This window comes from Paramormyrops kingsleyae, chromosome 4, assembly GCF_048594095.1.
Source record: "Paramormyrops kingsleyae isolate MSU_618 chromosome 4, PKINGS_0.4, whole genome shotgun sequence".
NCBI classification, from domain to species: Eukaryota; Metazoa; Chordata; class Actinopteri; order Osteoglossiformes; family Mormyridae; genus Paramormyrops; species Paramormyrops kingsleyae.
This window is the reverse complement of record NC_132800.1, coordinates 36,750,515-36,822,603: the sequence shown is the minus strand read 5'-3', so window position 1 is coordinate 36,822,603 and position 72,089 is coordinate 36,750,515. Positions and strand designations below refer to the sequence as shown.

Sequence of the window (72,089 nt, the reverse complement as noted above, 5' to 3'; positions counted from 1 at the left end):
ATGTCCTCAGTTGCTGAACATGCTTTTGATGCAGTGAATTTTCAATGAAGGTATTTTATCTTCTGGAGAGCATTTGACACTTTTTGGTGTTTCTTTCGCCTTTTTTTTTTTTTTTTTTAACCAGATTCGCTGCCTCTGCTCCCTGTCTCCTAGACAGTCCTCATTTTATTGTTTGATTTCCCTTGCAGTACTTGATGTATGACCATGGATGTTACTGTGCACCTTGAAGTGTCGATGCTTCCCGAATCGTCAACCGCACTCTCCTGTCGATTTTAATGCAGCGATAGCTGCACTATCTCCTGTGCGGTAGAATCAAACGTGTGCTTTATGCCTGAAAACAAAATAAGCCTTTCTCGGTGAAAATGCATTTCCCAGACGGACGTTTCAATCTTTGAAATATTCATATCGTTTAGAAATCGGTGGATTTTTAAAGGTACCTAAAAATATCTGGTATAACATATAATTGTACAGACTAAAAGAATGCGATGGGTTTAGAGCCCAGAATCCATGGAATATTTAATGCATTAATGAGTGTGGATGAAGGAGAAAAACAAATTCATGGTTATTGATGTCACATGTAATTTTATTGTCTCTGGATCAGTGTGACACTGGTCTAACAATAAGCTGAAAGGACTGACTGAATGAAACAGGAATGAGGCACCAGCCCTTTGTGAATAAGCCAGAGTAATTATATCACGGGAAGCGATAGGTATGAGTAGACGAGGCAGGCAAACACCATACCAATGACCCGACAGTGGACCATTAAATCACTTTTTTTTTCAGAGGGCTCAGGCCATTTGCGCTTAATGACCCCGATAAGAATGATGGAGCTGTCCTGGAGAATAACACTGCATGTGCCCGGCATCACTTCCAGGTAAAGGAAGTAGGAATTTTAAGCTTATCCCAAAGAGGACACATCTGATTGGTCAGCAGGGTGACACCGTGGTGTCGCCATGGCGTCGCCGCGCCGACACTGACAAAAAGTTGATACTCTAGACAGTTGCACAGCCAAAAGGCCTAAAAGTGCAGCACAGCTCAGTCTGTCTTATTGCAAAACGCAAAGGAAGGTTAATGGTTTCCACCATTATTATCATACTTAATGGGTATTGAAACTATGTACAAATATAGATGAAACGACTGCCACAGGAGACCAGCAAATAAAACACTAATCATGTAAATAACTCCCATTAGACACAACAGCCAAAGTGTAACTATTTATAACAATGTAGGGTAATTGTTTATGGATTTGTTTTGATTTTCCCGTCCAGTACCTGCATTGATAAATTCATTTAATATGCAATTATATATTAATATAATCTTAAAAAAATATATTGCACTGCATGGGTAATGCACATATCGCATATTTATTCAATGAACGTGAAAGAGATGTGTCACAAATCATACAGTTTTTTCCTGCTGCAAATTGTTTTCCCGCTTATACTGTTGGTGTAAGAAGCTGGATATGGTTCGTATGTTCAGGGAGTCCAAAGGTCAAATTGTTGTCAATTTTGACTGTGTGGAGAAGCGTGCCTATCCTGGCATCCATCTCCCATAAACACTTGCTCACTGCTGGGTCACATCGAGCCTGAACCCAATCCCACAAACAGCTGGGCCACAGGAAGGTGTGAAGACCGACCAGCACGGAGCACACACTCGATCGATCAGTAACAGCGATCTGGAGACACGTGCATACACACATTCAGGACTGCGGTAGGAATAAACCACAGCCCTCAGGGTGTGTTTCTACTTATTTGGAGCGTATAAAAGATATTAGATTGCATATGAACTGCAGACATTTAATATGAGTGTTATCCCAGATCCATGCCTGCGTAATCTACATGTAAACTACGTCATACAGTCTTCTTACCTCAACAGCTAAAAGAGATAAAACCACATACATTGGTACCTCGGTTCTCGAACTTAATCCGTTCCGGACTCCGGATCGAATCCTAAAAAGAAATAATAATATAAGAAATCATATAAGAAATAATGGAAAACCAATTAATTGGTTCCCAGGCCCCCAAAATGACACAATTAAATGTTTTTTTAGTGGACATTTAAGTGGAGCTCTGTGTCACAGCGAATAAACCCTAACCCTAAGCCTAACCGGAGCTCCACTTTACGTCCTTAAAGATCACGTGTTTCCTGTGGAGGTGATGTATTTCCGGTGGAGCTCCACTCTACAGGCGTCTGCAGCTAGACCCTCTTGGGCAGTTCCGATACGTAATCTGCTATTTCTCCCGAATATCACGTAAAGCAGTGAGAACTGGTTTTCAGTTAATTTACCTGGTAAAATAAAGTTTAAATAAATAACATAAATGCTCTAATAGTACACGTAAGTTAGTGGTTTATTTATTGTTAGTTACTGTAATATTGTGCTGCTTTATTTGGTTAATCGTCCAGTCTGTGAAGAAGGCATTCAAGTAAGAATTGCATTGTAGTATGACTCATTTCCTGGCGCGTACAATTTATATTAAGTCAGTGTTCACGGTTCGACTTCTGATATTCAGATCGAGTTCTAGGTCAAACTGGTTCGAGTTCTAGTGAGTTCGAGAACCGAGGTACCACTGTATTTGATTGGGGGGGGGGGGGGGGGGAAACAGCAAACACACGATATGATGCAGCATTTCAATGCGTTATCCGCTGATAATTTGCGTACCACGTCGCTGTTGGACCAATTTGCCGTAGAAAATCCTGGTGAAATCCAGCAGCCAGGCAGCATCGTGTGGTGCAGAGTCAGCCATCACTGTCAGGTGGCTGTGCAGACAGCGTTTGTCGATGGGGACGAGGCAGTGGTAAGGTATCAGCAGAGGTGACCACAGCGGAGGCACGGTGGGGCACGTTTTCTGGACAAGCGGCTGGCGTAAAAGAGGGAGAATGTAACCAGCTCTTTACCTCAGCCGGAATTAGCCTCACAGCCGGCCGACTCTGTGGCGGAGCGGCCGGGGTGGTTCCTGGCGCGTCAGCGCAGGAGGACGCGAGTCCCCGGGAACATCATGGGCCCCAATTGGCCAAATTCCTGTGACATATCTAGAACAGCACAAACGCGGATGCTGCCACATGCCGGATTATTCTCCAGCTGTATGGAGGAGACAGATTATTCTTCAGGGGCTGAGGAAACGGTGCGTTTGTTCCGCCATGCTGTGTTTTTAATTAGAAAAACAAGCCAGGATGCCTTTGCTAGAGAGATATCCACTCCCTACAATACAAATGGATATAGGTGGTTCTAGAGTCAATTCAGGGCAGCTTCAGCACCCCTATTTTATTTTATTTTTTATCTCGGCTGCCTTGAAATCTGTCCAGTATCTATCTATTTCATATCCTCTGGCATTTTTAATTGTGGGGCATCCTGGGTTCGGGTGACTCAGTGGGTGAGTCCCCCTTTGGGTCAAATTTAAGAACTTCCCCTGCAACAGGACCGATTTAAGTTCATACACAAAACCATCAGGAGGGCAGAACAAAACATGATTGGTAGGGAGAGATAACCAATCAGATGGGCCGAAGGAACTAGAGGAAGCTGGACCAACCAATCAGATGTTTTGATCTCACCTCCTCCAGTGGTTTGGACCCACCTCCTTTACATTCTGATTGGTTATATCTCTGAATCAATCATTTTTCTTTCTACCATATAAACATTTTTTTTTGTAAGTAAAACTCCCATGAGCCCCCATTTATGCAAAATTAAAAAGAACAACAAATAGGTTTTTAATCTCCATTTCCATGGACAGATATGGAAATAGTGATAGAGATACGAGTGAGGAACATTAGCATAACGTATAACAACAACTTATCTGATCAAAAGCGCTTCATTATATAAATGAGTGACTTTAAACCAACACAAAGCACAGCCCTGATGTTGTGATAAAAATCAGCAATGTATGTCCTAAAGTTTCATTATCTTGCATCCACACTGACCTCAATGAGGACATTAAAGCGTTTAACAGAAATCAAATTAAAAAAAGCCAATGACTCAAAGTCGATCCAGTTCAGGCAAAACAAAAAGATACGGTTATTTCTGGACACCCCATGTGCCGCGTGTCTCAGCTGACGGACGCCATAGAGAAACAATTCAGTGTGACGCCTTTCAAGTGGCTCTCTCAGGCAGAAAACCTCGTTCGGAGGACCCGTGGTCGGCCAGGCTGGTGTCACACCCTGGCGGGTCCGTTCAGCGAGCTGCCGGGGGGCAGCCGGCATCTCTGTGGGGCATCTGTCATGGCGGGGGGGGGGGAGAGGTTGGGTTGGAGGGTGGTTCATGGAGGAGAGGGAGCCAAGAATATACGGCCTATAGGGAGGCCATCAGCATTCAGTATTGCGGAGCCTGGAAAGACAGGACATTTGCATTCCTTACCAGGAATAAAGGGACTGCATCATGTGATGCCAGATGGACCGACTCGAGTTTTCGATATTATACATTTGTTTATTCTGCGAAGGAACTGGCATCTCAGCCAGGGTGAACCCCAGCCCTGTGCCCTGTGCTGCCTGGGACAGACACCAGCGTTCCTGGCCAGGGTGAGCCATCAGAAGCTAGATGGATGTTCATTGAATTTTATATTTGAACTTCCTCGCATCCGTTTTTAGCAACAGCTAAACCATTCCGGGTTGTCAGGATGCATGACTCTGCGATGTTGGGAGGAATTGTTGTTACCTTGAAGGAGACACACACACACACACACACACACGGAGGCTGAAACACTGGGGAGCCAGCTGGCATTGGAAGAAGGTGCAAGGGAAGTGACACAGGCAATGAGAGTGCAAACTCACACCAGGAGTGTCGGAGAAGTATGGATACCCTGGCAGATTCAGGGGGGCCCAGCACCATACAGGAGCCCTTCAATAGGTAAAATTAGACATGAAATTGGACGATTGGAGGGGGGGGGGATAAGGTAATGTTTCGTCAGGGACCTCAGAATTTCTGAGTATGCTGCCTGACAGAGAGTCTGTGAAAGAAACACGGAGAGAGAGAGAGCGTGGAGCGTAGAGGGACGCAGCAAGCGCAGGCCGCCTTTGATGTGGATTCCTCGCCTCTTTGTCATTATTCATTTCTATATGAGCGGCTCGCCCGCTTCCGCTGCCTTCCGTTCGCCGGACCCCTCGGGATTAGCAGCCCCTCCCGTCTCTACGCTCGCACTCTTAACCCGATCTCCCTCTTAACCCTTCTGCTGTCTGCCTTTCCAGCAGGAAGTCTTGGTACCGTCATGCGTGGTTAGCGCCGGAGTGGCAGGTGGCACCATCTCCGGGTTTAACGTTCGGAAGAAGCAGGTAAAGATAGAAATATTCATGGGAGGAAGACTTTGCATTACAGAAACGTAAATCCCTCTGGCTAACGCCAACATTTCTATATTGTTGAGTTATATAATATCCTCAGATAGTTATTTTTCATTCGAGGCTGTCCTTGATGGATCCAGGTCCCATCTGTCAGTCACGTTTTGTTCCCTGTGCATCCTGGGACGGATTCCAGTTGTGCCTCGTGGTGACCTGGTTCTGGATAAGTTATGGGTGGGATTGATAGATGGATGGATGAATCATTGACTATATAAAAATACATTAACCTAGACTGGTAGGAGATTATACAAGGCCGCCAGGCGCCAGATGTTTGTTAATGTGCTGAACTTAAACAGTGAGCTCTACGCTTTACATCTTGGTCTTCCATGACCTAGATATCAAAAGTGTTGAATGTCAAGTACTAATATAACCATTCCCAGGTCCCTTGTACTACTAAGAATTCACATTCCAGGACACAAAGGGGTCTTATCATACAACCTGCAAATTAACAACCCAGTGCAGACATGGATGTGATGTGGCGGCAGGGAACGTCCGGCTCAAGGTCAAGACGCAGAACGGTCTCTGATAACCCCCTCATTCCAAGCACATCTAATACAAGGGCATGTTTTTCACTTTAGAAAAGTCCCGAGCATCTTAGAAGAATGACTGAATATCTTGTGCAGTGTTAGCAGTAAAGACCAAAGAGCAGAATAGTTCAATTGGTTAGTGCTTGTGTCATGCTGCTGGTGGACTTGGGTTCAAGCCGCAGTTTCACCTGCACAAACCTTCTGCCCTGTCCAGAGGTCTGTCAAAGCAGAAAGATACACAACCTTAGGTCGTTGGCTCAACCCTCACTCAAAGAAACGTGAACCTTCCTCCTTTGCAGGGCAGTGGGTAGCTCAGAGAATAAGGACACTGGGTCTACAATCAGGTCACCGATTCAAATCCCAGGATCACCTGTGTAATTTCACCATTGAGCCCTTGAGCAAGAAAACCCTTAACCCCCAATATCTCAAAGGACTGTCTGACCCTCCTTCCTACAAAAAAAACAATGTGTCTCACTTTGGAAAAAAGTGTTTGCTAAATGAGTGAAATGTAAATGGCTAATAATCGATGCAGATCAGAGCATACAGGACCAGAATTATGCATGACACAAGCTAGTACCCGTCTCTAGAGACTCACTTTTTAACCTTAAAAAACGACAGTGGCATCAGGTAAGGCTTGTTGTGTGTGGTTGGATCCCAGATGTTTCTTTTCACTTAATCATCTCTGCTGTCTGACAGACCCAGCAGGACCTGAGTCTTTCAGCAGCAAACTCCCAGGTAACACACTGGTCCACTCAGTCATAGCCGTCAAGAAAATTGAAGTTTATTGTGCATTGTCACACTTGGTCTTTTACTAAGTTGTGTCCAGGGGTCTGGGATGAAACAGGGGAAGGGGTCCAGGGTCCATCAGGAGCTGAAGACTCGATGATGGTGATGATGATGGACAACAAGCTAAGCCATTGCATGTATATGACTATATGAACCCGATGTAAACCTGCTGTTGAGAATGCATACTGCTATTACTATCATTAAATGAAGTTTTGGAGATGTATTTCAGGAGCTGGAGTCTGTTTAATTGTGTCGCACGAATGCAATGTCATAGCTAATGAGATACTGGTAATGAACCATATTATCCCATTGGTATTGTGGTGAAACGTGCCAAGCACATATTTGGTGAGGAAATGGGAAATCGCTTAGCTCTGGGCCCACGGCGCTAATAGGCTTTGATTTCCTCTACGGAGTGCTCAGGGGGTGCGGGAGGATTTGAATATTCTATGTGTTGAAGCTTGTTTGTTGAGCGCTCCAGCGATTCTGTGAGAGGGACGAAAACAATGATGGTTCAACCCTAAGGGCTGGTCTCATCTATCAGTGATGGGCTGGTCTCATCTATCAGTGATGGGCTGGTCTCCCGAGTTAGTTATGGGCTGGTCTCGTCTGTCAGTGGTGAACTGGTCTCGTCTGTCAGTGATGGGCTGGTCTCCTGTGTCAGTGATGGGCTGGTTTCCTGTGTCAGTGATGGGCTGGTCTCCCGAGTTAGTTATGGGCTGGTCTCGCGTATCAGTGGTGAACTGGTCTCCTGTGTCAGTGATGGGCTGGTCTCATCTGACAGTGATGGGCTGGTCTCCTGAGTTAGTGATGGGCTGGTCTCCTGTGTCAGTGATGGGCTGGTCTCCTGTGTCAGTGATGGGCTGGTCTCCTGTATCAGTGATGGGCTGGTCTCTTCTGTCAGTGATGGGCTGGTCTCCTGTGTCAGTGATGGGCGGGTCTTGTGTGTCAGTGATGGGCTGGTCTCCTGTGTCAGTGATGGGCTGGTCTCGTCTGTCAGTGATGGGCTGGTCTCGTGTGTCAGTGATGGGCTGGTTTCCTGTGTCAGTGATGGGCTGGTCTCCTGTGTCAGTGATGGGTGGGTCTTGTCTGTCAGTGATAAGCTGGTCTCGTCTGGTCTACTGTGTTAGTGATGGGCTGGTCTCATCTGTCAGTGGCGAACTGGTCTCGTGTCAGTGATGGGCTGGTCTCGTCTGTCAGTGATGGGCTGGTCTCCTATGTCAGTGATGGTCTGGTCTCGTCTGTCAGTGGTGAACTGGTCTCGTGTCAGTGATGGGCTGGTCTCCTGTGTCAGTGATGGGCTGGTCTCCTGTGTCAGTGATGGGCTGATCTCTTCTGTCATGATGGGCTGGTCTCGCATATCAGTGATGGGCTGGTCTTGTGTGCTACAGTATGTTTGCGGTAGCGGAAATGTGTGATTTGTGTACGACACTCACTCCACTGGTTTAAACTGCAATACAGTCTAGTACAAATACAATTTAATGAGACATCATCAATTATTCTGCTTAAATGTGTGTGATTGGAGTTGTAAAGCAGCATGGAGGGACAGAGGTGGCACTGAGCTGGACTGTGGATCAGGGATTAGGATCTGGAATGGAAGGCGGTTCAAGGGCAGTGTCTGCATGCCCAGGGGAGAAAAAGGTCTTTAGTTCCTGGACCGTGAAGAGCTGCTCCAGCGTGGGCAGGTCTGCTGAACAGTGAGAGCGGGGGGGGCGCTGGGGGGGGAGGTGGATCAGAGGTTTCTGTGGAAAACAGCTGGAGAGAGGCAACGGCTCAGAGGAGATCACCTGGTAAATGTGGCAGGGCCTGGGGGGGGGGTGTTCGTCTGTCATGCTGGGAAGCTGTGAGCTCACACTCCACCCCTAAGCCCCCACCTGCCACCACTCTCCCAGGTGCTGAGTTTCCCCGTCTAAGCTCACAGTGCGAAGCAGGACTGGAGGAGAGGGACAGCCTCTACCTTGGGGGGGGGGGGGGAGGGGGGACTGCGAATTAGGACATGACAGAAAAAGCTGCATTTGTTTCCCATGGCTTGTGGAACAGACCCCCACCCCCCCCCCCCCCCCCCCCCCACGGACCCCTGGCTCCCCACAGCCATACTGCTAGAATGTTCCAGGGTCCCCATTTGAGGTGCTCCCATTTACAGACCTCCAGGGATTAAGCTGGAAGCCCCAGATCTGTAAAGACAGCAATATATACCGAAGGTGAATTTCTTTGAACTTTACTTTGAATTGATATTTCTCTGCGTGTTACTTTGATTTAAAGGACCATAACTTGCAATATAACATTAGCAGTCTATGTAGTCTGCTAACGTGATTTGTTGTTTCCCATGCCGATGTCTGTAAAAACCTCTACAAAAGTTCCCCGTCTAGCTGAAGGTTTCCGAATAAAGGCTTTGCTCTCTGCCTGTCATGGCAGACGGCATGTTTTTCACCACTAACAAAACACTGGCACCAGTCAGATGGTCTCCCGGCTAGCAGTGAGCAAGCTGTGGGTGTCGGATAAGGCTGCAGGGAGCCGGCCAGGCCGTTCTGGATCACGTCCCGCTCCACGGTGACAGCTATTATTCGGCGGTGCGGAGCCACGGATGGCATGAGGGCATAGGGGGCGCCACTGTGTCACCTCAGCCAATCAGAGGCCTCCTCCCCTCTGAAAGCAGCAACATGCCGCGTTTCCATGCTAAGGATGCAGATGTGCTGGCAGCATGGCGCCGGGCACGACCGACAAGAAATGCGGATCTTAAAAACGCAGCTCTCAGATTCACTCTGAGCTATCACACATGAAACAGGCAACAGCGTCCGGTATATGCATATTGTGTACGTCGCATGTCTTCTTCAGAAGACTGAACGCTATGTACGGCAAGGAGGAGAAGGCAAAAGGAGTCACCGACTGTTTCCAAGCTTTTATACTCCTCCCGAGCTCAATTCGGTTTTTATCGAGCATAATATATGCCGCGACGAGCGGCGAGGGAGGGTGAGGGGGAGGGCGGTGTCCCGTACAAGGGAGAGAGGGCAGGAAATGACACGCTTATCGTAAAAGCAACCTTGGCTGCCTTGGCGCCAGAGGAAATTTGACTTTGCCCGAGCAAGGGCGCAATTAAGTGAATTTACACCACCGGCGGTGACTTCCCTGCTACCAATCCCCCTCCGACAGGAAGAGGGGGCAGCCAGCGCCATCCCCCCCGTCACAGTGATTGGTCACCAAATACCTCACATGGGTCTTGCAGATCTGACAGCGCTTTCTAGAACATTCCCATTAAGATCAAGCTGTAATAAATCTCGCTATTCTTTTTTTTTCTTTTGGTGTTAGCTGTTAGTTAGAGTTTCAGAAGATCTACTGAGACATAGTCCGTATATAGACAAACTTAACCCTGAAGAAAAAGAGTGAGGATCTGTCACAAAAAATGTCAAGGAACCAGTCGGAACAAAGTTACGGAAGTTCAGCGCTGGGACACCAGCCTTTGGTGTTGATCAAAAAATGATCACTGGTTACTTTTTCCACCATGACTGTTGCCTGTCTGCCAAATCACAGAAGGGCATGAAGTGATGGAAGATCACAGAAAATCACCACTGGCTGATCCCCCGACAAATAAGGTCTGAGTGCATCCTTTGGGAACTGAGGAGCTGGGCTGGAACCTACGCGGAACCGGCTCTCTGGGGAAGAGAGCAGATCAGGCTATTCTGTACATTTCATCTATTGCTTTCCTCTTGACATGGCACCATAGTCCTTGGGGAATGTTATTTTGTGCCACTGTACACCAGTATGGATGAACGAGAATGACAAAGTCCACTTGACTAGACTTAACTTGATGTTTTCGTTGACCTGACTTGGGTAGAGATAATCATTATGCATGTATCTGTTTTTGAAAGGATCCGTGTGACCACTTGACCATAAGTATGTTTTATAGCATCCTTCCCCACACGAGTGGTGCACAAGAGCAACGATGCAGTGAAGCACAAGCCGGGCCTGACGACGGTTTGCTGCTGAGATCAGACGTGGCACTTTCAGGGCAGTGTGACCGTAAGCCATGAGCTCAGAAATCTGACGGCAGTAATGTTGCAGCTCATGCTAACGGCCACCGGCATTGGAAGGTTCCTGTCATACAAACAGTCTGCATGTCACACTCTTTATTAACAAATGCGGCAGGCTCACCCCTCCTGCTGGGCGCAGACGCAGACGCAGGGCCGTTTTCAGGCTGCGCAGGTGGCCTTGTGCTTCATTGTTTAAGGGCTTCGGGATTGGATCCATGAGAACGTGGCCCACGGTCTGTGGAGGATGACGTCACCCATCTGTCACAAGCAGGGTGCCACAGCTTTTATATAGGGACCAGTGGCAGCAGGGAAATCAAAAATGGGAGGTGGGGAGGGGGGCATGGTTATTAATCTGCCTGACCTCCATATCGTCAAATCTCACTGTCTGCTTTCCAGAGGATTCCGGGCTCGTCAGATACCTTGACTACCTGATTTTATATGCCAGGCCTAGACTAACCCTCTGGCATAGCAGACATTGTCCTGGGGAGGCTATGAGTTTGTGTGCAAAATCCCCCCCCCCCCCCCATCTCTGCAAAATTCATTGAGGGTAACCCCAGAGTCCATAGCTGATTTTTATTTCCAGTCCAAGCCTGTTATCTAGCTGCTATTGTTTTGTTGTACATTTGTTAATTACCATCCACCCATTACCGTCTACCCTTCTTCCATCCGCTTATCCTGGGGGGCCTGGAGCCTATCACAGGCAGCACAGGGCACAGGGCTGTGCTCCGTCCTGGATAGCAGGTGTTAATAAAGATAATCACATCAATAGTACTGGGCCAGTACTACAAAGCTACATACTAAAATTACTGTAAAGGTATCGGACTCTAAGACTATAGCATGGTCCGATACAATGGTTCTCAACCTTTTTTGGACCGCGACCCAATTTTTACCATGACAGCTCAGTAGCAACCCTATGTCGAGTATAAGTTTACATTAATGCTATGATCAAGCATGCAGTGCACTCTGCATTTAAGGTCAATCGCACCAATCTGATTGGAGGTGCCAGTGAATATTAAATGAAGCGTCTGTGGTTTGGCTTCTTGGATTGGTTGAGTGTTCACTAGTTATGCACTAAACATTTGCAGACCCAAGACCTGTTTAAATAGGTTAATTCTAATATCGGGGCTGGGAAATCTGATCGTGCATCAGCATAGGAGCTTGGTTTTAAAATGCTTACATTTCAGAACTTGCAGTGACCCAAATTTGGGATTGTGACCCATGAATTATTATTTTGTAGGATTACACATGTGCAAAACATCTACAATTTTCTTTTGAGTGACTCATATTTTAACAAATCCTCCCCTCACACCTTGTATGCATTTATCTTTTTTATTCTTTTATTACCAAAATGGATCTGAATAGAAGGATGTCTCTTGTGTGTCTTTAATCACACCTTTTCTGCAACTGTCTCCGAGACCCAGTTGAATGTTAAAATTGAATATATATATGAAATGATTTTTTTTCTCGGCTGCCTGTGCTGCTTTAAAGGCTACATTCAGCAGAAGATGGAGAGAGCCCCGTACAAAAGAGCAGACAAAAGCGTTCGCTGTTGGCACGCAGGTGGGGGGTAAAGTCACACATCAAACACAAAAATCAGCCCAGGCTACATCGGGGGCGCCATGCGAACTCTGCTTGGCAGACGCCGAAGCGGTGAGTAAATCCCAGACGACAGGCAAAATAAAAAATAGAGGGCGAGGCAGAAAGGGCAGGTCCAAAACATCCTTATCGGTGTAAAACGGGCTCTGTGGCCAGTGGTTCTGGCTACAGTCTGAGGGAGCCGAGGAAAAAGCCGGGGAAACGGAAGCTCAGAAAGAACAGAATGGTGCAGTTACGGGCACGTCTGCCTCAGATTTCTGTCCCGAGGAAAGAGCCGGGGAAACGGAAGCCCATAAAGAACAGAATGGTGCAGTTACAGGCACGTCTGCCTCAGATTTCTGTCCCGAGGAAAGAGCCGGGGAAACGGAAGCTCATAAAGAACAGAATGGTGCAGTTACAGGCACGTCTGCCTCAGATTTCTGTCCCGAGGAAAGAGCCGGGGAAACGGAAGCCCATAAAGAACAGAATGGTGCAGTTACAGGCACGTCTGCCTCAGATTTCTGTCCCGAGGAAAAAGCCGGGGAAATGGAAGCCCATAAAGAACAGAATGGTGCAGTTACAGGCATGTCTGCCTCAGATTTCTGTCCCGAGGAAAGAGCCGGGGAAACGGAAGCCCATAAAGAACAGAATGGTGCAGTTACAGGGTGGTTTCCTCAAATTTCTGTTCTGAGGAAAGACCATGAGCCCAGCCCTGGTCGCTGTATCCGGTATAGTGTGATGAAGGAGGCAAGGGTGCATTTGCAGAAAAACCAAAAGCAAAGCCCAGAACTCGTGGTCATTAAATGGACAAAATCAAACCAAACCAAGATGGACCCAAGAAAAGATCCGTAATGAGAAGGTCAGGTAGGTAGGTGAACGGTCAAATACTACAGGCAATACTTTCAGAACTAATCACCAGGGAAATGCTCGCTATGGTGTAAACACCTCACAAAGTAGTGATGGAAACAACCAATATTTAACTGGTTACACAGAAAATAGCATCCAGGTGAATTCACTTAGCAGAGGAAGGTGACCAGGGCAGAGCAGCAGGTTATACGGATGATCCGGATTGGCTCCTGGAGTCAGACACCTGATATATAGGAAATATGGCACCCAGGGGTCTGTGGCCTGTGTGTCTCTAAATTGAGGACTGGCTAGTCAGTACACATTTATGCTCACTCCCAATTCCCAGCACACCTCTACCAGACATTCTGTGTTCTTGATTGTTTGGTGAGGTCTTGCTTGTTTTGTTCAGGTGTGCTGAGAGCTGGGAGGGAGTGATAATGGTCCCCGAGGACTGGGTTGGTCAGCACTGTTCTGGATGAATGTAATTGTGGATCATATAGATGCAGATCTTGTGTCTCATGGAAAGGACCTTGGATTTAGTGACTGGGATTGGATCATTGTAGCCCAGCATGCTGTAAGCCCTGGGTGAAAATTGCTACCACACCAGGTCTTTGAAAGGTACACCACAAAACTATGGGATGTTGCTTAATTCACAGCCATGGCTCTATGAGAAAATGACCAAAAAAGCATTGATACCTGAGTAGAGAGTGGGTCTTGTGATTGAATCTCATCACCTCTGGAGTGTCACAAGAGAATCAACAGCAGCAACAATGGTCAATACATCTGAAATTACACAGATGACGTTATTGTAAAATATCACAGAAAAATTTAATAAATATGCAAAAAAATACAATTAGGACGAGATGAGGGTGTCCAGAAACAATGAAGCGTTATGGGACTTAGCAAGACAGACAGCAGAGAAGATGAGGAAAAGTCAAAGTCCGTCTGATTATCTATGTACTCCACAAGGCGGACGGATGACTCATCCTATGCATATTTATAGTGATGTCGTGGATTGGGTTCTGAAGTTGAAGAATCTTGTGTTCCGTTACGGTGGATAAAAGGGCACGTTCCCTGTGAGCAATGAGAGAAAATACTGACAGGCTGTCACGGGGATTGCACAATACGAGGACCTCGTGTCGCAGCCTGATCGTCGGGCCCCACGTGACATCCAGCATCGTTTTATGATCACAACAGTCACATTCACCATTACGCTCACACACATGTAAAAAAAAGGTGTATTTTTTCATTAAGAACAGTATCAGCACTTTCACAAATAAAACAACTTTTGCACAAACATTTCTAAAACTTTTTTTATTATACACTCTGTTACACAGGAGTTTGATTTTTACTCCAGTTCAATCCATAAAAAATTTTATTCGGAATGACATAGTGGGCCAGTATAATACAGATTTTTTAAAAGTGTAATGTTTACCTCTTCAGAAAACTTTCCATTTAGATGTAGAATTCACTTCACAAGGCATGCAGCATGTCAAAAGAACTTGAAGAGTTTCCACGTGTGTCAGAGTGATGAAGCCCGGAACCTCTTCATTCAGACAGGATGTTCTGCCAGTAAAATATAATCTTTTCTGTTTCTCTGCACAGATGAACAGGAATGCAGGATTTACACAATGGCGAATATTTCGGACAGCAACAGTGGAGGTGTCAAGCTTTCTCTCTGCTTTCTTTTATTGTTTCCTATTACCAGCATCTTCCTCTCTTTCCCTTTAGGCTGTGCTCAAAGCAAAAAGTCTGTTAATTAGCTTCTGGCCATTGTCAGTATAATGGGGGACTGAAGAGAAGTGACTGGAGTCTAAAATTCTTGATGCCCCTAATTTGAAACTCGGTGCTCAAGGCTTCTGCACAGGCACAGATACGGAGGCTCACCCACACTTTAGCATCGACGTGCGGAACAGGGCTCCCGGGCCATTATAACGAGATGGGGGGGGGGGGGGGGGACTCTGACATGTCAAGGGGGGGCGGCAGACAGCGACGCAGCCCCTGCTTCCTGTTCTGAAGGCTGGCGAGAGAAACTGGCAGTGAATTTATAACCCACAGATGCATGTAGATGGAAATAGTGCATTTATCACACACACATGCATGCAGATGGAAATGCATTCAGCGGGAGTGAGGGAACCCTTTCTATATATAAAGGCATTAGAATTTCAGGTCTGACACTAAGAATCACGTGCACTGCATTTTCCAATTTTACATCCAGTGAAACAAAAGACGTCTCCTTACCTCTACCTGGAAAGGGCCTGTTTTGGCAAGTGCGATGTTTAACCCTGAAAAGCTACTTAAGGTGATCCTGGATATAGCAGCACTGTAGCAGGGCTCTCGTAAAGGCAGGACCCAAATCTATAGATAAAGGCAGGACCCAAATCTATAGATAAAGGCAGGACCCAAATCTATAGATAAAGGCAGGACCCAAATCTATAGATAAAGGCAGGACCCAAATTCTATATTAAAACCTAGTAGTAATTACAAAAATTAAAGTAGTAATAATGTGTGTAATATGTGATTGTATGTGTCCATAATGTGTGTTTCGTGTGTCTACTGGGACCAGCACTCATTACCAGCAGATTCTGCTCTTTAATCACCCTCCTCACATTCAGCACATACCACGTAGGAATTTCATTCCTTAATAACAATTTCTTAGTTCATGTGTTTTTTTTGGGATCATTATAATTGTTTTTTAGAAACACAGTAAAGACAATCGGTAGCATCTGGTGACTCAGTCAATGTGAACCATCACCCCAAAAGGACTCCGTTGGAATCGGCTCACCGTCCCACAGATTCTGAGGTAGTAAATATCCCGAATATTCCTGGGACAGAACAACAAGCCGCATCAAGGGATCATCGGGGTTAAAAAAAATAGTCCAAAAAAGTGACACTGATTGATGAGAAAATAATTCACATTGGCATTAAAATATTGAATAATAATAATAACAATTATAATAAGAAAAAGAACTGGCTACCATGCATGGGAAATTTATCTCCACTCCCAAGGACCAATGTCAAATTTTTATGTGCCAATACTTGAAAAACTGACATATGATTTTAGAGATTAAATTTATACATTGTTTCAAAAAAAATCATGAAGTGGACAAATGAGCTTATAGTTACATGCTAAAACATGGGAAATAGAGTCTCTGTACTGTTTCTGAGAAGCAAATGAGCTCTGACTCCCCTCCGGCTTGTTTGAGTTCTGAAGGATGCCGTTCGGCTTACGAATTCGTAAGCCTCTTAAGAGGATATCATGGACAAATGAGGATTGGGGGAATACAGATGTGATTGCCAAGCGATTCATCATCCGTACAACATTGGGCATTGTCAGCAACATAATAGAAATGCCGTTATGGACATTGCAGTAATTATATTTATAAAACGCTCCGAAATAAGATGCACGCTGGTGGCCTTATTCAAGGAGCCAGGCTTGTCTTCTGCACATATTGTGTCCACATGCGGCTGGACACAACAAAGAATTTAAGAATTAGCGACCAACAGCATGTTGGTAATAAACAAATTAGGTGGCGTTTGTGTCGGGGAGGTCATGTCTGGAGAGCTCTTCTCATTCGGGACTCCCTCACCACAGAGCACTTAATAGTTATCTGTTCTTAATGGGATGTGGCAGTTAATCAACATGAACTTCTGCAATTAAAAAATTACAATCACTGACACCGGTGACTGGCTGCAGCACGGCCCGTTTTCTTTCATCAATATTTGAAGTGGATTTTGTTCATTTCTTAAACCTTTTACCCTCAGCTTGATTAGCCAAACTTAATTTGTCAATGTTTAGATGAACACGGAGCTCTTCGAACCCGAACAAGCATAATAATGTGCAAATGTTTCCAGAGACTGATTAATGGGTTCGTCAGAGTTTCTGCACAATCAGCCGGCGTATTTTTACTTTATTTTTTTCCCCTCCGAGGGCCGTAGTACTTAATCACGGCCCAGTGTCAAATTCGAGATAGCAATATGCTAAAAGCGCCCCTCTACACAATCAGCAGGGCAGGTATTAAATAAAAAGCAGCCCCGCATTTTCATCTGATGAAAAAGACAAGGTGGCTATCACTAAGAGGGATGAAATGTTTAAAAAGAGGGGGAAAAAAATCAGACATCAGCATAAACAGACCTGATGTGTTTATGGCAGATGGCGCAGGTGCGGGCAGCAGGGGGGGGGGGGGGTGCCGATAACTCTCAGGTTATACATGTCGTCCTGAGGTCCCTCAAAGCCTTGGAAGAAAGCTGGGTGTCACCATCATCGTGTTAGGCACACATGAAGGGATGGGCAAGGCTCCTGCCATCCTACATGCTGGCAAACACCTCAGACACATTCTTGCCAGTTTGTTCCAAGAAAACATACTGTTTTAAAATCCTTGATTGTCTGTCTATCTGTCTGTCTGTCTGTCTGTCTTCATTGACTCTCTTTTATTTTCCAAAAGGGTACCTTTGGCGAGATACATATGTAAAAGCTGCCTTGGAAATATGACAAGCAAGTGGGCGGGGCTTGCGGGTGTATACAAGAGGGCGGGGCTTGCTGGTGTATACAAGAGGGCGGGGCTTGCGGGTGTATACAAGAGGGCGGGGCTTGCGGGTGTATACAAGAGGGCGCAGCTTGTGGGTGTATACAAAAGGGTGGGGCTTGTGGGTGTATACAAGAGGGCGGGGCTTGCGGGTCTATACAAGAGGACGGGGCTTGCTGGTGTATACAAGAGGGCGGGGCTTGCGGGTGTTAACAAGAGGGCTGATGTTGTTGCCAAGGTCCTGAGTCGCTTCAGCAAGTGAATAATCATTTTTCAAGAAGGGCGTAGCTATGAGTCCTGTTTACTGTCAATGTTTAATGTACCTCAGTCACGCTACATCACGGCAAACTAAACTACACATGACAGTCATGGATACGTCTCCCTGCATTCCGAACAGCCGGAGGTTGGCTAACAGCAAAACCCAAGAGAACGACGCTAACACTGGCGATTTCTGCTCAGTTACGCTTCTCGCAGCTGGTAAAATGAATGAAATCACAAAACAATAAAATATACAGTGATCCAAATGAGTCGCAGAAAGCAAAGAATGTGATTTTAATGGTATATCTAGCAAAGCCTGGACTGTGAGGAATTCATTTGTGGTTTACGACGTTTTAAAGTGCGCTGTTGGTTCCCATGGTGTGTGTATCTCCACCAGGCCGGTATGTCAAGCTGACAAAATTGTCATTACAACCATATGAAAAACTGGAAACTGAGGGGTTTCAAAAAACAAATATGTGCGCATACTGAAATCATCAATACTGTGACAGACATTGATAATTAGTCCAAGAAATATTGTTTTCAGAGAATAGAAGATTGAACATATTAATCAGATACGTACATAAAAAATATATTTGGCAAAACAGTACAGTATGTGATATATTTAAAGGATGAGGGTGATTCCAAACGAAAATTAGGTCTTTTGCCAAGGAATTTAGCTAAAATATTTTTACCCTTTTTAAAGAAGACATTTTTGAGGCACTTCAAATTATGTCGCAAGTTCTCAAAATTCTGGTGCAATCATTTCTTTCACTCATGTCAAAAACATAACAATTAAAATAAATTATGCAGGTATAAATGCATAATTTGCTTTTCCCCCAGCTTTTTAGTCTACCTTTTATCCTTTTTTTTTCCTACCCCAGCCCTCGATATTTCTGAGATCTCATTTTGGCAAAGAAAATTATATGAAATTGGATAAAAATAAAGAACGAACATGAAACCTCTATCCCATCCACGGTGACCTCAGCCTTGTGCCCTGTGCTGCCTGGAATTGGCTCCAGCACCCCCCCCACCACCGACCCTGAGCAGGGTAAGCGGTTAGATGACAGGTGGATGATGGGTATGTGGAGGGACGGACATAAAACCCATTAAAATTAAATGAAGAATAACAGCAAGCCGGCTTGGCATTCTTGTCAGGGTCCCTGTTCCTCCTCTGTGTCCCGGTGACTCTCAGGTTTGCTGATTATCGCTACCAAGCTGGTGAATGAAGGCCCCAGGTCGTCAAGGTAACCGTGGTCCTCCTCTACCTCCGCCGTCAAGGATTCGATGGGACTCAGGGACCCCGCCAATGAGCCGTCGCCCTCATAGCCGTAGGTGGCCAACGAGTCGTATGGAGGGGGGGCGCTCTCACTGGGACGTTCGACCAGCCTCTGGTGGATGTAATCCCGCACATCCGGGACGTCCTGTTTGGGGGGCGCCCAGGCACGCCCGCTGGAGTGTAGCTGGGCCTCTGCCGCGTCGGGCTTCCTCAGGGCACCTATGTCGAAGGCACGTGTGTCCTCCTCCCCGCCCCCTTCGTCGTCATAGCGAATGACGTTCTCGCGGATGTCCCCGTCTCCCGGCACTGCCGACACCGCGCTCTTCCGTCGCCGCCTGAGAGCGACATACAGCAGCACAGTCACTGCGAGGGAGGAACACCAGACAAGCCCGGGTTTGTACTCGCGTGTGCCAGCAGGGGGCATGAGCATCCAACACAGCTAAAAACATGACACCTCCAATGTCGCCTCCATGTGGAAAGATGACGTCACAACAGGACACTTCCTTAACGAGTGGAGATGGGAACATAGTAACAGAACGTCCTTCATGGAAGAATCTCCGAATGCTAAGAATACTGTGTCAAAATGCTAATATTAAGACCAAACAGGAAGCAAAAACGATACATTCTCTGCATTCTCCCAATGTTATTTTTATATCCCTTTTTCATCCAGGCTATTCATTTTTGTGACTCTACCACCACCTAGTGGCAGAGGTTTGTCACTGCAGAGGAGCATTTTCTTTTCTCACCCAGGAGGACGGCTGCTCCCAGAAGGACGGCGAGGAGTGCGCCTGTGCTTACACCCGCAGGGAAGAACACGGCCTCAGCGCTGCAGGATATGAGGCTCCCGTCGCGGCCGCAGGAGCAGACGCGCACAGTCAGGGTACCAGTGCTGCTCAGGCGGGGGTAGCCCCTATCGGCCACCACCACGGGCACCAGGTAGCGGTCCAAAGCTCGGCGTCTGAAGCCGCTCCGCTGCGTCAGGATGCCTGCAGTGTTGTCTGCCGACCAGCAGGTGGTGAACATGTTCAAAAAAAGGACCATGAAACCCATTAGATGCTGCAGATAATGGAAAGATGGCAGAAGGTGGTGTAATGGTTAGGAAGCTGGACAAATGTGATTCACCACCTCATCAGCCAACCCTAACCCTAATCCTAACCCTAACCCCAACCCTAATCCTAACCTGCAGGCTTCACTGCAGTCAACTGCAGATAATGAAATAACTCCGTCTCAGAAACACGATCTCACTTAAGCACAGGTACATAACTTACAGCAAATATTTAGGGGTGTGGTTTTCCAAGTGTTTGCCGAAAATTGTTGCTTTTCTTTTAGTTAGGATCGTAGCATTAATTTAGTCTTTAATTTAGTACACAGCAGTGGTACAGTGCAGTGTTTAAAATCTGTACTCCATACCAAACCTAGTGGAGCGCAGCATCCCTACTATACTTCTGCTGTTATTTTGGATAAAGATTGCAATCCAGCTTTAAGCCCTAAACATACTAAATGTATACTTAAGTCCTTACTTGCAAAGTCCCAGACAGTAAAATTTTCATTTTTAATGTCCCCTGGCAGTGATCTGAAGGTGAACCTTTGTCCTGTGGGTGACAGGTCCTTGTCCTGAGCAGAGATGGTGCCAATGACCTAAAAAGGAACAGCAGGGACAGGCAGAGTCAGAGATGTGCGTGTGCTACTTCTCTTGCCGGTTTGAGGCCCATGACACTGATTAATCACCAAAGCGAACCTCCAGAGTGCCGTTCCTCCCGGCAAAACCCAACCGCCTGGTAGTCACAGGGAGGCGCGATGACAACCGCGACCTGAATGCAGAGCGTCTGCCGACAGCCGTTGAATATGCAGCGGGATATGAGATGACAATGGCGCCTGGGAGACTTTGCACTTTGAGAATTACCCCTCAAATAATAATATGGTCTGAGAATGCTTCAATTACCCTGGAGAATATACAGTATATGCAAACATGCCATATATCTCCTCTGCGGCATCCGTAGCGTGAATGAGTGTTTCAATCGTTTCAGACTAAATGAAAGTCAAAAAGACAACATGCGGGCCAAATACATTTGGTTAGAATAACAGCTTTTAGTGAAAATGGAGGATTTTGATGTCTGAATACTATAGATCAGTTTACAAATACATGGAGAGCAGGCATATTCTGATGTTATCACTCTCTGTGACGATGCCTCAGGGCAAAGAGTGTATTATCACTCTGTGTGCTGCATCGGATGGGGTTAGGAGTTCAAATTCCTCCAAGATCAATCAGGGAACAAACTTCACCCCCCAACCCCCCTACCCCAGAATAACTAAAAACGTCCCCTGAAAGCAGGTGGCAACCACTTTTCCCTCTTCTAAGCACGTCCTCTGAGTTCATGGTAATAGCGTTTTCATTCTTTTCACATAATTTCATATCCTTTTGGCTTTATTAGGACTTAACCTTTTAAGCATGATTTATTACTTGCATTTGTGCAGAAACAGACCTGCCCGGATTTGGAGTTTTCACAAACAAAAGTCTTGTAGGGTGTGATGAGTTCGGGAGCAAACTCATTAACATCCAGCACGTGGATGGTGACCGTGGCTTGCATGGAAAGGTCCGGATTCCCTGCAGGATGAATACAAACATCGTCAGACATCATTGTGCACATCGAGCCGTTTGAGGGAAGACAAAGGCTGAAATGAAACGTCCCTTAAAGAACTGAAAGTAAATCAACAAATTAATGAATAGCCAGAATATTTTAAACTCTGGCAGCGGTTCCTATATTCTTCTAAAGGACCATTTTTTATCTGACTGGTTTGACTGGAAAAGATTAAAATCTATCTCCCGAGGTGTCGTGTCCTTCCTCCACGCCTGCCTGACCCTCCTCTCTCCTCCCTCATGTGGTCCTGATGCTTGTTGCCCTTTGTTAGTCTTTATATTTAAGAACCTGTTTGTCTCGTCGTCGCTAGTTCGGTAACTGATGTCAAGCCCTTGTGTTGCCTGCGCCCTCCCTTGCTTCACTCCTCCCATGTCTGATCCCATGCCATCTTGGTAATTTCCAGTCATTGTTTTTTTTATTTCAATAAACGTCCCTTTTTGTTTCGCCTAAATGCCTGCCTGTGAGTGTTTCATCTCTCGTTACATGACAAGAGGCACCAGGTGCATCCAGGTAGAAGGGATAATACCTCCTCTTCTTTGAGATTAAATTATGAAACAAATAACTTTGAAAGAAGTCTTTAATATATTATTTAAATTTTAATTACATTATAAAACACATTTTCTCACATTTGGAAAAAAAAATACTATTGTAATATTGTAAAATGAGAGGCCAACAATCACCGTGAAAGGAGTGAAGGTGTCAGATTCAGCCATATGAAGAACTTTGCATAACACTGACTATTGGGGAGTGGTAACGAAGTTACATAAAACTTTTTTTTCTGGGAGTAGGGAGTAGTGATGGCCAAAACGACGCTTCATGAACCAATTGCTATATTTTCTGACCCCACTAGATGGTGCTCCTGGTCTACTTTGGGGCATGCTTTGAACACCATAGTCGGGAGTAGTGAGCCACAGCCAACATGCGGCTGGGCACAGCACAGCACAAATACAACAGATTATGGTATGTGGAGGGGCACTGAAAGCACCATGTAATGGTGCTTTCAGTTTATGAAAAGTTTCACCAGTTTATGAAAAGCAAATGTAAGTGAATTAAACATTGCTGTGTTTTTATATGATCATTTGGAAAATATTTTTAGAATCTAAGAGTTTGACTTGTGCAATGTGTGGATGTACAAAAAGTTAGATTCGTTCACAAATCGGACATCACCATTGTTCACCTGGATGGCTGTTTTTGAGTGCAAGTAGTGTTTCCCGCTAAGACCATATCGCTTTGTAGGTCGTGTAGTATGGTAAGCCAAATTGTCTTTTATAAGGCCTAGTCCTAATACCTTGATTTCTACTAGTAAAAATAACATTCTAACTAATAAAAAATCCATTTTTACTGGTTAGACTATGAATTACAGATATTTAGAGTTCAATTTACGAATCATGATTTTTATAAGCAAGAATAGTATTGTTACTAGTAAAAATTCATTTGAAAGATGTCTATAACTCTTTTAAAAATTTGAGGTCCACTTATCCATAATTCAGTTCTTGCTAGTAGAAATGTCAGTGCAGATATCTGTATTTACATTTTTACTAGTAGAAATTTTCATTCAAGATATGTGTTATTGCAGATGGCTAAAACATAACTGCAGATATATGTAATTCCATTTTTACTAGTAAAAACAGAGTAATTAATATGTCGATCTGGATTGTTGGCTAGTCAAAATCAAGATGTACATATCTACAGTATAACTTCTTACTAGTAAAAATGGAATTTGGGATATGAGAAATTCAATGAAAATTAGTGACAATATATGACTAGTAAAAATTTATTATACGTATCTGTAACACAATTATTTTTAGTAGAAACACAATCCCTAGTAGTTAAAATAATAATTATTACTAGTAAAACAATTGCAGATGTCAAGGATTCAAATTCTTACCAGTAAAACAGAATTTTTTATGTTAGAATTTTTTTTTTTTACTAGTAAAAATCAAGTTATTATGACTTTTCTCTCCAAATGAAAATCGTGGAAATACAAATGTGACTCTGTGTTGTATTGGACTTGGGAACTAATATACCAGTCGCGTTGAAATACAGATTCGTGGTGTGACATGCATTGTGGCAGGACCGACTGTATTCTCAAAGCACAAATAAATACAAGCCACTGTCTTGCATACAATCACAGCTACTTTTCAATATACAATTAATCCCCTAAAATTGTTAGAGATGTCAAGTGATTGTCAGACACATAGAAAGGTTACAGCTTCTCATTTGTTGAAAAGAAGAAACCCTGATCCCCGCAGGTTCTCCATCCTACCGGGTCTCTGATGAGCCACACCTGGTCTCAGCCATATAGTAACTCATCCGGTAGGATAGAAAACCTGCTGGATACCGGCGCTCCAGGATCAGGGTTGCCTACCCCCAGGTATATATCCTGTCAGATGTTAGAACATTGGCAAAGATATACTTCTCCACTAGATGGTGCTACAACACGACAAGAAAGCTGTGTGTAGGACAGTGTTTCTCCATTCGGTCCTAAAAAAACCCCCAGTCCCAGTTTTTCCCAGAAGACGAGGTTGAGAAACATTGGTGTAAAACTAGTTAATTGGTTAGAAAGGATTAGTTGTAGAAGCTACAGCTACAGATAAGGAATTGTGAGGTTAGATAGCACATGTGCTTTCATACTTACTAACTTTAGTTGCCACTATGGAGATATTGTACTCTGTGGTCTGCTCTCTGTCCAAGGCTTTCGTGGTGGAAATAGTTCCCTTCACTGGGTCTATTTCAAAAGAGCAGTTTGTGTCCTCCATACAGTCCATGGAATATCTGAAAACAGATCCAGAATGCGTTATAGGCATGCAAGTATCAACCAGGACACTGCCGAGTTTTTCACTGGTGTCAGAGATGGGAGAGAAATCAAGCCATCTCTTCCACAGTTTAAAATGGCCTCTACTATTTGATTCAGTAACAACTCAACGTGGATCTCAATATTTTTTTTATTTCTTGTGACTCCATGCACTGTTTGCCACCTCTCAAACCACACATTTGTGTAGAACAGCAAAGGTTGGGGCCCCCCTGCTGGCCACAAGCAGTCACTATACTAGGGTGGGCAGGGGGACCCAAAGTAACTTTTCGATTGGTGCCCCAGAAACAGAAAAACGGCCTCTGAAGCCACTCTCATCAATAATAAATTGACATTACGCACAAGCTATCCTTTACATTACTCGTGTGAAAGGTCAACTTAAAAAACGGACTAATTAAGCAAAATAAATAGACAAGTTGAATAAATTGACCTATTAATAAAAATTCCTGTCGTATGACTGATGGTTGAAGCGTTAATTAAGAGAATACAGGAACCACGAGTCTGACATTTAACTGCGGTTAAGGAGTGTTTCTGAGTTGTGTGGTGAAATGAGTGTCATACTCTTATAGGTAGAGTGTTTGGCTATCGACTTATGCATTTAGAATTGTGATCAGTGGTCATTGTTGACACGCCACAGCACAAAACAACAAAATGTATCCTCTGCATGTAACCCATATGTGATGTCGGGACACAGCAGGGGGCAGCTAATTCAGTGCCCGCGGAGCAGTGCTTGGGGGCAGTACCTTGCTGGTCAGGGATTCGAACCTACAATCTTTCACAACTGCAAGCGCACTTCCCTAACCATTAAGCCACCACTGCCCACACATTCATACCTGTGTGGGAATAGAGGTGGACATCTCTCATCAGGTGCAGGACTGCATTTCAGGTTACCCAGTATGACTGACACTTGGATAATTACAATACCCACAGCAAAGCACCGGACTTTGATGTTTCGCCGACCGTCTCTCTTCAAATTGCTCAGTCTCTGATTTAATTTATATTCAATATGAACAAAAGCAGGCAGTTTCCCAGAAAATAATGAGACTCTGTTTCTTTTACAGCGCGACTTTAAATCACCCATGTCGCTGACAAGCCTGAATTAATAGGAATGTTTTATGAAAGTTTAAGTAACATAAAAAGTGGTGGGTGCGTTAAAGTTTTTCTTTCTGAATACTAATGTCGGAGTCGTCGTATGCATGTTCTGCAAGCTGCACTTTATTCCTTACACCTCTGCACAGTCTCTGCGGTGCAAAAGAACGATAGCTACTGCAACAAGTGTAAAGTTTAAGGTGTGAATCCTGTGTGACAAAATGACAGCTGCCGCTTTCTCCGCTTTTCTCCAGACGGCATTCATGTTGTTTACGATCATTGTCTTTCCCGTGTCGCGCTTTTCCCCAGAGAGGCGTCGTACCAGCCCCGGGACTCTGCGGAAATATATAAAAACCTATATGCCGATGTCTAAGTCACGGCTAAGGAGTTATTTATTTATTTATCAATCAAGCCACATATCATTTTATTTATTTGTTTTAGTTAGTTTGAAAGGTGCAGCCAGTGTGAAATAGCTTGAGTTTATACTGACATTGCGCAAGTGCCGTTCTCAGTTTGTAAATAATCTCAGCTTACCCTTAAAAGTAGGGAAGGGGGGTTTCTGATAGTAAAACAGGCTGAAGGGGACAGGGTGGGGGAGTGGGTATGGTACAATTTGTCGAGCCCCCCCCCCACCCGTGTCTGGAATTTTCTCCCCCCCTTACGGGCAGCCCTGACTATAATCAGTTTTAGACAGTTAATATGAATTGTTAGCTCTATCGATAACCATAGCCCCGCCTTTTAGGCAGTACGTTCCCGGCGATGATGTAACGGTCACCTGATTGGGCTGGCCCCCACGTCCAGGTCCTGAGCACTCACGGCTCCGATAATGATACCCGCGGGGGCGTTTTCATACACGTCCATGTCGTACGCTGGCTTGCCGAACGCCGGCGGCTCGGCCACATCCACCACGCTGATCCGGACGGTGGCGGAGTCCCTGAGCGGGTCCGGGTGCTGGAACCTCCCGTCTGCGCTTGGGTTCGATGCCTCCACTTTGAAGATGTGAACACTTTTCTCTTCAAAGTCCAGCCGCTAAGACATGAAAGCAGGAAGGATATGCAGTCATACTGATACAGCAAAGACTTATGGGAAATCATACACAAGGATTCCTTTCCATCCTTCATGCCATGAAGTGTTGCACAGTAGTCGGGTCCTTGACATATATTTGTTATTTGCATCAGTCTTTATATTAACTAGATTTCCAGCTGCATTTGATGTTTGGTGAAACTCATGCATAGCATGAATAAGCAGACCAGGTAATGTAAACTTATTATAAGTGAATGAAATTCTCTCTGCACTGAGTAAATTGCTTTCTCTGGTGTGGAACTTGTTTCATCAGCATTACAAAGACAAGCAAACTTGTCTGTAGCTCAACATGTCAAAAGAAGCACAGCTTGGGGGAAACAGTAGGATTGCCTTCGGAATTTGGGAATATTTTTAAATAGGTATTGTTCCCTCAGCACTAGAGGCCCATTTTGGGGTTTGGTCAGAGGCGAGTTGCCCAGAGTTGCCTTTATGTATCACATGGGCCATTTCAAGCCCACCCCGAGCCCCTTATGATCCCATGGGGCCACCTCATGATCACCTCATTATCATGACATGAGCATAACATGAGCACCTCATGATCACCACATGATCACTTCATGAGCACCTCATTATCACCACATGATCACCTCATGAACACCTCATGACGTTTTAAAACATTCTGCACTCAAAGCATGGTGAAGAACAGTGTTCACCACACAGATAAATCCTCCAAGGGTGCCTTAGATGGACAACAGCAAAATCCTGAAGCCCCGAGGTATGCCAAGATCTCATTCCAAGCTCTGGCTTTGCGACAGATCTGCAGAACGAAACGGAGGCTGAGGGGCACTGTGACGATTTAAGCAGGCCGGGATCCCGAAATGACTCACTTCAGGAAGCCCCCCCATGAGGGTCATAACTGGAAGCCTTGTCAGATTCAGGCTCAGGAGCTCCCCGACAGAGGGTCTCCTGGCTGCGCAGGAGAGGGGCTGAGCTGTTTATCTATCTGCAGCACCCTCCCATTTGCTCTCGGCTCCACGGCGCCACCTGCCAGGCCTCCGTCCCACTCGCCCCCAACTGCTAGCTGCTTTGTTCCTCTTTGAGGCATCTGTCAGCGATTCGCTGGGCTGAGGTCCGGTAGACAAGCCCAATCTCTGCAGTTCACAGACGTTTTGGTGGATTTGTCTCCAACTGATGCAGAGCATTGTACTTGTGAAGGTCTGCATATTATCATTCTAATCATCTATCCATCCATTCATTCAACCAGTCATCCATCTATCCATCCATATGTGTATTTTTATTAGTAGTTTATCCAGCTGAGATTGCAGTAATTCGAATGATATCCTGGGAAGCAGAGAGCAGAAGGTTGGACTGACCACCAGCGTATTGTGCCTTTTATTACCTCACAATGCATTGTGCCTTTTATTACCTCACAATGCATTGTGCCTAACACAGTGTTAAAAAAACTCTGCCAAGTCAGTAGAGCACATTGATAATGGCTGGTCATAGAATTTTGTTTTTGATGTATGATTGAAGCCTACAGTTCAGGCCCAAAATTCACCTCGTTATCAATTTTCAGGCAGGCAAGCAGGGGTCCTTTTAAAGTAAAAAAAAAAATAAACAAAAACCATTTGTTTAGATATAAAACAGAGATTTTTGATAATGGCTAAAAGTGGGGAAAATGAACTGCTAATCTGACACGGTCACAGTCTGGCTGATTCCAGACAGCCTGAAAATTGCATGCATTCTTAGTTTTATTCTGCTTTTTTTGTCAGATAAACGCTTGGAAAAGAAAAATAGTGAACATTTGCTGAAGGAATGAGACACAAACATGCACACACGCACACGCACAAATTTTAATGGCCTTTTTTTATCACATAAATAGTTATTACATCTCAATGGGCAGGTTTCTGGACAAGAAAGACTAGCAACAACAGACTTGATGCTTCTTTCAAGGACTGCTGTACAATAATTGTCCCAACCCACGCGAGAAACACACCAGACTCCATAATTGTTCAATTAAATTGGATTCTGTTTTACTTGTTCACTACTCTGTCTGAGATTATTTATCATCTATTACAATAGATTTTTTATATACTGTATACTGTGTTTATTTATTAAGCTGTAAAGTTCTAGAGGTTTGTTCATTTTTGAGAATCGTTTAGTGTTATTAAGGTATCATAATAAACCTGTGCACCCCAGGACCCAACCAACCTCTCGGAGGGTGATAATCCCCTCTTGGGTTTGCTCATCAGTGGTGATCTCGAACATGCCTCCCCCATCCCCAGGAACGATGGAATACTCCACTTCTGCATTCTTCCCCACATCGAGGTCATTAGCTTTGACTCGTCCCACTGCTGAGCCCGTGGGTGACGATTCCAGGACCCTGAGGTGGAAAATACCTTTCGCAAGGTAAACCGGGAGCAGCAATTTAACAAAGTCGTACACAAACACTGACCGAACGTACAGTAATGAATACTCCATGTTTAAAATAATTGTACAGGTGTTACAAAAAAAAGGAAAGTTTTAATTATGTTAACATATTTTGGTTAGTTCTATTATGTTTCATGTTGTGGACGTCTCACAGGAATGCGTCCGACACTTTTCTCCCAGCGTACTTTTGGAAAACCTGGGCGGGTTGTCGTTGACGTCTGTGAGGCTGATGTTGATGGTGGTGGTCCCGGCCAGACCTCCCAGCTGACCCCCCATGTCCTTGGCCTGGATCAGGACGTAGTAGTTCTCCCTTACCTCCCTGTCCATGTTGGGCAAGGCGGTCCTGATCACCCCTATGGAGGCATCGGCAAGACTAAAGTTTTACTGTAACAGCAGTGTAATACAGGACAGACAGCAGTGCAATACAGGACAAACAGCAGTGCAATACAGGACAAACAGCAGTGTAATACAGGACAGACAGCAGTGCAATACAGGACAAACAGCAGTGTAATACAGGACAGACAGCAGTGCAATACAGGACAGACAGCAGTGCAATACAGGACAAAAAGCAGTGTAATACAGGACAAACAGCTCTGCAATACAGGACAGTCAGCAGTACGATACAGGACAGACAGCAGTGCAATAGAGGACAGACAGCAGTGCAATAGAGGACAGACAGCAGTGCAATACAGGACAGTCAGCAGTACGATACAGGACAGACAGCAGTGCAATAGAGGACAGACAGCAGTGCAATAGAGGACAGACAGCAGTGCAATAGAGGAGAAACAGCAGTGCGATACAGGACAGTCAACTGTGCAATAGAGGCCAGGGAGCAGTGAAATATAAGAAGTGAAATAATAAATATGCAGTAAATAAGTGGTACATTGGGGAAGGATGTGCCGAAAGACACAGAGGTAGTACAGCACTGATAAAGTGCAGAAGTTGAATATTAATATCAACGTGTGATACAATGCAGCAAATAAAATGCACTGTGGCTGATTCCATACAGTATACTGCTGTGCGAAATCCCATTTGTCGAGACCAGAACATCAGCACGATGCTTTTCAGGGTGAGTCCTCATGGGAGCCGTGTGAGTTAAGTACTGCATGCCACCCCCGAAAAAAGTTTCCCCACTGAAAAAAAAGACATTACTGCCAGTGTGCTGGTAATCGCCCTCGCTGTGCTGCTCTCAGATATAACACTTTTACATTAGAAGCGGTCAGCGTTGCCATGGAATCGGGGTAAGGATTTCCCTAAGCTGAACCATTCACCCATTAAGGTTGTCATGTGGAAAATGACTCATTTAAATCTGAAAGCAGAAATGTACATCAGCTTTTCCGAGCGTACAGATGCTTCTCGCTTCTCCGTGCTTCATAACCAAGTTGGTCGGATGGAACTGACACCCTGTAGCTCGCAGACGGAGGATAAACACTTACAGGAAGTAGAATGTTCCTGCCCCGAGCTGGGAGCCCCTTTAAAGTGCGGTTTAAGCTAGAGACAGAGCTGCAAGCGGCAGGAAGCTTCCATAACACCGTTTCTCAGATGTAGTTCATCTCAGTAGGGTACCTACCTGTCTTGGCGTCAACTGAGAAGTAAGGCTGTCCATGCAGGATGCTGTAGACAACCTGGGCGCTGTTCCCGTAAGTGGGATCATCGGCGTCGGTGGCTGTCACCTGGATCACATAGGTACCTAAACAGCACAAAGCACATTGTAATCCTAAACCCAGGGAAGCTATGCCCGCAACAGGGCCAGTGATCCGATTAGGCAGCACAGGGCGGCCGTCCAGGGCGCCATCGTCTCAGGGGGCGCTGACTTAGTGAGCCAGATGGTGCTCTTCACGAGGCTTGCTGGGTAGGCTGGAAATGAAGCTAGTCTCGGGGGTGGGGTGGGGGGTGAAGCTTTCGTAGGACTTCACATAGGGTTGAACCGGCACTGCCCTTAATCAGCGCAGTGTGCCTTACAGATACGAGCTGCAGACTGACCCTGCACCCAAGTTCCACTCAGTCCCTGTTTTCATCATCTAAGCCTGAACACGGCCAATAGTCATGGTTTGTGTGTCCCTCGCATTATGCGGAAGCAGTGCTGAATGCAGTATTACTGATGATGATGATGGTGATGATAACAGAGATGATGGTGATTATGATGAAGGTGATGGTGCTGATGGTGGTGATGATGATGGAGATGATAGTGATGATGAGGGTGATGATGACGGTGATGATGGTGATAATGAGGGTGATGATGATGGAGATGGTGGCGATGATGAGGGTGATGATGAGGGTGATGATGAGGGTGATGATGGCGATAATGAGGGTGATGATGACGGAGATGGTGGTGATGATGAGGGTGATGAGGTAGATGATGGTGATGATGAGGGTGATGATGATGGAGATGAGGGTGATGATGATGCTGATGATGATAGTGACAATGATGATGATGATGATGGTGATGATGCTTGAGGTAAAGTAACAATCAAATTATGTAATATTTGTGTGGTGATGCGTCATATGTATTCGGTGACAGTACTGATGATACAAACCATCCAAATACTATTAAAGCACCATAATCAGAGGTTGTGATTGTCAGCAGACAGTGAGTGACTTCTAAAAGGCTGTTTACTGCCAAGGGTCCCAGTGCAGAAAGCAACCTTAAAATCAAAGTATTTACTGTAACACGACTGGGAAGATCTGGGATCGGGGAGGTCGAAGAAACCACCTCTGAACATGATGTTGTCAAGATGTTTGATTGTGTCACATGGAGCTCCTAAAATGGAAAATACAGCCAGAGAACTGTGAAACAGCAGGTCCTGAGGAAGCCTTTCTGGGGATAATCGAATTGAAATTGGAAATGAATTGCAGTCTTCCTACTGAATCCCCAATCCACCATTATGGAAGGGGGTCACGGCCCCCTCGCTTTTCCAGCTGAGAATTTTAGTAGGGTGAGATCGGCTGACATTCTCAGACATTTGGGACATGTCCGTCTTTGATGAGCTTAATTAATAAATGCAATGATAGCAACTCATCCCCAGTAATGCCAACTTTAATACCAACTGTTATGCTAATGCTTCAGTATTTTATCAATTATAGTAGTGATCTTGTGGGGTGAAATCATCCCAGTTGGTTTTCCAGTCAGTTTCACGTCAAAGCACTTCTACTTGGGATGCTTTTGCCCTCCCAAATCCTGCCCGTATTTCTGGAAACTTCCAAACCGATTCACAGTGAGGCTCTGCACTTCACACGCTGTGACATGGAGGCAGGAGTGCTGGATGGAAAAAAACAATCCCTCTACTGCATGAAGACAGTGTCAGTGACACTGTAACAGCTGTCAGGCCGGGAGCTGCTGTTATCTCTCGGTGCACGCAAGCGCCTGGGCTGTGTCCTCATTACGCCTACGGTTTAAAAGAGCCAACCTGAAAGTGGCCCAAGGACACTGTACTCTGATACATTTGTAATGTTTCTACCACGTTTTACCTTGATTTTAAGTGTGTCTGGGCGAAACTATTCCGACACTAAAACAAGCGAGCGTGGTGAGTTGAGGTTGGCTGATTGAGCAAGCCTACCCGCATGTCACCGATTTACACTTTAACACATGGCGCCACTTTATAAAAGGAACGTTTTTGGGTTAGCTCCACCCCTTTCGGTTCAGATTTGGGACGTCTGTCTTGGCTATGGCGTCAATAGCTCAGGCGATCGTTACCCTTCTCGGCTTTGAGCTGCCGCACTCGTGGAATATCTGATATCGGATGGCTACAGTTGAGAGGGGAGCAGAGGACAGCCACAGCCTCCTGTGAGCTTCTGTCGTTGGAGCGATCAGAAATCATTCCTGCTGTTTTTGCCTCTGTTGTTCCCGGTGCTCACCCACCCCGTGTCCGGGACGCCCTTTCAGTCAGAAAACACACCGTCTGCTGTGTTTCGCAGGACTATCCTACCACCACACACGCTTCTATATTAATTCTCCGCTTGGTTGTTGTACTCCATTGCAGAAGCATTGGTACTGTAATTTAAGTACAGCATTAGGTTACTTGTTAGGAGGTGATCAGTATCGTACCTTTTGTATTTGCTGTTGTATTTCTATCGTGCATCTAATACAGACTTATTATATTGATTAGCGGTCTTGTCTTTTGCCAGGTTGAGTGACGGACCGGGGATGGGCTCTGCAGTCCTGGGGGTGGGGCCTCGCATCGTGCTTGGCTGCCTTGGGATTGCACTGCCATTGTGTGTGTGTGTGTGTGTGTGTGTGTGCATGGGTGGTGAGGCTTGTTTATTTGATTTATTTTTCCTTGAGGCAAAGTGGGAGGCAGGGTACCCCTGCCAGAAACTCTCCACTAGTAAGTCCTAGCCCAGGTAATGCGTGTCACCGCTGCAGTATCTGATGTCTTGTTTTTTTAGTAGCTGAGATGTAGCTGTGTGGTTTACCACCCTGCCATAGTCCTGCTTCTTGTACTGCTTTTAAAATAAATATATATTTTTGTATTTCAACCACGTCTCTTGCTCCCGGTTTGTCGGTGGGTCGAACCTGAGAGATTTAGGCTAGGAGGAGAACCACTTCAGAAGTTCTCTGGGTTAAAGTTACGGGGAGCTGTAGACGATTACCTTGGTGGCCAGATTCCACCCTCTCACTGCAGTTTGCTACCTACCACGTTGCCACACAAGCAAAAAAATACAAGAAAGCAAATAAGCATATTAAGCGTAACAATCAAATATTTGTGGGTACCATAAATATGCTGCACAGAAGCAGGAACTCAGATTCCTCACAGAGATATTACTTTTAAAGCCAAACTAAGGAAATGGTTGCAGAGGATTCCTTCAGCTTAATATTAACAAATCCGCAGATAAGGCTCTTCCTGAAACGCACATCAATGACAAACATGCGTCCTTCCATTACAAGCCAGCATCGCTTTCTTTTATTCATTTAAATGTCTTTTCATTCTGACGAATGAAACTTTTTCTCTTTTATAATGACCAACCAAAGTCACGTTCCCTCAGAGGAGACAAAGGCAATGTCAGCGTGAGGTAATTTAGATGATAATTTGCATGCTAGCTAGCTGGTTCTGACAATACTGCGGCTGCAGGTTTTAAAAATGGAACTGGGAAAATGGCAGATAAAGCAGCCCATGCCGGCATGTGTCCCCAAAGGATTCTATCTGTTACACCAAAGTATGAATAAATATGCAAAACATCACTCTATGCTACGTCCCTGTATATGTGTGTAAATCCTGTGCAGAGGAACTGCATGCCTGATTCAGGGAGAGATCCTACCTATTGGTGCCATTTCCGGGACTCTGGCGGTGTACGGACCCTCCAGGAATCTGGGCTCGTTGTCGTTGATGTCCTGGACCTTGACGACGAACTCGGACTCCTCCTCCAGGAGCCGCCCCGTCGCCATGTCGATGGCCTGGGCCCGCAGGGTGTAGAATGGCCTCTCCTCCCGGTCAAGCCTCCGCACGGCATGGATGTCGCCAGTGGTCTGGTCGATGGTGAAGATGGAGCCGGCCCCCTCCCCGGAGAGGGTGTACTTCACCACGCTGTCCCCTCTGTCCAGGTCGGTGTGGAGCTGCGACAGGTCCGGTAAACATCAGCATGAAGGAGAATAGCTGTGTGGACTGGGAGGTGTGGACAACTGCCCAGATTCATCCATGATTATCTATCTATCTATCTATCTATCTATCTATCTATCTATCTATCTATCTATCTGTCTGTCTGTCTGTCTGTCTATCATCTTATTCATCTGACAGCTGTAGTGTGTGGACAAAAGACAAAGCGCTAAACTTTCCACCAGCGACTTCACTAAACTTAAGTTGGTTGTTAAAATTATATTGGAACAAAAAAAAAAAAAACGTCTGCTCACAGAGAGCAGAGGAATCTACCAGGACGAAATGTTCTCCCACTCCTTAATCATGGGGGAATATTGAGTGATTTTTAATTAAAAATGCTATTAGGTAATCAGTCCTAATCCATTGAATAAAGGGATTCATTACTGGGGCACCATCACAGGGGTAAACTGTCTATACACCTGGCGATTCTCCCTGCGTGCCAAAGCAGCCTTGGGGTTTGAGGGAAAGGTAGGGGGGGGGGGGTGGGGGGGTGATATTAGCATTTTAACAGTGTCTCGTTAGCATTGTGTCCCTGCGGTCCGGTGGACTTCATGCACATGCTCATTCTCAGCATTTTCAGACCGAACGTGAGAGTTTTTGCTGCTGGGATGGTGACACTCTCCCCCCTGTATCACAAACCACCAACAACCCAGAAATAGAAAAGCCCCACAATCATAATAACTCTGTTTACATGTAAAATAATTTTCATATGAATATTTTACTTAACAGCCACTCACAGTCAGACAGAAGTTCAACAAAATGCAATGAAGTGTGCATGCGTGGGGAAAACCTCAGACATCTAGATTCCAGGTTTAAATGCAAATAACAAGAAGTGTGATGTACAGCCTGGGTCTTTAAATGTGTTTTTTTTGTGAATAAATGTCAGCTGTTTCAAAAGTTAATTATAATTAATTATGACTTATGAGGATTACGAGAGTGACGTCCTTATGCTGAAGCAGATTTATCCTGACAAAGTGTGGAATTTCACACTAACTGAGCCCGTTCTCCGTTCCTCATCCTCCGTGTGGCTGAACACGTCGCCACAGATTTACAGAACACAAATTTACCGAGTTCATAGAGAATAAATTACGGCAGCTGGATGGAAATCAGTGAATGGATGCAAATTAGTTAATGAATTAATTACAGATTCAATAATTTATCGAGGTGCCGGAATGCTTCCTTCAGATGGGCAAGGCTGAGTATGTGGAGCAGATGAGGGCAGCGGAATCAAACATCATCATCATTTTAATACCTCTTGAAAATTTAATTAACCCCGTAAGTGAGGAGGGAAACGAAAATCAATTCAATTTAAAGAGGCAAAGATGAAATTTGGGGGGATGGAGTCTCTTGTCTCCGAGCCACACACCGACCGCTTCTACAGCTTGTTCTGCGAGACTAACTGCATGATTAGATGCAGAGCCATCGATTCACACCGGTCTCTCTTTGTGCTTCTTCTGCTGCCCGAATGCTGCGGATGTGGACGGCGGGACTGGCGGAAAGTGCCATCCCTCGAGAGTGTCCACTCTCATACTGCGCCATTGTTCTACGAAATCAATTCGGTCTGACACATCAGTCTGAAAAGCCCCCTCCCCCCCCCCCCCCAACCCCGATGCATCACGAGGCGACAGACTAAAAGCCTTTGCTCCGGGGGGGTCTGTTTGTGTGTGAAAACCGTGATCTGATAGAACATGTTGAGTCGTGATGAAGCCATCAGCATAGAGTGCTGTTCTGCTATAAACGGAAAATAAAGTACCAAATGGGAATTAGGGGTCAAAAGTAAGAGAGTTGGAGAGATGTTGTGGTGCTCTTTGGGGATCTTTGGGGAATGAAACATGCTCCACAAACTACATGAAATCTTGTGCTCATCTCTAAACTCTTCACCCAGCTATACTCCTATATTCTACCGCTGAACTATTTAAACCATTCTAGCACCCACGTCCTACCCAAAGTACATTGCATGATGTGGAAAAAAATGCATATTTCCAAAATCCAGCGGTATCTGGGGTTTTTACTGAGACGATAAGCATTGGGTACCATTTGGCTGTCAGTATAATTCGCTTGAAAGTTTCTTATAATAAGGATAAAGGTCTCCTTACCTTGCCAACATACTGAGGATCCGAGCCCATGTACTCCTCAAGCACGAAGAACTGATTCCACACCCAACTCCGCCTGACCCTCTGAGACCCTGGTGCCCAGCTCCTCTTCAGTGACGCCCTGCTCCTGTGGTGCCACTTTCCCAGCAGACCGTGGGGCGCGAGGAGGCCTTCATCCAGGAGAAACCAGAGGAACAGCAGGAAGCAGTTCCTTGCATGCATTGGCATTCCCGGGAGCGGGCAGACGACCCCGTCAAGTGTCCGCAAGCCGGTGAGACGGAGTTCGCTCATATACTCCACCCGGCGTGCCTGATGATCCGTCGTTATCTGACGCCTTGGTAGAAACTCTCCTCTCAGATCCCTCAGATCACAGCTGGATGACAAACGAAAGGGATGGATTCAGTTACGTTTTTCATGTTACTACCCTGTTTCACCTCGATTTTAAGTGAGTTTGGCTCATCGCCGGTGAATGAAGAGGTGAGTCAAAACTAAATGGACACTCAAGAACCTTGTACAAATGAATCTTTGCAAGGAACGGATTAATCATTTTAAGAGTAACAATAAAATATTCCTGGCTACCATAAACATAATACACAGAAGAAGGGACACAAATTTCCCACAGAAATGGTGTCTTTAATACCATTGAATCATTGCAAAAATGAAAGTGTTACCCATAAATTTTAATTAATAATTTCTTGCTTTAAAATGGTGGCAGAGTGAGTAGCAGTGATGCCTGACACCCCCCGGCAATAAATTCTGACTCTTCACTGCGTACAGCGTTTGCTTGCTCTCGCCATGTTCCGTGGACGTCCACTGGGTGCTCCGGTTTCTTCCTGCAGTCCAAAGACATGCAGGAAGCCTAATTGGTGTCTCTAAATTGCCTGTAGCATTTGAGCGTGTGTGTGTGTGCATGTGGCGTCTCTGCCCAGTGCTGCCTGGGAGACTTTCCAGGCTCCTCATGGCCCTGATCAGGATAGGATTAGTTCAGATTCATATGAACTAATCTAGAAGCACAGGCTTTTATAATTAATATTTATGATGTGTTCAACTAATTTGTAATAGCAAATATCAGATGTGACATAGATGTTTAAGCATTTTAAGAGCAGAAAACAAATAAGGAGTCCTGCTGATCGATAAAAAAATAAACTATTGATCACACAGTTTTCTGTGATTAATCGCGATTAATCATGCCTAACATTAAAATCTACAATCATATATATTTTCACATTGAATCCCTAAATTAATATAGACTTAAGACAAAGCGGAATATATAGTTCTCTCCTCTCGCAAACTCATTACCATAACATATCCATTTTTACTTATTTTTTAAAATTAAAGACAGGCTCAAATTATACAACTTCATTATCGAAACTGTTGATTTTGCCTCTGGAGTAGTTAATCAGTTTTGTTATGTTCCTATTTAATTCTGTAATAAACGTAAGTATTTCATGAAATCCAGACTTAAAGAGATTAGAAACAATGAGAAAAAACTGTGCAATAATATACATTTAATCATACAAATTTATTGTTTATTGTGACTTACATGCAATAAATTTAAAATATTTAAACAACATTTGATATAGTTTTCTGTTCTTTGATTTTTGGGATGGTGGTTCAAATCAGATCAGAGCAACAAATCACATAATTTTAATATATCTAACATGTTTAGGTAATGTCAATTGCTTTACACAAAAAATAAATACAGTATTTCATTGGAATTGTTGTATTTTTTTAAACATCTTTTAATATTTGCTTAATGGTTTAATTTGTACTTGTGATGAAGAGTTTGTTCTGTTCCACCAAAAATACCACTTACAAGCAAATAAAAGCTGAATTTCAATGGTTTCAGAAAGGTTAGATGCACACATGGCAATAAGACGAGAAGGTATCGTATTATTAGTATGCCAGCTAAACAATATTTTTTTTTACTGCACACCTGTTTTAATTCTATGTATGTGTCCATCTGGCAATTTTTTAAAATGAAATAAACCAAGTACCGTCAGCTTTCCCATGAGACGCTAACTGAATGTTTTAATTTTAGCTTTGACTTCCTGCTTCCAGGAAGGAATCAACATGAAAATGTTAGCTCATGCTACTCTCCCATTTGGCTATCAAAAACCTGCGTATGTTACCGCGATTAAAGGCACAATAGCACGTTAAAATGAATGTGACTCGTTAGCACAATTTCCGAGCCCTACTAATAAGACTGTACAGTATGTTAACTCAAAACCAAAGTAGGTTTTCTTTAGGATGGATCTCAGGATTGACTGCAAAACCCAAACCTGCAAACTGGCCTCAGATAACAGAGTGTCTACCTGACAATACCCCAGCAAATCTCCTGCGATAATCAGGCCCAGAAGCAGACAGTGATTGGGAACATGCTACCGATCTAGGGCTTTATCATAATCATTACGAAGACTCTATCCCTGTAGAACTAAGCCCAGTCTCTGTGGGTCTGTCTTTCTTCGGTTAGGACTGTGCAGTTGTCGTTGGGTAGCCGGAGGTTGTTGTCACTTTGGGGAAGAGAGGCGGTTTTAATGAGTTTAAGGATTTTTTTTTATTGGCCTGTGGGATAATTCGATTTTAAAGTGATCTAGTTCTGGTTTTGGAGAAATAATGGCCCCTCACCAACAATGCAATGCAACTTTTATTTTACTGTACAGCGATGTTCATGGATCAGAAAGCATAGACCATAGCACTGTCATGTTAATATTGTGTAGATTCTAAAAATAAACTATAAATAATGCACAGTGCTGGGAAAGGGATTATTTACAATTATTTTCTCACTATTTCTTTTGACAACCACCAAGCATAATGGCTGTTTACTATGCAAACGGCCCATCTGCTTGTGATAGTTTACCCACGGCGTTTTTGCCTTAAATGGAAGCCTGTCTTTTTCGGATGCTTCTCCGCGTAAGACCTTCTGCGCGGACAGCGGCCCGCGAGGCTCCGTGGCAGCGGCCCGCGAGGCACCAATCAGCCGCTTCCATTATAAACTCAGATAATTGTCTTAGATATATATGCGACCTCCTGCTCGTCTGTTAGATTCAATTTTACAAATGCTTTGAGGTATTAAAGGAATGACTTGCTTACTTAAGGTTATTTAAACTGTGGTTTAATCTCAGAGACCGTTCTTTATGATAATTCATCTTTGACTAACCAAGCATGTACAAGACAAGCGTAGCATACAAATGGACATCAATACAACTTAGGCATAATAAGCATGTAGATTATTTCATGGTCACCAATGTGCATTAAACTAGCCAAGTATAACACAGGTGACCTTGTGAAAGAAGGGCCTCATCCAATATGGCGTGTGGCTTGGCAGATTAGGATGCTGTGCTTGTGATCGGAAGGTTGCTGGTTCACGTCTCAGGGTCGGTATAGTGATTTCAGTGTTGCGCCCTTGACCCCAATCGTTTCACGTCTGAACCGGCTTTCTCTTAAAAATGTATGACACTTCGGCTAAAAATGTCCCCTAAATGAATAAAACGTAAATTTTATTTAGTAATGAGGCTTAATCTAAGGTGTGTGACATTATCCACTGGTCAAGTGAAAAGGTCCAATCCAGCTTGAAGTGATGAAGTATATTTTTAGGTATATTCTGCTTTGTCGCACATTGTAACTATAAACTGATTCGTAATTCCATAGCTAAAATTTGTCTGACTAAATTAGCTTAATGTACGTTCTTAACGTTCATTTCTTCATTAAGCATATATCTGTACATGTTGCTGTTCCGGTACGGCTGAAATATCCTGACTTATAGCTAAAACACGTGTTTTCTGTGTGCTGCACTCAGATCCGTGTCTGTGCCCAGGACAGGGTACTGTGCACCGCGTTAAGGTCCGACATTCATCGACACTTGTGAGGTTTGGGGAAGTTAGGACACATGCATGTCACTCTAAGCGCCTGTCATAATTATTCCTGTTGCTCTTCGACATATTAACAGATGAAAATAACCTGATCTATACTGAATATTATAGATATTAGGTAAGTGTGTTAAGCACTGCATTTTCTATTGTTACCCATGACCCTGATCCAGATAAGTAGATGGCAGATGGGTAGATAGATTTAATTTTGCTTGCTCTGCGCTCTACATTTAAGATTAAACTGAAAGGGAATCCAGATATGCTAATCAGCACGAGCATCTTTGTGATTGTGATTATTTTACATAATATTTCTACAGAGGAAGCCAGCCAAATAGCGAGCTAATGTAAACAGATTTGGACATATGTGTGTAATGTTGGCAGAGGAGCTAGACGGGAATGACTCACTGTTCTCACCCATAGAATGCGCTTTGTCGTGTTTTCTGATTACACTTTCTGATTATGCTCCAGTGGGATGAGGTCTTTCCAGCTCAAGAAGACGGGTTTGTTTTTGCTCAGAGGTAACGGCGCGTAGGAACATGAGGACACCAGCGAGGAAACACCCCCCCCCCCCCCCCCCACCCCCCCAAAAAATGTCAGGCGGTAAAACACAGACAGGAAGTGGCCAAATAAATGATCAGCCTGTAGCTGATGAATAATTAATGCCTTAATGAATAATTAACAAAGCCAAAAACCGAGCCTCCACTACGGATTGTGGGCTCTCTAATCGACTGGCTTACCAAACTCAGAATTCAGCATTCTGCAGATTCCCTGCCCTGCCTGCACACGCTCCCACCGCAAACTATGGCTTGTGGGGATATCATAAATTTGGCCTTTCACAGTTCCATTCAAAGATCAGTCACCCAGGTAGAAGATACTGGGGGGGAGGGTAAGTGGGACACTGTGTCTGTGATCAGAAGGTCGCTGGTTCAGATCCCAGCTTCTCCATGAGGTTCCTGAGCAAGGCCCTTAACCCCAGTTGCCTCAAGGACTGACTAACTCTGCTTTTTCAATTGTACATTGCTTCAGATAAAAGTTGTCATCATACCGTGCCAGCAATTTGATTCTTTCCGATGGCTCTTTTGTACAAAGGAAAGGAACAGAGTCGTATTGAATGCTGTTTTTTTTTTTATTGTTGTTCCCAAATTGCACTGCCTGCCCTAAATCCAATCCACTCCCTTTTACATGGACGGTGAGAACCTCTAAGTCATAAGAGGCAGATTGTGTTGCTTTAAGTTCCTTAAAGGCAGAATGAGCAGGATCTGTGTCAATAAAACGATTTTTAATATTAAGTGTTCCGTGAATTGCATTCAAGACAAAGAAACTTTATTTACATAAAACATTTCAGACAGAGGGTAAATTCAAAGCGGTAACTTCACAGGCAAAGCAGAGCGATATGGCGTCACCTTGTGTAATGTTTGCAATGCAGATCAATGACATTAGGCTGGGCAATGCGAGCAATGTAGTGCTGTTACACCTAGTCAATGCATGCAACATAATATAGCAAGTAATTATATTGGTGGGACGTCTGAATCTGATACAGATCTTGCCCCGTCATTATCCTAGTGATTATTTCGCAGATAGACCTAGGAACCCCCCCCATTGAAAAAAGAGTGATGAGCGGCTCTCGGAAAGGAATGGAGCCATAAGATCCGCCTCGCTTCAAAGCGCCGTTATTCCCAATACTAATAAACGTGTCTGATGAATAAATAAAAAATGTAAACAAAATATAATGTAATATGCTATTAAAACATCAGTCACCCAGACAGGGAAAACTGAGGATGCTCTACAATGATACAAGCATCACGCTGTTTATATAATAGTCACGTTTCAGCGCTCTGCTCAAATCACGAAAACTATTTTTCAGGAGTGAATGTGGGAGCGCTGGCTGGCAGAGGGGTGCCGAGTTTGGATGATCCTGCCCCCGAGAGCATCCCTGGGCCCGTCCAACCCCCCCTTGGACCTGGTCCCATACAGACGCTGCGGAGACCGAACATATGGGAATTCGGCCTCATTATCCGGTGGCTGCTGTCCCGGATTAAAGAGCAGCCGTTCTTGGACATGAAGGCCGGCCGCTACGCAGCCTCCAGGTGGAACGGCGGTCCAGCCAGATGAAGAACAACGTGGCAGATTAGCCGCCGATTCGCCATCTGCTTCGTCGCGTTTGAGGGTGTTTTCCAGTGACACTGTCGCCTTCGCCAAGGCTCTGCCTGTCCCCATACGAAGAGGAAATTAAAGTTTATATAAAACCTTAACTTATTGAGTAAATTGAGTTTTAGCTGCTGATGACACAAGAAAAAGGAGTATATTTGAAAACTGTGGCACGTGCCGCAATAGTATGACAGGCATTGCCTAGTAAGTATGATTCATAAGCTGCAGCTGCACGGAGACAGATGGGAAGTGTGGTATGGTTTTGTCTTGTACCATGAAGATGCGTTTTGCTAGCCTGTGGTACGTAAACATGTTTACGTGCTAAAATGCTAGCAGCCTCCAGTCCTCTGACCATAATTTTATCACTCAATCCCGTTTTAATGGTATATAAATGACCTTTTACTGCATTAACCTCCCGAGATCCAGCAATTTATTCTTGTCCTCTGCAGAGGACGTTATGCTTTCGCTCATGACGTTCATAATGTACACGCCACTCCATTAAGTCCTGTTGTTGTTCCTTTAAGAGGGCATGTGTGGGGGTGTGACCTTGTCAAAACCAAAAACATAATGAATATTAAAAAAAATAAGCCATATCCTATCCCCCCTGGACCTCGGGAGGTTAAACTGAGTGTAACACTTGCAAAAGCCCATGAAACGGCAATAAAGTGGGTTGGGAAGAAAAATCGGTAATAAACTGGGTTGCCCATTTATGTGTATATCTATGTGTCTGGTGCCTCAGTAATGATTCAGGGGTCTTTGAACCAAGACTGTTTAGGGCTACCCCTTACCACAGCATGAAAAACATTTATAGAGCTATATACCGTGTTTCAAAAGACAAATCTACCATAACAACTCCTGTTCTTCTCATTTAAAACAGGCTGTAAGTGTACAGTAGGTGCTACAAGTATTTCTTGTTTGCAGTAGTTCAGAGTAATTGTTGTGAATAAGAAGTCTGTTGTGATTGTTATGCAGAAAAGTGCCTTTTAATTAACGGTCCCTGTGTGATGTTGTTCGCTGTAGGATGTCGGCTTTGGGCGTGTGTCTAATCAGCTCACCTGGGGGGACGGGGCCACTGGTCCTCCCAAGTAGCCAGTTCTGCACTTATGTCAATGAGGGGCGCTAGCGTGCAACATGCCTCTTACACACATCCTTTAAGGGAACAATCATGAACCAGAAGCTCAAGTTCTGCTGTGTGATTTTACTGTAACTGATTTATTTAATGAAGAATTTTAGTATTTCTGCTAATGTTATATACAGCCATGGAAAAAAATATGAATCCACAGCACAAATTTTTGCTTCACTCATTTCTCAATTTATGGGTGTGCGTCTGTGAATAATATATATTTTTCTGCAAACTCTAGCCTGGTTCTCTGCTTCTCATTAATGAAGGGCTTCTTCCTCGCTTTATAGGACCCTGATAGAAACTTCTCCTAGCAGTGCACTTCACACCTGCACTTAATGTTTCCCATTCCTTTGGAAGGTCACTTGATGTCATCCTTCGATTCATGAGAAACTGATGGATAAGTTAACAGTCATTAGAAAGTCGCTTCCGCCTTTTACCTGGCTGGTTTCTGGTCGTTCCCAGTGTCTCCTGCTTCACCTTGTTCTTGTGACTTGCTGTCTTAGAAATTTTGAACCTGAAAGCAACCTGCTGCTCAGTGTAACCTTCTGCCAGCAGAACCAGGATTAAACCCGGATTTAAAAATGCAGATTGTTTTAAAATAGAGTGGTCTCTTAATTTTTTCCACAGCTGTATGTTGTTAATATTTTATTAATGTTATATGTATTGGTTTGAAATGTATTTTAACTTTCAGATTTCACATGATTTTACACTATACAAGCTTAAAAGGTACAATAAAATCACTCTCTATCTGACACGCTGTAGTTCCCTAAGATTGTGTCGTCTTAGGAGCTCTGACCTTGAAACAAGGTCGTTAATGAGCCAGTAGGCGTGTCTTAAGTACACATGTAAGTGGGTCAGTTCATATCACATCTGCACATGCGTTTATAAACGTGTTTAACATACTGCCCCATAAAAAAGTTAATTCCCTGAGCTCATAAGTAGCTAAGAAAGATTGTTGAACCGTTAAAGCACTTTATCCTCAGCAAAGCCCAGAAGTGCTGAATGAAAAAAAAAACAGCTCTTAGAATTGACGGCCAGCCCAGGAGAGGATAAATTCAGGGGCTATGACACATACCGGTATGCCAAAGTCACGCCGACGAAGCAGGCCATGCCGCTTACTGGAGGGATACTGCTCCCTCCCCGCAGAGACAGGATACATGGGGCTTACAGGACAGACATCCAGAGATCGAAGGGCACAAATCTCTGCTTTTCATTTTATTTTAGCTGAGAACATCAGTCCTGCTGCTCACGGGGGCTGATATGAAAGGAAGGGGAGATTTCTCCCTATCAACTAACCCCTTAGTCTGTGGGGGTAACGTGCGTATCACTGTGCCACCAACATTCCAGAACGTCTCAGTCTGTGGGGGTAACGTGCTCATCACTGTGCCACCAACATTCCAGGACGTCTCAGTCTGTGGGGGTAACGTGCTCATCACTGTGCCACCAACATTCCAGGACGTCTCAGTCTGTGGGGGTAACGTGCTCATCACTGTGCCACCAACATTCCAGGACGTCTCAGTCTGTGGGGGTAACGTGCTCATCACTGTGCCACCAACATTCCAGGACGTCTCAGTCTGTGGGGGTAACGTGCTCATCACTGTGCCACCAACATTCCAGGACGTCTCAGTCTGTGGGGGTAACGTGCTCATCACTGTGCCACCAACATTCCAGGACGTCTCAGTCTGTGGGGGTAACGTGCTCATCACTGTGCCACCAACATTCCAGGACATCTCAGTCTGTGGGGGTAACGTGCTCATCACTGTGCCACCAACATTCCAGAACGTCTCAGTCTGTGGGGGTCACATGCTCATCACCATGCCTCAAACATTTCAGAATGCATTAACAAGGTCATGTTGTGCCTGTGAAGATGAGAGACAGCTTTCCAATCATGTTTGGGAGATTGGATGTTAAAATGAAGCCAATTAACTGGTATCCGCTGAATCGATATTCGGCTAATTTGCGCCAATTGGTGTGCGGTGAGGGCACGAGTTTATCTGTGAGGAGCAGACGTTTGATGACCTCCTGCTTCTGGGGACTTGCTTCTCCAGCTCCCTAATTGCTCTTTAATGAAGTGCCACAGCTTCGTTACTGACCCTGACAGGCCGTTTGATGGTGAGGTGGCTCCTATTCAGGGAACTCGTTAGCTACTGGCACTATCAAGCAGAGGTCTTACATTTAGGATTAATTGGGGCTTAGGGAGCAAGAGGGGCTTCAAAGTCGTGATTTACTGAGAGAATGAGAGCAAGAAATAGAAAGTGAAAGTAAACAGCTGGGTAGTTTTAAGATCCATCCATCCATCCATCCTCCACAGTCACATATTCAGTACCGGGCCCCGATAGCCCCTCCTAAAATATAATTTTTATTTTCCAAGATGTTTTTTTTTTTTTTTTTGATGTGACAGAACTAAATTTGATTCTCTAATTGAATGAACATTGACTGGAAAACCTCTGTGACTCATCTCTCAGTGCCTTGTAGATACTGACAGTGCAATAAATTGGATTTAGTTGTTTTTTTGTTTTCATTTTAATAACCAATATGTTCCATTTAATGTTGTAAATTGTATTTCTGCCTTTAAAATTGTCTGAGCTGTATCATTCATTTGTTTTCCACTGTAATTCTGAATGTCATGTTTTTGTATAATAATCTCAAAATTAAACTTGAAGCCTGATATAAACTACGGCAATCATATTTTGACATACTTTCATGATTTTTTTTTTATTATTGATTTTTTTTCAATATTTTATGACTTCTCTAGGTTACACCTATACCTGTTAATTTCATGTTGTTTTTGTTCCCAGACTCACGGCTTTGGTCAACACTGCGCTCAGCTTAAGCAAATTAAATTCCCTTTCATTGCATTTCTTCAGGCTCACGCTGCTAAAGGCATTTACAAAATTTGAATGGCTGGAATAACATACATATTTGTGTTGTAAATATAATTTAATTCTGAAATATTCATAGAATCAATATAATACACAGAAACAAGCTGATGTTTCCAGTGTTTGTTAGATGTAGTTTTAGCAATAGCAACTTCATGAAGCTTGAATTTTAATTTATTTTATCCTTGCGTATGATGCGTTCAGAATATTAAAATTGACTTGATGCTGAAATTTTGCTCATATGTGCTTGTTAAACCATCACACCACCTGGCCTGTCCTTTCATACCTGTCAGATAAAAGCAGTATCAGAAATGATGTTATGAAGAATCCCAGTGGATAGATAGCCTTTTCTCCGCTGATATTATTAATGAGCTGGCAATCAATGCTTGTCAGGGCTCCCCTTCCAGGAGGTTGGGGTAAGGCAGGGGGGTGAGAGTCCTCAAGTGACACCCTCAAAGTCCTGATATGTCAATCCTGTTTACTCTGTGAACAAGCCCCTAAATGTGCCCATTCTCAGCAGTTATAAGAAAGAATGGGCAGGGGACCTAAACAGCAGCTAAAGACTCGTTTGCTGCTTCTGCTGCTTTGTGTTGAGGTTACAAAGCTGAAGTTGCTGCCATCAACTTTGGTGCCAGGTTAATGGAAAAGGGACTCAGTTAAACTAATTTCTTGAAGCTCTACCACTTCTATTATCTCTTGTTTTGATTATTCTTATCGGTGACAGAGTCAAGGTAATAGAGTCAAGGTAATAGAGTCAAGGTGATAGTCAGAGCTCTGTGAACATGATGAGAGACACCTGCTCCTTCATGCTTCAAGGTGACTCAGCTCTACTCTGGATGAAGCAAAGGCATGGTCGTCTCAATCAGAGTGAGTAATAGCTTGTAAAGAGACTCACTGAAATGTCAACATATCACATGTGTGGCGGAGGTTCTCACTTTGTTCTTACACCTTCTCACAGACACACAAGCAAACCTCCATCCATCTTCTACCCAGATCTACTTCTCAGGCTCCTTCCATACATTCCTTCCATAATTCCAGAGTAGTCTCAGGTCAACCAGAATTTTTCTCAGAACACTGAGAAAAACTGAATAACAAAGAACAAATAATTGAACTTGAAAGTAATTTGCGTGTGAGTTGGGTTTTTAGATGCAAATAATGTTTTAATTATAAGTACTTCACTGGACTTCGTCATCTAGAATCCATGAGGATTATTATTATTACCGAAATGTCGTACATGACGGATTTTGAGGCAGTCCAATAGGAGCGTGTGGACGATACCTCTCCACGACTCTGACATCTACACTGGGATAGAGCAGTGAGGAGCTCACTTTCTCACTCATCAGTCACCATTTGGTTCAGACCCCAAATTCACTGAGGGGATACCGCAAAGTTCCTTTTTTTCGACGTGGTTCCATCTCACCGACGTTTTACTAGTCATGAGCATTGTTGAATAATCCATGACTTGTCCTCCTCTTTCTTTTCCAGAACTGTGCGCCTGTTATATGCTGCAAATTTTAAAAGTTTGGAAATCTGGAAGGTTCCTAAAGTAAGACCCCGTTTCAAAGTTTCCCAGCTATTTTACTGGATGATTTTTTTATGGCATTCTGTCTGGTCTTGTTGACTCCCAGCTTGTTTAAAACATGTGCTTTTGACATGTAAACATGCAGGAACTTGGCGGGCAAAGTTATAGACCCAAGTCGATATAATATAATAAAGTCAGACCACAGCCAGGCTGAGAGGCATGATGAACGATGAGTCCTTTTGTGGAGTATGGAGGAAGATTCTAAAAGTTGTACAGTGAATACTGGAAAAGACATTTTATTTGCAATTCTGCATGTAATGAATCATGCAGAGGTCCGGTTGTGGAGTGATCTATAGTGATTTATTTTACCAAAAACAAAGACAGAATCCAAACTTAGGATCATTAAACAGGAAAGTCACCAGTAATCAAACCAGAACGGAACCCTGATGCTGTCCTTCAGAGCTGAACGTGGCTGTTTGTTTAGAAACTGGTTTGTTTCACATTTTCATGCACTACTTGAGCCGAATCAAAAGAAAATCACCAGGATTGTGCTCCTGCATTTTCATGAGGGGATAGTAAGACCGGTTCTGAGCACGGTGACTCGGCACATGGCAGGATAAATTACTCACGCGGGGGGGGAGATCAGAGGGTCCGGGCAATGGAGAACTCTCAGAACCTCCTCATTAATTAAAATAATCAAGAAAGGCTGGCCTGGAGTTTCTGGCCAGGATGCTTTGATATAAGAAGATTCAAAGGGATGGACCAAAGAGAGCATATGTCAATCTGAACACCAGCACACAGATCCTCAGTACTCTGGGTTCACTAGAACCATTAATTGAACCTCGCATTTGCATGAGGCCTGTTGGCCACAAACAGTCGCTACACTAAATATTAAACAGGCGCATTGCTTATTCAGAAGATGCTGATGCAGCATGTTCCGCTGAGCAGCTACTGTAGCTATGATCTTCTGGCTCTACTTGCTAGCTTACGTTAATGTTAATCCCAACCATGAAGGGCCCATATCCCGGCACCACCATGAAGAGAGAGAAAATGATAAATGGGAAGTCTCTAACGGGAAGTTTGCCAACAATGAGCAGTTTTTCGCCCAGCAATGAAATGCCTGAGGAGGATGCAGCACATTTTGCAAACACAGGAGCCCCAAAGTGACTATTTGATTGGGGCCCCTGAAAGGACAATGCCGCCTCTGATTAAAACTATAGGACCGTAAGCTTTAGAAAAAATTTAACTTGATTTTTTTTAATGTGGACCATTCATAAACCCCCATGGTGGTGCACAAGGGTCGTCCGTCTACGAATTCATGCATGAAGCTGGAACGGGTCTGTGAAAGCTGACCTGTGATTCGTTGAGTGTTCACGGGTCAAGTACAATAGAAACAAAAAAAAATAATGCGTAAAGTGAACATGAGGACGTTTATCGATATTAATCGCGTTGGCTTTGTTTTGACATGGAGCGATGGCAGTGCCGGATTTGGACTGCATCCACACAGATAAGAAACAAAAGACAATGCCCTCAGAAAGCAGAATATATTGTGTGGAATAATGTGAACGTCGGTGTTGGGAGTCAGGTATGGCGATGGAATTCTGATGAGGGGCGCAAAGTCGAATCAAAGGCTTTAGGCTGGAAACTGTATAAAGTCGATATGCTTTGAAGCGATTAGCCTTGGAAGCGGGCGCCAGGCGTTCCACGGCATATAATGATTTTCAGATTCATGTGGTTCATCTGTGGAGGTTCCAAACAAACCCATTTAAATATTTGGCACCTGTGTTCAGCCTTTCCGCCATAAGAGATCATACCATTTCCTGTACAAAGGATACTTGGGAAATCGAGCATACACCATGGGGGGGAGAGATTCACCATTTCTTATCAGCATTCTATAGGAAATGGGGTTTAAAGAAACGCAGCAAAATCCAGCTGAATGATCCATAAGAAATTACCGTTCCTTATGAGAATACTATCAGAAATACTGGTTACAGGCCCAGTAAAATTAACAGGACCCATCCGATCTCTCTGGGCTGGACTTCAAAATCATTAAGAAAAAATTGCTCATTTATAATAATCCCTAACTATGACAGCCACGTCCTAAGATACTGCATAAATCAATGCGTCATATAAATTAACAGATGAAGTAGCATAACACCAATAAGGCTATTAATTATGACTAAGTAATAACACGGTAGTTAAGTAGCGTAATGACTATTGGCTTGTTATTTCACTGTCCTAATAGTGCAAATAGATGGTTTTGAGAAGCAACAGAGGCCATCTCAGGACACGATCCCTTATCGATACGGCTGATATAATGACCTGCTGCTGACTGAGGGAGCTTGAAAGCCACAGTCCACTTTAACGCCAAAGCCGAGTTAAACCCGCAGCACGGGATCCAAGGGGCACAATTATCCCAAGAGCTTTTCAAAGCCCCAAGATTAATTTCATTACTGTGCTTAAAGACAGCTGGAAGCCACATGAAATGCTTGCCATTCTTGCACTTTGTTACAGGTAGTCCATGAAAGATCAGTGCAGAAAAGGTCTGCATGAGTTTAATACACATTGCACCCATGTCATGGATTACATTACACACTTAAAGCCTGTTACGGTTTACATTACACACTTAAAGCCTGTTACGGTTTACATTACACACTTAAAGCCTGTTACGGTTTACATTACACACTTAAAGCCTGTTATGGTTTACATTACACACTTAAAGCCTGTTACGGTTTACATTACACACTTAAAGCCTGTTATGGTTTACATTACATATTTAAGCGATATTAATTCTCATTTGTTTCAGAAACTTGTTTTTAAGATATTTCATTTCATATAAATACAAGCACTTCGCAAAATACATGTACAGTGTGTTTGATGAATGAAACTTGAAACCTGAATCTGAAACTTGATATATAAAACAGAACATTTTTTGAAGGATGAAGCATTATTATAAGATAAAGAGTTGCTGTAGATTTAAGTCTTAGGTTAAAAAAAAAAAGTGACCCAAACCTGTCGGCTTTATGCACCTTGGTGACTGATTTCCCAGTGACTTTCCAGTCTGCAGCACAGAGCTCAGCTGGTAAAGATGATGTAATGAAGCACGCTCTCCCGCTCTGTCACTAACTCATTTTACTCTGCTGTCCCAGTAATCGTACACGGTTCTGCACGGACGGACTCACACAAAGAGACTCTTACCGTCTTTGGGTTCCCTCTGAGGAATCGCTCCCAGTTTAATCCAGACCGTCAAGGTTGGAGGCAGTGAAAGTATCCCAGGACTGAACCTCAGACTTGGTAACGCAGACTATCACGCCTGCTTGTTTCTCGCTCTCTCTCCTCCGTCTCTCTCTCTCTCCCTCTCTATTGCTTCTGTTTTACCTCGCTGTCTCCTCTCTCCACCCCTCCCCTCCAGAAAAAGTGTGTGCTCCTGCACGGAGACATTAAAGCAGGCGAGGAAGAGCCAGAATGCGGTCTAAAGTCTCCCTGAGGCTCAGGACCAGTCAGGAGCCGGTGTTGTCTGGCTAGCTGGTCAGCTGCCTGCATCGTTTACACACCCTTAGGCACATTTCGAGCCAAACGGCCAGTGGATGGTGTCCAAAGCAGCCACATGCCCCCCCCCCCCCACTCCCAACCACCAGATCAGTGCAGGGTTTTGTGGGATGTCTCTGGGAGTCTTTAATCAGAGAGACAGGGCCACTTGGGAATCTGCCGCTTTCTAGGACAACTTCTCCAGAGATGCTGAGGTGGATACAGCCTGAAAGCATGTGTGTGTGTAGCAGGGTGTGTGTATCACAGTCTAATCTCCCCATAAGAAATAATGCAAATGAATTAAATCCGTTCCAGACCCCCAAATCATTGCCTATTTAAACTTATCTACCTTCCTAACTAATGATAAAAAGCATTAACAATCAATATAAAACTAATGCACACATGAAGAAGCACACATACATAAACAATAAACATGCAATAAATGACAATCCCACACTCTGAAGCGAGAGCACACACGTGCACCACCTTCAAGTCTCACTATAATTTCCTTTTTAAGTTCTACAGTTACTCTCATTACTTTCCTCTTTGGTTTGCTGCTATCACTGTTCACTTTCTTAGGGCTCATGATTACCGTATCACTAAATGTACTGTAGATAAAGCACAAAAACATTCATACTGAATACAGAAACACAGCTTCCTCACGTCGGACTCGGTCGAGAGGGACTGCGAGACTGAGAGCGATTCTTAGGCATTAGCATTGCAGTAGGTCCGTTTGCCTTTGTTTCAGCACAACAGAGATACGTCTTGATCCGTACAAGTTTCAGCAGGTCTGTTTTGTTTTGCTGTGTTCTGAGTTTTCGGTCGAATTGCGGCTAGGTTTTTCTCCACCAACCCGTCCGAGGTCCGAATTGGTAGAGTTGAACGTGTCTAAGTTCTAAGATTTCGGTTGAGGTACAAGTAAAAAAAAATTCAACAGACCCGTTTGATGTCCGAGTTAAGTAGAGTTTGAGTTCCAAGGTTGTACTGTATTTTGTTTGGTTACTTATGGTTAAGGTTAGAGTTGGGTAAGGGTTAGTGTTAACTTAGTTAGGATTAGGGTTATGCCCATAGTAATGAATGGAGAGTCCCCACAATGATCAGAACATAGGAAGTGTGTGTGTGCGTCCGTGGGTGTGTGTGTTAGTAGTGAGTAGCTGTGATATGAGGAGTGTTTACCTGGGTTTAGACTAATAAGGAAAGAGCTGTTGGAGACAGAAATAATATTTATGAATTTTCATATGAAGGCTTCTTCTATTGGCATATATAAAGGCCGAATTGTGTCAAATCTGTCATTCATTGTTGACATATAAAGTCCTTGTGAGAGGCTGACCTATTTCAGGAACCTATATATTACTCCTCATGGCGGTTGTTCTAAGTTGCTTCGTTTAGAGGCCGCCCGCCCCTGTCGGATCCGCAGATGACAACTTCAAGCCACGCGCTCGTTCGCTTTCCGAGAGGAAATGGGAAATGTGACCGTTAAAATGTCCATTATGTGCCAGCGGCTGACAGCCATCCATCATTAAAAGGGCCACTCGTATTTTCCACTGCATATCGGGTGCTTGTTCTTAGACAAGACCAATGGCTGCAGGTCAGGGATGTATGAATAAATCTTCCCATGTTCATGACTTTTTAGTAACTCTTTGCACACACAATTCGAAGGTTTAACCATAGTAATATGGGTTATGCACAAACTGCAATGAAAACATCAAACTGTCAAATAGGGAAGATTTAAGGAGAATAGAGAATACTATACTATAACATCAATGTAAACATTTACAAACCAAAGGTGTGAAGTTTTTCTGTTTTGTTTTTTTATTTTAGCACTTGAATAATGCAAACTTGATATTAAAAAGAGAGTATGTGGTGAGATTAGATGGTTAAAGATCAGATACAATCCCTTCACCCATCTACTCTCTCATCTACTCATTCACTCACCATTCACTCACTTACTTGCCCACCCACCTACTCACTCATTCACTCACTTACTTGCCCACCCACCTACTCACTCATTCACTCACTTACTTGTCCACCCACCTACTTACTCATTCACTCACTTACTTGTCCACCCACCTACTTACTCATTCACTCACTTACTTGTCCACCCACCTACTCACTCATTCACTCACTTACTTGCCCACCCACATACTCACTCATTCACTCACTTACTTGCCCACCCACCTACTCACTCATTCACTCACTTACTTGCCCACCCACCTACTCACTCATTCACTCACTTACTTGTCCACCCACCTACTTACTCATTCACTCACTTACTTGTCCACCCACCTACTTACTCATTCACTCACTTACTTGTCCACCCACCTACTCACTCATTCACTCACTTACTTGCCCACCCACATACTCACTCATTCACTCACTTACTTGTCCACCCACCTACTTACTCATTCACTCACTTACTTGTCCACCCACCTATTCACTCATTCACTCACTTGCCCACCCACATACTCACTCATTCACTCACTTACTTGTCCACCCACCTACTTACTCATTCACTCACTTACTTGTCCACCCACCTATTCACTCATTCACTCACTTGCCCACCCACATACTCACTCATTCAATCACTTACTTGTCCACCCACCTATTCACTCATTCACTCGCTTGCCCACCCACATACTCACTCATTCACTCACTTACTTGTCCACCCACCTACTTACTCATTCACTCACTTACTTGTCCACCCACCTATTCACTCATTCACTCACTTGCCCACCCACCTACTTACTCATTCACTCACTTACTTGTCCACCCACCTACTCACTCATTCACTCCAAATCACCACCATCATCATCAGGGGTAAACACACAGCCATATATCACCTTAACCATCCAGAACTTATGAAAGCATCTTATAGACAGACAGAGATATCGATCGGTGTGCTGATATTAAACTATGACTGGAAAATAAATAAAAAATGTTGGCAAAAATTTTCAGAGACATGTTTATGTAAGACATCTTTTTATATGCATTTAAGTACACAGGTCAACATTAGTTCTTGGAATGTGTTTGATCTATAAATTATATTTCATATTAGTGTTTCAAGTGCGGAAAAAAAAGACAATATGGTTTATGTGACAAATGGAAAAAAAGCAGTAGGTAATTCCTGGAAGTAACTCAAAAGCTTGTGCAAACCCGTTCATTTTTTCATATGTGCTTATTTGATACTGGGTCACTGTAAATGCAAAGCTTTAGTGGAGAGAGTGGTTCCAAGAACGCAGATGCATGATGCAGACCCAGGATACCGTTTAAAGGGGGTGAGGTTAGAGAATCCGCCGAAGGGATTCAGGTCCTATCCACGTTGTCAGCATGTATGTCAAGGTATCAGCACTGACATCATAAGTTTAACAACGTTGACGGAATATGGATGAGCCTCCAGATAACAATTTCTACTTGCCATGGTCTAGGGAGTGATGTTCAGTATAGGGGCTGATGCAGTAATTGAGACAAAATGAAAAAAAAAAACTACTCTGCCTAAGTTTGCTGAAGTTCTATTATCTCCAGAAGCATTGTATACAAGTGAGTGCTGAATATTTTAATGCTTTTCTGCTACACAATGTTACCCTTGGTTATTACATTTTTTTTTCTTATGCAGAAACATTTCAGTAAACAGACACACATAGGACTGGAGCGAATTACTTCACAGATATATTTACACATGCCTCCAACACCTGTCAAGGCTGTGGTCTCACCTGCCATCGTCAAGTGTCTTCTACACACATCTGCATGCGTTGGGTTTTAAACACAGGAAGAAAGCCTCTTTTACAAAGGTTTGTCTAAAAACAGGGCATCGCAGAGCCTCAACGTACGTATCAAATGGTGTCTGCGCATTGACGACAGTGAAAAGGATCGACTTCATTCTGAAAAGAGCAATACACCGAAATGAAAGTCTGAATCCTCACTCATAAATGATGGTCTATGATCCAGGGTGTCCCTTGTCTTGTGCATTATGGGATGTTGTGTTTTTGGATGATGGATGCATAGATTAATATAAGAATGAGTGTTTCTTATATGTTTACTTCAGCTTTACACTATCACGCCCAATAAATGGTAAAAAAAAAACAGATGATCACCAATCCTTTTTGACTGGAACTCTTTAACAATTGACATCAACATCAAAGTTAACTGAAATCTCTCAATAGCACAGAAAAACATTTGAATGTGAGATTGAAAAGGGTCATCTCAAAATAATAGAGCTCTGCAAAGTGGGGGAACACGCCGCTCCAGTGACTTATATATCATAGCTGTTGGTGCTCATCCGAGTCGGGATTCACCCCAGCGCGTCTCTGATGGCCATGTGACCTCATTAAGTGGCTGCTCGCCATGCTGCCAAGTCGCTCGCTATCAGGACAGCCCTCACTCATCATTTCAGTGGGACACGCTCCAATTAGTGCTACCCCAAAGCGCAGTTCCCTTTTTTTTAGGACAGAGCCCAAACCACAGCGTCAAAGCTCTATCGTGGGTCGATTACTGGGATGACTGATGTAGTTAAGTGTGTGTATAGTTAGTCAAATAACTATTTTAACCAGATTTCTTTGTAACGTTGCCGTGCATTAAAACACTGGAATGACATCTTTTTATCAGTAATACATTAATAAAAATTTATAATAATAGAAAAAAACGGCAAAGACAGATTTTCACATTTAATAAATGGTAAGTGCTGAAATTACACTCCAAACACAAACATTTTTTTCTATTTTCTCATTTTAGGTATTTCTTTTTAATCATGAAACATTTATTACTTACATGACCATTATTCTCCTGTTGACAACTGTGAAGAGTAATCAAAAAAACCCAATAATTTCATTTTAACCCACAAATGAAACCCAAAACTAGCAGATTTTAGAGGCAGAGTAATCTGCTAATACTCTGATAGACCTATAAATTATTCTGCCAAAAGTCAAATTATATACCAATAAATTTGTGCGAAGATTGTAAAGATTTAGGGTTAGGGTTTAGGGATAAAGATTAAAGTTATGGTTTAGGCTTAGATGTTACATTTATGATTTAGAGTTACAGATTAAGGCTTAGGGGTTGGGTTTAGGGTTAGAGTTAGGGGATAGGATTAGGGATTAGTCTTAGAGGTTAGCGTTTAGGGTTAGAGTTAGGGGTAAGGATTATGGATTAGCCTTAGAGGTTAAGGTTTAGGGTTAGAGTTAGGGGTAAGGATTATGGATTAGGCTTAGAGGTTGGGTTTAGGGTTAGGGGTAGGATTATGGATTACGCTTAGAGGTTAGGGTTTATGGTTAGAGTTAGGGGTAAGGATTATGGGTTAGGTTTAGAGGTTTAGGGTTAGAGTTAGGGGTAAGGATTATGGATTAGGCTTAGAGGTTGGGTTTAGGGTTAGGGGTAAGGATTATGGATTAGGCTTAGAGGTTAGGGTTAGAGTTAGGGGTAAGGATTGTGGGTTAGGTTTAGAGGTTAAGGTTTATGGTTAGAGTTAGGGGTAAGGGTTATGGATTAGGTTTCGAGGTTAGGGTGGTTCCTTCTTCCCTCATGATGCAGCAGAGACACAGCTTCAGCTGCGGTGATAATAATGATGATGATGACAATGATGATAAAGTATCCAAATCCCCATGAATCGTCACCCCAGCGGCATCCAAGAACGTCCTCTGAAACGTCACAGGTGTCACAACTGTCCAAAGCTGTCCCATCGTCCGGTGTGAAATCGCCATAAGCGCAGGGAGGATCAGGAGGAAAGGACCAGGAAAATGGGGACAGGCCACAAAATGGAATAATAACCCAGAGCATTACCCATCGTACATCAACGTGTCAGCCCAAAATGAGCAGATGGGAAAACAGAAAGGCCATGCATAAGAAAACAATACATATCAATCACTTACTATAATGACCACTCGTTAAAGAGGCCGGGGTTTTGCCATCTTTGGCCTTAATGCCCATTTAATGAAACAGAACAGATTATCACAAAGGGACTTTCTGCCACAGGGTGCCATAATTGCTTCATAAAACAATTTTCCCTTTTCATCTTTTTTTCTGCCTAAGAGCTTAAGGCATGATGATGCACGAGTCCCAGTAGAAACACAGCATTAATAATCCCGAATCCATTTTACTACAAAATGACTTGGAGTTGTCTTGGAGTTATTGTGAAAATTAATAATAATAAAAGAAAATCTCATAGCTTTCATCAGGTGTAGATTTTGCATGACTGGCTATTTCATTAAAACTATATGGATATGTATAGACCTCTGTCAAAAGCCGTTATGAGGTGTGACAGATTTAGGCTCGCTTGTGCTAATCAAGCTCTGGTCACAATAATACACAAGCTCACATTTTTATATATGCATTAAAAAAATGTTTGATTTGCATTCGAGGTAATTATCAATCAGCAAACCACACTAAACATCTAAGAAGCATCAATGATAAAATCCTGGTTAACTAAGAACCGTAAGAAAGTGTTTAGAATACCGAAGCATACTACTCATTACAAAAATATTATGTCAGGAGGAAGCAAATCTTACGTCTATTTTGTTGAAGATGGTTCTGTTCTGCGGATTACCAAGGCTGCTATTCTGTCGATTCCCTGGATTCGCAATTTCTCCGCAGTGGTTATCTCTTTCCCACTACATTTCATTTACACCGGGGGTGCAAAATCACGAAAGCTTGGAAAGTTTAGGAATGCGAATGGCGTGGTATCAGGAGCATAGGAACCGGGGGGTGAGGTGTAGCCCCCCGGTATCTAATCTGGATCCATTCATCGCCCAATAAACAGACCTTTACATTTAAATAATTCAGTTGTGTCTCCCCCAATATCCAGCTCTCTCCTACACTGTTGTGTGATATCTTAATAATGCTGTTACGCGGCTCTCTGCGGCTTAGGGCCGGAGATTGCACAGTGCAATGTATCCTCGCGGTGCGTCGCGTGCAAACAGTATGACGCGCTTCAGGGCACTGCTGCCCCGCGTCCGACGCATCCGACTTACACCTACCGCCAGAATCTCGTCCTCATTCTTCAGATCAGTACAATCCATTTCATGGTCTATTACATTATCGGATTGATTATTTTTATTTATTTAGACAAACAAAATCTATTCTCACCGACAACTCTGTCCAGGATAAATGGTTGGAGGGTAGATGGATGGATGTATAGATTCGCAGAGGGGAAAAATATATATATAAAAACAAATATCTATTTTATCTTGTTTTCATTACATTCTATATGCTATTGGTTTGGGTAATCATATGCAAAGAAGCTTTTTTTAAATTCATTTGCTTGTTCATATCATCAAAATAGGAACATCAGCGTAGTATTAGATTTCACAGAAATGCTATTAGTGCGAGAAGTAGTAATGTTTGTTAGTAATGTCAGCCACAGAGGTGTATATCTGCATGAGATGTTGACTTTCTTTTCTTTGCAGTCGGGCATTGGGAAAGTCTGTGTTTAAAAAGGGGTAGATGGATGGGTATTTACTTTTTCTTAACCTTAGCCCAGTAGAAGACCAGCTTTCAGGAGCTGACAGTTATTACTAGGGGAAATAAGAGAGGGTTGTCTTTGATGTATGGAGTACGACTGTTATTTGCCGTCAATCTCTTCATATCTACAATGACGCTACTCGACGTAGGAACACCCTCCACCACCGTCTCGCTTCAAGCATTACGGAGGACCTGTCCGTACCGCATGCCACCTGCGATATCGTGCCATTTCACGTGCTGCTGTCATTATGGCGAGGAAGATGGCTTTGGGGGGTAGGTCTATAATGACAAGGGTGTTGTTTAATATTAGCCGCATTGGATAATGAGCCCTTCTGGGAAGACTCGATGGTACAGTTTACTGGCTCGGCTGAAAGCTTGCGCCGGTGTGCGATGGACTCTTGCAAGGTGACGAATTTACAGGATGAAGGGAAGGGGCTTATTAAGGAGCGGCTGCTCGTCGAGGCATCGGTGGCCCTCATGTGGAGGGATAAACACTGGGAAATGGGAAAAAAAAATAAAGTTATCGCTTCTACTTCCACACAAAGCAGCTACATTTATTTATATTAACCGATGCTTCCATACAAGGCAACATACATTTTTGTGAAAGCAGAGTCATAGAGTCCTTGGAGCAATTGAGGGATTAAGGACCTTGCACAGGAGCCCAATGTGACTGGTTTGCCAAGGAAGGGATTCAAATAAGCATCCTTCCCATCATAGACATAGCATTCTGCTAAGGAAGGGAATCAAACAAACATCCTTCTCATCACAGACGTGGCATTCTAACCCACAAACCCATACAGCACCCACAGGGTATTCAGAAGGCACAAAGTAAGAATTTTAATCCAGCATTCCTCAATGTGCATTGTCACTTTGTACCACCAGGGTATGGGTTTGAATCCCACCTCTGCTATTTGTGCTTGAGGGTTGCATGCCCCCCTCCCCAGTGTGTTGTGTGGGTGTGCACCTTCGCAAGTGTCAATGGTGCTCGGCGGTAATGCGATTTACTGCTGGGCGAGAGTGTGGATCCTGCATAGGTGATACAGCGAGCGGTAAGCCGTACGCATTCGATGTGCAGGATCTCCCCTGTTGACTCCTCCACTGTCAGGCAGCTCGCCTATTTATTTATTTATCTCTGGGTGATAGATGGTTTCCCACCCAGACACATGCGAAGCGTGATTAAAGCGGGGCTCATTATAAAATGATGGATATCAGCTCCTCAAGAAGACCTCCCATTGTAGTAGTACAGTAACAGATCACACCAAGGTGTTTATGTATCAATATGCACCATATTTAACCTCACCTGTGACCGACGGCCAGAAGGGGTGCCCATAATCAAGCCACATAAGGTGATTATATTATACTCAGCCATAAATATGTAGCCATACACGACTGACATCATCTGTGCAATATCGCATGCAGAAGTTATATGAAATTACAAGCAGCGGCTGTCTGCTGTGACACAAACTATGCATTTCTGTAATGACCCCGAGATTTGGGGGCTCGCCGTTGGCCACATACACTGGGGGTGGGAAGGGGCTCCAAGTGACTTTTGAGTGAAGCCCCAGAAACGACAATCCCACCCCTGATTATAGCCCACATTTTGTTCTATTGTGAAATGAAATAAGCTACAGTAATTATTATTATTACCTGTTCAACTCAACTTAAATACATTTTGTTCTCAATTTCACCTGTTAAAACCTCCAATTACTCAATTTTTTCTATAACATTTTTGATTTAGTTATTTATTTACATTTATGGTAATAGTATGGGGGGGCGCCCTTTAAGGCCATCTCTCCTATATCTTTTTTGACTCAAACCTGTTTTTTTGCATGGATATCTCGCATTAAAATCTACTGTCACCGATCTCCGTGGTGCTCAGTGGATCTCTAATCATTACCTTGAGACACTGAACAAATAAATACTGTGATACGTGGCATCTTGTGAGCTTTTTAGCTCGTCATATTTCCCCTGCAGATTGTATCGGATGTCCCCGAACCTTAGCTAAAACATAGCCCCCTCCCCAGCGTCGATGAACATGATCCGTAACTCCGAACACCGTGGCTGCCATTCTCCACATTGCAAGCCTGACAGTCTTTTAAACTAACGACTGCGGAGAGGAAGGAGAGCCGGTTGTCGAGTTCGGAGCGCGGCGGCAAACCGCAAAATTCCAGGGGTGAGCCTTTGATTCTTGTTGCCAGGCAACAGTGCCAAGCCAGAAAAAAAATCAAGCGCGAAAAAGAAAGAAAGAAAGAAAGAAAAAAACTGGAAGTACCTTCAAATTAGCTGCCAGAAGCTTGTGGACAATAAAGTAATTTGAATCCAGGCACAGGTCCGGACAACTGCGGCGAAGTGGAAAGGTTTTTTATTGTCGCAGAAAAAAAAAATTAAAAATAAGGAGATGATAGCTTAGGTGTACAGATGCTTCTAAATTTACCCACTAAGCATTACCACAGGGAGAAAGCAGGCATGTCGATAAATAGTGTCAGACATCCGTATTGTCTGAAGTGTCGATGTGAGGCTGTTATTCTGAATCTCGGCAGTTTCTTTGGGAATATTTCATTACTTATATGCTTGTTAAGGATTATTTTCGGCGGACCCTACCTGATGATTAACTCCTGGAATCAGGTGGGTGCCGTCATGGCGGGCTCATTAACGCGGGATTCGTACCGAGTGCTTTTTCCCCGCGCTGACCCACTTACTCAAAGCTTTGAAATCAGGGCAGCCCGAGCGCGGTTGAGCTGACAGCTCTCCGGAAGGGTGCTGCGTGACACGGACAGCTGAAGTTGAGGAAGGAGTGCTCCAGACTTTGGAGAGACAGCACCTCCCGATCACCTCCTCCTCTGAAGCAGCACAGATTGTCCCCTTCCCAAATGAAAAAAAGAAACAAAACAAAACACAAAACTATTGTGTGTTAGTGGACATATTTCCTGCCCGTTCAGGAGCAAGAGGAGCCGTATTATTCTTATTTACAACATTTCCCCTTGTTCTATAACAAGATCCACTGGGTTTTCCATCCCTTTGCTGCCCTATAGCAGGCCCTGCCTCCACTGCCATTTGTCACATAATGATTCCAGAGTCTCCAAAGTGTGACATGTCTCTATTAGCATGGCACTGCTCACAAGCAAGCTATTTTCTCTATCGTTCCTTTAGTATAATACACACGGTAGGTGGCCACTTTATCAAGTACTTTATCAAGCATTTTATTGGCCATTGCCAAATACCTGAGCTGGGCCCCTAACTATTACTGTGCAGGTGTGCCCAATAAGATAACCGCTGAGCGTCAATGGTGTTTAATTTCTTATAAATTCTGTCTGTCATATCTGTACCAGGGGTCTCCAACAGGTAGCACCCTTAAAAAAGTAGTTTGCTAAACAATCCTAAATATATAAACGAAACAATATTCAATATGTGTGTTAAGTATTGTGCATTCACTCACATTGTCATTTAGTCAGTTGAAATATTGTCTACAACTTTCGAACTGTGATTTTTTTTGTCAGGGTCATTACTTGTCCAACCCTGTCCTACGTGTCTTATCCCTTTTTGACCAGCAGGTGTTGCTGGTCATCCTGCTTCCCCTCTCCTTCATGTAACCTGCTCCCCAGGCTGCTCTCTAGTTCAATCAATAGAGTGTGTGGTTCAGTGGCTGTACCCCTCAAGTCATGAGTTTGAGGCTGGCCAGCCTCCTTTGTTGTGTAATTTATTAGTTTATTCCTTTTGTTTGGTTCTGTTTATTTTTGTCTTTGTTTTCAGTCCACCGTGCTCTTGCCTGGTTCAAATCAGTTCTGCGTATGCTTTTGTTCCAAGTCTTTTCCCAGTGCTGTGAGCTGCTGAGCTTGATAATGTTTCCTTGCTCCTTTGCTTGTTAATTGCGATATATTCCACCTATGTTTTGTTGTTCTATGATGATATGTATGTTGATTGGTTGATGTTTTGATGGTCCACACCTGCCCTCCGTTAGTCCTCGTTATATGTATATTTAAGTGCCTGCCTGTGTTCATTTCCCCAGTCAGTCAGTGTTCATGTTGCAGTGTGTTTCAAGTTCTGCTTTTTTTCCTAGTCCACTCCCTGTTTTAGCCCACTTCCCTAGTACTGTTGCTTTGTGCTTTCCTTAGTTATTATTTTTCCCTGTTTGTTATTAAGACCTCATGGTCTCTTTATTCGTGGTACAGTGATGCCCCGCTACATTGCAGTTCAGCTGTCGCGCCCCCACTATATCGCGGATTTTTCCCCGACGCATATATATATATATATATACTGTATATGCATACAGTCATAGCCGAAATTATTGGCACCCCTGGAATTTTTCCAGAAAATGCATTTCTTGCTACAATTAACAACCTTGCTACAAGGTGTTTTGGTATGCACATGTTTATTTCCTTTATGGGCATGGGAACAACCCATAAAAATGTACATAATTTCACACAAAACTCAAAAACTGGGCCAGACAAAATTCTCAACTGGAATTTTCGACCACTCTTCTTTTGCAAACTGCTCAAGGTCTCTCAGATTTGAAGGGTGCCTTCTCCCAACAACAATTTTGAGATCTTTCCGTAAGTGTTCAATCAGATTTAGATCTGGACTCATTGCTGACTACTTCAGAACTCTCCAGTGCTTTGTTTTCAACTATTTCTGTGTGCTTTTTATAGGTATGTTTAGGGTCATTGTCCTGCTGGAACACCCATGACCTCTGACGCAGACCCAGCTTTCTGACACTGGGCCCTACACTGCGCCCCAGAATCTTTTGGTAGTCTTCAGATTTCATGATGCTTTGCACACAGTCAAGGCATCAAGTGCCAGAGGCAGCAAGACATCTTAGAACCTCCACCATGTTTGACTGTAGGTACTGTGGTCTTTTCTTTGTAGGCCTCATTCCATTTTCTGTAAACAGTAGAATGATGAGCTTTACCAAAAAGCTCTACCTTGTTCTCATCTGTCACACAAGACGTTCTCCCAGAAGGATTTTGGCTTCCTCAAGTACATTTTGGCAAACTGCAGTCTGGCTTTTTTATGTTTCTGTGTCAGCAGTGGGGTCCTCCTGGGTCTCCTACCATAGCGCTTCATTTTGTTCAGATGTCGACGGATAGTTCGAGCTGACATTGTTGCACCCTGAGTCTGCAGAACAGCTTGAATTTGTTTAGAAGTTGATTGGGGCTGTTTATCCACCATTCGGACTATTCTTCTTTGCAATCTTTTATCAATTTTTCTCTTCCGTCCACGTCCAGGGAGATTAGCTACATTGCCATGTGTTGTGAACTTCTTGAATATGTTGTGCACAGTGGACAAAGAAACATGAAGATCTCTGGAGATGGGCTTGTAGTCTTGAGATTGTTGATATTTTTCCAGAATTTTTGTTCTCAAGTCCTCAGCAAATTCTCTGCTCTTCTTTCTCATGCTTAGTGTGGTACACACAGACACACAACAGAACGGTTGAGTCAACTTTTCTCCATTTTAACTGGCTTCAGGTGTGATTGCTACAGTATATTGCCTGCACCATGCTGTGTCGTGACACTTTAGCCTCCATTATACAATTATTGCTAACACTCCATTAGCCAAAATATTACACTGCACAATTTACTTTAACTGTTAAGGATGGTCAAAATCACTTTTTTGGGTCACAGTTTGATTCTGTTCACCTAAAAGATTTGTTCAAAGACTTGTTCCTGGGTATGACGTTAAACTACATCTGACCCTGTAAGCGGTCCGCCAACTTGTAGGGAAAGATTTGGGGGTTGGTATCAGGATTGGCACTCCAGCCACTGTAAACACTTTGCACAGCTCTGAAATGGCAGACAGGACACTTTTTCAGCTCTGCCCTTGAGTGGCTCCCACCGGAAGACTGCATGCATCATGAAGGGGACGGGGGAAAGCCCTCGGGAGCCTCATCCCCGGAAGAGCCGGAACCATCGGAGAGCCAATGAGTCAGATCTGCTGGGGTTCGGAACTGATGTGGTGCTGAGGCGTCACCTGCTGCATGGCGGCACTCGAGTCCTAATCTGAGGCGGCCCATCCAGATAGATGCGTGGAAAACTGTGTCCCCCTGGCGTGATGACCACCTTCCCTTGCAGTCGGAGTAGCTTTGTAAACTTTTCAGTGATGGTTCTCTCTTAGGTTCACAGACCAAGCAGTGGCCTGGTCTCTGTCGGTGGGTATACTTACTGTTAGTCTGGTCACTCTGATGGCTGCCATACTCTGGAAGTAGCTGTTGCTGTGGTGGATCGGCTCCTCCCGATGGTGTCTTGTCTGTTGTCTCGGTGTATGCTCCGACCGCGGTGAGTGATGTCTCGTCGAAGGAGACATTTTATTTGCAGATTCACTTGGTGGATGATGGATGCCCGCGAGGTGACTCCTCTGGTCATGGGTGACTTCAGTGCGACTGCTGGCACTGACAGGGATGGCTATGAGGACTGTATGGGTCCCCACGGGTCTGGAGACTGTGGTGAAAGTGAATGTTCCTTGACTTTGCAGAAAGTCAGGGGCTGTGGGACACTGGATCCTGGTTCTAGTATTCTAAAGTCAATTTAGGTCAGACTGCCTTAAACCCAACAAGTTATCTGGCTAAGCAAGAAATCCTGCTTTGTGGAACACCCCCCTGAAGGAGGGAGTGAGTGGTGAGTGAGTGAACAAGAGACTCCCGGTCATTTGTTCACAGTAGGCGTATAAGTTTAGCTTCCAGCACGCCCATTACATTCCACACTAGCTCACACTGGCTATAGTCGAGTTGACTTTCCAGTCTATGAGTTGATCCCTCATTGTTGCTGGCCAAAACGTCACCCCATTGCAGTGATTAGGGCCTGCATTCGCCCTGCTCCTTGGAAGGATGACTCAAGAGAGCCCACAGAGCCACCTCTTCGCCTGGTGGCCCACCGTTTCTTCAGCAGAACAGCCATTGAGCCCTGCAGCAAGCCGGACCTGGACGAGGAAAGATTCCACGGGCCTTTCCCCGTCATAGCGAGGCAGCTTCAGGGGGGGTTTTGCTGCGATCGGTTGCCCCCCGCATGTCGCAGCGCTCCCGGTCGCGATGCTGTGACTCCGGCAGACAGGGGGCGCTAAGTGCCGTCGGATTGCTCTGGGAAGGCGCAGCACTCAATTCGCGGAGGTCTCCTCGAGTTCGCTGTGCTCCAGTGAAGGTGGATTTCCAAGAGCTCTTTTACCCTCCTGCTGAGCTCCTTGATTTCCATCCATGACTCTAACACCAGTGTGACGTGGGTGTCGGACATGGCGTGCAGATAAATCACGAGCCACACTCAAGTGTGGAGAAACACAAAAATGGCATTTCCTGGTTCATTCTGACGACACGCACATACTGCCCACCGTGTTGGCTGCCCTGACTACTTACACACACATAGTGGGCACACACACATTATTTACAACGGATAACGTCAAGTGCTATACATAAGACTACTATACACCACAATAAAAACACAACAGATGTTAGCTACACACAGCAATTTACCCTATTTACATGTGACAGTAGTCCAGCATGCTGCCGTCCTGTCCGAGGGGAACCCCCCCCCCACGCTACAGTATAAACAAACCTTCACATCCACAATCAACTCTAAAGAAATTGAATCCTTTGGGGGGTTATTCCACTAAGCGAAATGTGCACTGCTTAAACTGTTCCATCTACGTCCTCGGTGTATGACAGGCAGTGTTGATGGAATGTGTTATTTAAAATGTGCATTTAGCGATGAATGTTCAATGATGAATGTTGTTAAACAGTTTCATAATTTGAAAACGTGGCTATGCTTTTTCCTTAGGTAGCTCTCATCCTGTCATCCATGCTAGAAGAATCCACAGACAACATGCATTCAGGGCTTGAAATTCATTTCTCCTAACGGAGCAGAATTCCCCCCCCCCCCCCCCCCAGCACATGGGTGGAATTATAGATTTTCGGTGGGATTGGAATAAAAAAAAAAAACTGCATGGATTCAACAGCATTAGCCGTTGCATTTTTATTTTAGTGGAATCTCCTCACCTCTATCTCTTGACAAACGCTGTTTGCGTTTCTAATTATATGTTTTGTTTTCCCGCGATAACAACTTTTGTTATTTTCTGATCTCACGGAAATAACTCGTGATTTTGAGAAAACAACTTTGGCTATATTGAGGTCACAAGGAAAATAAGTCGTAATCTCGACATTACAAGACAGAAAGGAATGATGGATGTCCTTGCGGCTGAAGAACACTTTAGTAAGTCAAATGGAAAGCAGTTATGTTTCTCTCCTTCTTTTATTTTGCTGATGCGAAAAATGATCCGATCCGTGACTAATAACCGTGATACAATCCGAACCATGAGTTTTGTAATCCGTTGCAGCCCAATACAAATACACATATATGAAAATGACGTACAGTAAATTACCTCCTAGTCATTTTCAAGTATGTGTCATTAGACCTGCAAACGGGGAAGTGGGAGATAACACAAATTAGGTGTCAGTTTCATGTCTGGGTGAAGCCAGTTTCTTTGTATTGATTTCAGATTTCGCTGAATGCTGTCATGATGCCTTCTTTTAATCTCTCCTGCCATCCTTTTCTTCACTCTTCATTGACCTCTGGTACAGTCTTTCCCTCACCATAAATGTCAGTCTTTGCAGCACTTATCAATTTAGATGGCATTAGCTGGGATTCTTGGGTAATTATGTTAGTCACCTCCGGATGATGGCTTTTCCCGCAGTGAAGTTTGCAGCAGATGTTCCTCTGCCAGTGAACATGGTCGCAAGCAGCTGGGCTGATCTGTTTACCACCCCCACACCCGAATAAGAACTTCTGTATTCAGCAAAAATAAGTCCATAAATGTCATGGTAAGATGGGGGTGCGGTGGGGGGGGGAGGAGAGTAGGTGACGAGCTCTTTGTTTCCATGCTGCTATTTTATTAAGAGTATAAAAACTCTTCTATCTTTATTGTTTATTGTTTCTGGGGTCTCACTCGAACAGCACCCACCCCCAAGCGTAGTGACAGTCTGTGACCAACAGAGGGCTCCCAAACCTCAGGGGCCCCACACGTGGGTTGAGTGGTGCTATAAAACCCCGCCACTGCACAGGCCCCACTGCCCTAATTGCCCTGTTTCAGGTCCCCTTTTCCCAGAAGCCAGACTGACAGTCCTCTGTGTCCCTGTCTGTCCTGTGCGTTGTTAAACTTCCAAACCCGAATAAAATTCCAATTCCCTCTTCCCACACTTCTGTCACCTGGGCCCGGCTTTCGGTAATTATTTGTGATAAATGTATATACATCTCCCGGCTCTTTGAGCGCACATCTGTGCTTCTGCATTTTGACATCACCATTATTTTTTGCCCTGGGCCGGCTGCCCCTTGCCCCCCCCCCCCCCCACCTCCCGCGACCCTGTCTGGGATAAGCTGCTGGAAGACGGATGGATTATTCTCTTTTTATTTCGCTGGTTTTCTTTATTCGTTTTGTGAGCTTATTCAGGCCTAGCACTCCGGAAAGCCCCAGAACAGCATCTCTTCCTCCCACTCCATGCTCGTCACTGATTACATTACTGCACCTATCAGCTCAGCATCTGACACCCGCCCCCCCTGTAAACACACCTCCGCTGTGTTCTCCCTTAAATTGGCCTCCTCTTCGACCGCATTCCCTAATTTTTTTACTCCTCCCCGCTCTAGTCACTGGCACTGCAATGTGTCACACTTACTCCATGGCTTAGAAATACGAAGACAAATCCTTTCGGTTGCAGCTCTGAGGGGCTAAATAACGATGCTGCACTACTTTGTTCCCACACAGACGAAGCCTCCAGCTAGGGAGCTTGAACTGGTCCTGCTGGGTTTATTCTGCTTTTATCGAATCGAGTCGCAGAGTTGAGCTCTCACCGGCGCTCTGACTAACTCAATGTGTGATGAATTTAGTTATAAATATAAACATCAACGTTTTTTTTTTCCTCTTCCTGCAAACAAAAATAGGATTTTGTGGAGGACTGAAAGAGTAGGATGTGTGTCCAAAGAGATTTACACAAAAAAAAATAGCTGTTTTTAAGATTTCATTTTCAAAATTACTGCCTTTTTTCTATGTTTGGAGCCTTTTGTCTACCTCTCTTCCTAGCAATGTTTGTCTTATTATTATTTTTTTAATTTGTAAAATGAGTTTGGCATAGTGTTGGGTCACAGAGCCCTGATACCCAGGCCTTGCACCCGTGTTCGTCCAGGAGCTGCATCCCCAGAGCTCTGCACTCATTGGTCACGCCGTCTCCTTAGAAACCTTCACCATGGGGCCCGTCTGCCTGCAGCTGACAGGCTAAATGCCGTACGCATCAACACCGCATGGCTGATCACCGTCTCTGACGATTCCTGCCCGGGGTCTGTGTGACCCCAGTGTTTCACAGGGTTTCCCTGTAAGAAAGCTCTTCTCTAAGAGAAACTCCTTTGTCAGGTTTGGGCTGCACAGTGTTTAAAAAAAAACTGCAGAATTTAATAAATTCAAGTATATCACTAAAATAACTCCAACCATTTTCTGAAACCGCTTGTCTTATTCAGCGTCGCTGGGGGTCCAGAGCCTATCCAGGATGGGGCACCAACCCGTTGCAGGGCAAACTCACACATTTGGGCAATTTGGTAACTCCAGTCAGCCTCAGCATGTTTTTGGACTGTAGGGGGAAACTGGAGCACCTGGAAGAAACCCCACAACGACACGGGGGGAACATGGCAACTCCTCACACATGAAACCCTGGTGGAGACTCAAACCCAGGTCGCATGTCTTGGTTCTGCCTCCTCTAGTCACTTGGACCCACCTCTTCTACAATCTGATTGGTTATCTCTCAGATCCAATCATTTTTTTGTTCTGCCCTTAGAACATTTTTGTGTAAGTAAAACTCCCATGAACCAAATATGAAAGGCACACGCTGGCCCTGTGGGATGTACAGATACTGTAGGGAGACCAGGAAATACTCTTTCTGAATGAGTAACTGTAATGCTAATGAAATATCTTCTGATATTGGCAGACGGATGTTGGCCCTGTCCTTTCGCTACTGGCTTCCTCAGCTGCATGCCGCGCTCCATACTCATCCCGCCTGGCTGTGATACGCAGCCGCTCCGTTCCCATGGGCCTTCCCGGGAACGCTAGATTGTGCCGGTTTTTAGCCGAGAAGTCTGCAGGACATCTGCTGAGCTGGAAAGGGGCTTAAGTCTGCATCTCTGTGGGCTCTGCGGAGCTCACAATATCACAGGGAAATCTGCTCCAACAAAGGGCAGTGAATGTATCCAAATGCCACATTACTACGGTAATGTTAATATTTATGAATGTAGGTATATGAACAGGATACCATCCTGAGCTGTCTAGGAATGTTTCCAGACCCCCCCCCCCCTCCTGACCCTGTACTGTACCTTAGTGGATGGATGGATGGATGGATCGTAATAGGTGAAACAATCTTTACTGATTTACATGGTCGGTGCAAGATTATTCATTTTACACTAGTGTATTCATCAGACTAGAAGCTTTGTCACAATATTATGCATCTTTGGTCCAGAGGAGTGAAGATATTCGTCCATCCGTCTATCCATCCATCCATCCATCCGTTTCCCATAACTGCCGATCCATTATCCATTTTCAGTCTGCTGGTCCGAGTGGGTGTTGCAGTGGCAGCTGGTCCGCCAGCAGAGGTCAGACGCCCCCTCCCACAACAGGTGCCAGTATAACCGGTTCTAGCTTCTCCAAATCGACACCCAGGTGCTCCCAGTCCAGCTGGTTGTGGGTCTATCTGCCCCCTCCAAAACCATGTTCCTACGCCTGCTCCAGTTGAACCCAGCCTGGGGGGGGCTTACATGACCTTTTAAAATTAGAAATACCAGAATGCGATTTTAACAACACAACACATACCTTGCAATATTCAATAAATAAATCAGTTTCATAGCATGAAACGCAGATCATGTCAAGAAAAATGCGGCGTTTGTCAGGAAGAGGCGCCGACTCCTGAAAAGCAAATACTTTGGTGATAAAAAAAGGTCACTTTAGGGATTCAGGGGAATTCCACTTTATCGAGGCAGCTCAACCGAAGGATATGCAAGAGACGCACTCCGGGCCGACACGCCACAGACAGGGGGCGGTCACGTGCCGAGTAACTAAAAATAAAGATAAAAGCCGACGTTAAAGACGACTACGAGTCAGCCGCCGTGGAAGGCGGGATGGAAGTGGCGGAGGGAAATATGCCGGCCTGTCAGAAGCCATTACTGCCTTCAAGCTCATGTCTGGAACTTTGCGCCTGGAGCAGCAGGTGTCCCCATATGCACTGAGCCGCCGTGCCTGATGCCAAGTGGAGTGTCAGGGAGACCTTTTAGTCAAAGGCTTCAACATCTTAAATGTTATGGGCTTTGGAAATATAAGGCAGCAATCCTTCACTACAGGGTCTATTGTACAGGTGTATAGTTCTGTGCTTTTTATCCAAACAAGTATTAGTAAAATTCTACTTGTATATGCAGACTAGGTGGCTACTTTACTCTAACGCAAGCGACCACTTGTTCTAAACAGAGAATTATGTGTTTGCAGCTGCCTATATACAGCATGCAGACAGAGTCAAGATGTGCCGTTACTGTTTGGCTATGCGTTAGAACGGCTAAGACGCGTGATGCAATTGATTTTCAGCGCTGTGCGATTGCTGATGCCAGACGTGCTGGTTCCAGCAACTCAGAAACAGAATCGTCACCATCCTGGGATTTTCACGCACTGCACTGTCTAGAATTTGCATCCAAAAAGCATCCAATCAGTGGCAGTTCTGTTCCCCAAGACACCTTGTTAATGAGAGAAGCCAGAGTA

General features: G+C 44.2%; 1 protein-coding gene across 1 annotated transcript; it reads right to left on the bottom strand.

Moving 5' to 3' along the window:
* Positions 1-17,839: 17,839 nt before the first annotated feature.
* On the bottom strand, positions 17,840-51,545 carry LOC111846192 (cadherin-12-like). The gene is made up of 12 exons (XM_072711253.1): positions 51,372-51,545; positions 36,822-37,191; positions 34,391-34,685; positions 30,705-30,824; positions 29,320-29,487; positions 28,916-29,103; positions 26,457-26,710; positions 24,419-24,555; positions 21,625-21,746; positions 20,662-20,779; positions 19,888-20,139; positions 17,840-19,504 (listed from the first exon to the last, which is right to left on the bottom strand). The coding sequence occupies exons 2-12, from the start codon at positions 37,107-37,109 to the stop codon at positions 19,017-19,019; spliced, it is 2,430 nt and encodes an 809-aa protein (XP_072567354.1). The 5' UTR covers positions 37,110-37,191; positions 51,372-51,545; the 3' UTR covers positions 17,840-19,016.
* Positions 51,546-72,089: the final 20,544 nt, after the last annotated feature.

Coding starts and splice junctions, on each gene's coding strand:
- LOC111846192 (XM_072711253.1), bottom strand. CDS start 37,109: ATGAGCGAACTCCGTCTCACCGGCTTGCGGACACTTGACGGGGTCGTC. Junction 26,711..28,915: donor GGATTATCACCCTCCGAGAG/GTTGGTTGGGTC, acceptor TTCATGTCTTAG/CGGCTGGACTTTGAAGAGAA. Junction 20,140..20,661: donor TACTGTCTGGGACTTTGCAA/GTAAGGACTTAA, acceptor GCTGGTCGGCAG/ACAACACTGCAGGCATCCTG.